The 60948-nt window shown below is 32.1% G+C and overlaps 6 protein-coding genes and 1 non-coding gene across 10 annotated transcripts; all 7 read left to right on the plus strand.

Annotated features, from left to right (window-relative positions):
• The first annotated feature begins 9001 nt into the window (after positions 1-9001).
• Positions 9002-13330, plus strand: LOC118033721 (uncharacterized). The gene is made up of 7 exons (XM_035038819.2): positions 9002-9161; positions 9931-10326; positions 11589-11724; positions 11823-11959; positions 12096-12158; positions 12247-12315; positions 12402-13330. The coding sequence occupies exons 2-7, from the start codon at positions 10135-10137 to the stop codon at positions 12483-12485; spliced, it is 681 nt and encodes a 226-aa protein (XP_034894710.1). The 5' UTR covers positions 9002-9161; positions 9931-10134; the 3' UTR covers positions 12486-13330.
• Positions 13331-20369: 7039 nt separating this feature from the next.
• LOC118033719 (probable E3 ubiquitin-protein ligase RHB1A) lies at positions 20370-22856 on the plus strand. 2 transcript variants are annotated; one of them, XM_035038818.2, is made up of 5 exons: positions 20370-20527; positions 20813-20999; positions 21399-21828; positions 21944-22053; positions 22187-22856. In XM_035038818.2, the coding sequence occupies exons 2-5, from the start codon at positions 20931-20933 to the stop codon at positions 22214-22216; spliced, it is 639 nt and encodes a 212-aa protein (XP_034894709.1). In that variant the 5' UTR covers positions 20370-20527; positions 20813-20930; the 3' UTR covers positions 22217-22856. The 2 variants fall into 2 exon arrangements, with proteins under 2 accessions (XP_034894709.1, XP_034894708.1); XM_035038817.2 differs by lacking the exon at positions 20370-20527 and adding an exon at positions 20534-20691.
• A 5342-nt stretch (positions 22857-28198) lies between these two features.
• Positions 28199-33269, plus strand: LOC118033718 (AT-rich interactive domain-containing protein 2). Of its 2 annotated transcripts, XM_073407190.1 has the most exons (3): positions 28199-29854; positions 31498-31972; positions 32059-32196. In XM_073407190.1, the coding sequence occupies exons 1-3, from the start codon at positions 28826-28828 to the stop codon at positions 32061-32063; spliced, it is 1509 nt and encodes a 502-aa protein (XP_073263291.1). In that variant the 5' UTR covers positions 28199-28825; the 3' UTR covers positions 32064-32196. The 2 variants fall into 2 exon arrangements, with proteins under 2 accessions (XP_073263291.1, XP_034894707.1); XM_035038816.2 differs by having other exon boundaries at positions 28203-29854; positions 31498-33269.
• Positions 33270-40233: 6964 nt separating this feature from the next.
• Positions 40234-43670, plus strand: LOC118033717 (ubiquitin-conjugating enzyme E2 5). Its single transcript, XM_035038815.2, has 6 exons — positions 40234-40426; positions 40539-40618; positions 41146-41260; positions 41378-41430; positions 41580-41708; positions 43334-43670. Exons 1-6 carry the CDS (start codon positions 40383-40385, stop codon positions 43462-43464), a joined length of 552 nt encoding a protein of 183 aa, XP_034894706.1. The 5' UTR covers positions 40234-40382; the 3' UTR covers positions 43465-43670.
• A 415-nt stretch (positions 43671-44085) lies between these two features.
• TRNAT-UGU (transfer RNA threonine (anticodon UGU)) lies at positions 44086-44157 on the plus strand. The gene has a single exon. It is a non-coding gene; the product is annotated as a tRNA-Thr (tRNA).
• A 2328-nt stretch (positions 44158-46485) lies between these two features.
• Positions 46486-54490, plus strand: LOC118033715 (puromycin-sensitive aminopeptidase). Its single transcript, XM_035038806.2, has 33 exons — positions 46486-46834; positions 47247-47327; positions 47453-47497; positions 47704-47844; positions 47946-48021; positions 48148-48224; positions 48588-48701; positions 48790-48864; positions 48947-49054; positions 49153-49365; positions 49472-49533; positions 49672-49699; positions 49812-49898; positions 50003-50028; positions 50248-50311; positions 50404-50484; positions 50666-50713; positions 50825-50843; positions 51008-51012; positions 51132-51143; positions 51235-51291; positions 51390-51499; positions 51577-51657; positions 51748-51931; positions 52294-52442; positions 52539-52677; positions 52805-52951; positions 53046-53127; positions 53238-53413; positions 53601-53711; positions 53813-53929; positions 54039-54110; positions 54205-54490. The coding sequence occupies exons 1-33, from the start codon at positions 46757-46759 to the stop codon at positions 54283-54285; spliced, it is 2946 nt and encodes a 981-aa protein (XP_034894697.1). The 5' UTR covers positions 46486-46756; the 3' UTR covers positions 54286-54490.
• A 1805-nt stretch (positions 54491-56295) lies between these two features.
• LOC118033716 (puromycin-sensitive aminopeptidase-like) lies at positions 56296-59367 on the plus strand. Of its 2 annotated transcripts, XM_035038812.2 has the most exons (8): positions 56296-56536; positions 57748-57818; positions 57913-57994; positions 58105-58280; positions 58469-58579; positions 58681-58797; positions 58907-58978; positions 59073-59367. In XM_035038812.2, exons 3-8 carry the CDS (start codon positions 57961-57963, stop codon positions 59151-59153), a joined length of 591 nt encoding a protein of 196 aa, XP_034894703.1. In that variant the 5' UTR covers positions 56296-56536; positions 57748-57818; positions 57913-57960; the 3' UTR covers positions 59154-59367. The 2 variants fall into 2 exon arrangements, with proteins under 2 accessions (XP_034894703.1, XP_034894705.1); XM_035038814.2 differs by lacking the exons at positions 56296-56536; positions 57748-57818 and having other exon boundaries at positions 57921-57994; positions 58077-58280.
• Positions 59368-60948: the final 1581 nt, after the last annotated feature.

The raw sequence follows: 60948 nt of genomic DNA on the forward strand, positions 1-60948 counted from the left end.
CTATATATTTTCTTATATTTGATCAAAAAAAAAAAAAAGCTCTTAATTTGTCAATTCTTACTATGTCTGGACTTGGAAAGTTTCATCATGTCGAGTCAAATTAAGCCGCGAGCTCCACTCCTAGTGGTGCCTTTCCGTCAATTCCTTTAAGTTTCAGCCTGGGGACCATACTCCCCCAAAACCCAAAAACTTTGATTTCTTATAAGGTGCTGACGGAGTCCTAGAAATAACATCCGCCAATCCCTAGTCGACATTGTTTATAGTTAAGACTAAAAAGGTATTTGATCATCTTCGAGCCCCCAATTTTTGCTCTTAATTAATAAAAAACATTATTAGTAAATACTTTCACAGTTGTTTGTTTTTCATAAATCCAAAAAATTTACCTTAATTATGAAATACGAATGCTATTGTTTCTTCGTAATAGTATCATGCATTAACTATTGGGTTCAAAACATGTAGGTCATGGTCGTGGCCATAGACGGTCCTGTAGCTACTCACCTCGCCGATGGGATGACAGGGACAGAAGAGGAAGGTCACGCTCTCCGTGTAGCTGACGGGGAGATGATTACTGTGATTCATATAAGAGACGCCGGGATCGCTCTCTGTCTGCTGACCGCAGCTACAACAGATAGGACAAGTTATTTGATAGCCAGTATCAACCCCCTCTGCCCATGGTTCTTGAAACTTGATTTGGATTCTCATGGAAGCAAATTGTGATGACAATCACCCATCCCTGCTCTTTCTTTCCTGGTTGCTTGCATCTCCATGTACTCTTACTGTAACTTATTTTTTCGCAATTGATGCATTTACAGCGGGGAACATGCTGAAATATTGTAAAAAAACTGCTATAGGATATGAACCATTTATGTGAAATCTCAATTGAATTCTGATAAAAACTGCTGGACGTGGAGAATACAGATGGCAGGCTCAAACAAATGCCTTTCAAGCTGTATAAACTGGCGGAATTTCGGAGGGGGGGTGAATGACCCATCATGGAAGAAGCATTCATTTATGAAAATGAACCTTGTATCAATCTTGGCTCGTATCCAATTGAATGCAGCCTAGCTGTAAGGAAACTTGCCCATCAATGGAGGAGCCACTGATTGGTACTAAATCAGTAGGGTAGCTGTAGATCCCCAGGGAAGGAAGCAAATGCTTTTTATGCTCTCACGGAATTTCTGCTCTGCTTTACGTGCATATGTTCTTTGGGTTAGGTCTTAGGTGTAGTATGCGCATGCTTTGCTTCGTTAATTCTTCCATGAGTTTTTAGCCCATTTCCTGTACTTTTCTTAATTATTTTATTTTATTTGGAAAAGAAATATCATAGTTTAGAATAAACTATTAATTTCAAAGAACTTTATAATATAATGAGGGAACAAATGAGAGGGGGTTTGGATTTTAGTAGATAAATCCCCCTCCCAACCAACATTCATGTTGTAAAATCAAAAGTCTCGCATGCATCATTTAATAATATAAATTATATTTTAAAATTTTATTTAATAATTTAAATTATTAATAAAAAAAATATTTGGATATAGTATAAAAGTTTAATGAACATGCAATCATAATTTTAAACCATATCATCACTTTTCTTAATTAAAATATAATTAATACCATGACTATATAGTTAGACTTTTAAATAATATCATTATTTTTTTATTAAAATCTAATAATACTATATCATTGTACTAGATAATACAATTAAATTTAATCACGAGAAAAATCATATTTTTTTTATTTTGAAATGAAAGATTATAGAGAGAGAGAGAGAGAGAGAGGAAAAGAAGAAGAAGGAATGGAATGGATGAAAAGTTACATAAATAAATAAAATGAGAGAGAGCATGTGGGAGTTGGGGGCCCGCACTTTGAATCCTAAAATAAGGAAGAAGCGGGATGTAGGAAGGAGAGTGCGCTCCAGCTGCAAGCGCGGACTTCAAATCATATTTCAAATTTCTTTTTTTTTTTCAATTTCTATTAAAAAAACAAACACACAGATTCTGGAGTTATTTATCTTCAAGTACGACTCCAATTTTTACTTGCTTGGATAAGATCCGACAACTCGATCTCTGACACGTGTATGCCTTTTTCCCTCTCTCTACCTCTTCAAGTTACCGGTCACTACCCAGCAGCTTCATTATAAGCCCTTTAAGCTTGGCTTGGCTTGGCTTTCGATTGCATAATATTTGGTTCTGGACAAAATGCCTCTGTGTTCTGATTTTGCTGCAGAAGATATCGTCCATCCTAGCCGTTGAAATATTGCTGTCGGAAATAAGGAATACAGTGGTTGATGTTCAATATCTAAGATACAATGTCTTGTTTTTTATTATATTCTCAGTTAGATTATAGTTAAAAAAAATAAAGAGGGTGTTCTAGTTTAATAATGGGTGGCCAAATTTAAACCTACTAGTTTTCTTTTCTTTTTGTTTTCGATGAGAATACTAGTGTCACTTTTAATTATTACAAGCTATTTTTTAGCAGTGATATCAAACTGGATGTTAATTCTGAAATTTTTTTATTTGGCTTCTTACTAATTTATGTTTTAAATTTAATATGGTAAAAATTATCCTAGAATGACCCAAACCACTTAAAAAATACAAAGGTAGCTTGAAGGATCAATGAAAACGTGACTTGGCCGGAAAAAAAATTTAAGATGTCATCCTTTGAAAAAAAAAAATGACAAAAAAAATAACAATATATTAAATCAAATTAGGTTTCACCACTTTATTCATCAAGCTTGAGATATGGTTCATTAACTCGACAAGATTTAATGATCTTTTTAAATTAATTTTTATTTAATTATACGATAACAAAAATATTCACTTATAAAATCAGCCACCAGCTTGATATTGGGATGTTTGTTTTAAATTACGATAATTCTATAAAAAATAAATCAAAACAAATTAAAAACTCAATTTCAAGTTAACTCGCTAAACTTATAACTCATGTTAAAGACTCGTTTGAATTTAATAATTTTTTAAAAATTATTTGTTATTTAATTGTATGGTAAAAAAATAAGCACTTTTAAAATTAAGTATCAAGCCAAAATTGAAATATTTGTTTGAGATCACAATAATCTCATAGAAAGAAAAACTATTTTGTTTGAAAACCTTGTTTTTTTTTATGAGGATATTTTTATTTAATAACACGACAAAAAAATTAGTTGCTTGTAAAATTGAGCATCGATAAAATGTTATGATATTTATTTGAGAATATAATAAAACTCAAAAAAAAAATTATAGATTTAATCAAAGAATAAAAACATTTAATAGAAATTAAATATTAAAAAATAAAGATTTTTTTAAAAAAAAGTTTGGATTTGCAGCTTGGGTGGCCCCGAAAACCTGGGCCTTTTTTGTTACTGTTTTTGTTTTTTTAAAAATAAAGTTTAGACAATCACCCCATTCTTTTTAAAAAAAAAATAATTGTTCATACATAGCTTGATATTTCAAATTTTGACCACAAGTGGTTGAAAAGCCAAACTACTAATTTTAGGCTAAAACAACTCATTTTCACACATTTCTTATACCAAAATACCCCAATAAATCCATCTTGATCCTAAATGTAGATCCTAAATCAACATTTAATTATGACGGTAGAGATTTGAATTCCAAATGGAATTCAATTTCTAAAAACTATGCAATAAAATCATATGCAACACCCTCTTATTTTCTATAACAATTTTCATTGGAACTGACATTAAAAACAATATTTCTAAGATATCATTAACAACACAAATCCTATTTTTTTATAAAATATCCCACTGTCTTTTTCCTTCTCTTATTCCAGCCCCCGCCATCGCTTTATGTTTATGGAATAACTAAGATTTTGAAAAACTTGATGAGTGATCGTGTTGTAAATAGTACCTCCTAAAAAGCCTTGATAGAGCCAACCAAAGTCCCTGGTACATCAGTTATTTTAAGAAGGCAGCAAATTCTCAATAACCCTTAAGATTTTGTAATCTATAAGAAAAAAAAATACACTTGGGAAGATAATAAAATTCTCTAAGAAAACTATTTATTTTTTGTAAATAATTTTTCTTTGCAAGTGTTTAATTATGATATTTGGGTGATGAAATAATATGTATTTTTCATGATTTCTCACTTACTTAAACGAACATGTAAAATTACAGTATTATAAGGACCTACACGAATATATTTATTGTTTTGTTTTTCGTGATCGGTCAATCCCTCAAAATAATTAGAGGTTAACATTGTTGATCTTTTATAGAAGGACAGTCGAGTTATTACATTGGTTTTTGTCTAAAAGGCAGGACTTAGCAATTAGCATTCATTCATGTTGCTATCCTTCATAGGATGTAAACATAAAATGTTAATTGGATGATAAGTGATTGATTTTTATAATTTAAAGGGATTATTTGTGCAATGAATAGTGTTGCGCAAGGCAAGCTATCATAAACACAAATCATGAAGTTTAGAAGTCGGTTGGGATAATTTAAGCAATGAAAATATTGAGATTGAAGGGATAAAATCTTTTTAAAGTAGTTGAATGGATTATAAATCATTTTAATCTTATTATAATATTTATCGGATACACGAAAGAGCTATGTTGTGAATGATTGGTGAGTTGATAATATATTATCGAGGAGTTTAAAATAAACATAAAAGCTAAAGATAATATCTATAAAATTTCCATAAATTTATTTATGTGATTTTCAAAAACTTATCTTGTATGGTGATATTTTTTGAATTTTTAGAACTAATAATTATGGTGTCTTTGTGATTTGTTAACATTGTCAAAACTATGATAGTTATTGACTTGTTTATAATATGATTTATGTGGTTTGATATTCACTTCATTTTAGTTAGTTTGATATGAGTAAAATGTCAGAGTTTTTATTGGAATGTTTATAGAAATTTTTGTTTCTCAACATTCCAATGAAGAAATTAGTTTGATCCATTATTTTTTTTTTAATAAACATGTGTTTTCTAAAATTTCTCAATAAGGAATTAATGTGAGATGCGTATTTATATATTCTTTAAAATATCTATATCTAGTGTCATTTTAAATAAATATGAAGGTCCTTGTAAAAAAAAAATTTGGTAATAAAAATAAATAATTTATAAATTAAGTGCAAAATAATCATAATTATTAATTCAATCCATATACACAAATATTTCAAATAGTATAATTGAATTCAATTCAATGGTTTAATATTTTATTCAAAGCATGATAATTGTAATAAATTATACTTATAATTTAAATTTATTTATGAACTGAACTCAATTTTTCATATGATTTAATTACAAAACAAGGTGTTATGTTTTTTTTATTCGTCATTGTTATTATTATTCATATTGTTAATGATTAATTAACTAATAATATCACTTTGTTATCCTAATATTACTCAATTTGAGGATAAAAGATCCCTTTTCTTTTTCCCGCGTCATGTCGCAGTTAACGTCCTTTAAGCATGGCAAGGGGAGAGGATCGAGGAGACACACACACGTGACGACATTCTATTGGGGTATAAGTTTTACAGATTTCCCAAACGTCTCAGCAACGCAAAAAATAGCATGGCCCCCACGATATCACGGCGCTACAGAAACCAGATTTTCTCTCGCCATAACGCGACAAAATCAAAATTATGCAAACCCCAAGCCAAGCCAAGCCAAGCCAGATAACGTTACATTTACAAATAAACTTGCTGAGTATATTCTAGTCCCTATAAATTCAGACATAATTCAATTCCAATTATTTAGCTTCCTAAATGTCACTATGAACCCAAATTCTTCTATTTTCCTTTAGGCCTTGTTTGTTTCCCGGAAAGTAGTTTTCGGGAAACCATTTTCCAAACTTTCCCATGTTTGTTTGTCATTAGGAAAGTTGGTCAACGGAAAACAATTTCCGGCCAGTGGAAAACACTTTCTGGTCAACGGAAAACACTTTCCGGTCAACGGAAAACACTTTCCAGTCAATTTTAGTCAAAAAAAAATTAACTTGGTTTTCAGGAAAGTGTTTTCCTTTTAGCTGTGTTTGTTTTCCGGAAAGTGGTTTCCGGGAAAGCACTTTCCAAACTTTCTTGTGTTTGTTTGCCAGTAGGAAAGTTGGTAAATGGAAAACACTTTCCAGTAAAAGGAAAATTTGGCTTGGTTTTCAGGAAAGTGTTTTCCTAAAAAATTTGAGGGGAAAACACTTTCCGGAAGTTGTGAAAAATTTAGAAATGTCATTATTTGCTGATTATATCAAATTTGATCCTCAAACTTTTGATTGCTATATATTTTGTTTTGATATTTATTTTTCAATTTCATCTCTTAAAATTTTATTTTTATATTAACTTTGGTCCTTATTTTTTATAATTGCTATTTGTTTTTTCTTATCATTTTTTTATTGAAATTTTTTTTATTTATCAATTTGATCCTCATTTTTTTTATTGTACTTATTTTATTTGAAATAATTTATGAAATGTTTATTATTATTATTTTAATTTCTTCATTTTTTATTTTTTTTTAATTTTTAGATTTGATCCCTGTTATTTTGATTATTATTTGTTTTATTTAAGATAATTTATGAAATTATATATTTTTTTTTCAATTTCATTCTCATTCAATTTTTTAATTTGTAAGATTTGTTCCTCATTATTTTAATAAACTTGAGAAAAATAAAATATTAATAAGTTATTTTCCAGCTCATTTTCCATGACATAACCAAACACTGGAAAGTGTTTTCCAGTTCATTTTCCATAACACTACCAAACATCGGAAAATACTTTCCTGGAATTCACTTTCCCCGGAATTCACTTTTCAAAAGGAATTCACTTTCCTGCAAACAAACGGAGCCTTAATCTCCTCTAAACTCTCATGGAAGACATTCTTTACTTCTAAATTGAAATAACTCATTGAATGTCCAAACTTCCTCCTCTAGGGTTTTTATACATAAACAAGCTTGATAAATTATTCAAAACCTAATTGATTAAAACATATCTCGGTAGTTATGTGATGATATTATTGTAGACAAACACGTAAAAATTAAATACAATCACCGTAAAAATATAAAAAAAGTGATTTATTATCTAATAAAATGATTATGCTAGACAAAAAAGCTTATATGAGGTAAGATATAAATGTTATTGGAGATTATTTGTCAAATTCTATACGTTTAACAAAAAAAAGCCACCTTTTCTCCAATGCGAGGAAAAACTTGTAACTATAAATAAACTCACCAGGGGGAGGCCTTAATTGAGGGATTTTCATAGGTATCGAGATGTATTTTTTTTAAGCCAGCTTTACTTTTTTCCCTCAAGATTCTTACATGGAACACTAGTCTTTAAGGTCAAGTTCAATTCTAGGCATGTGCTAGACGGGGCCGCGCTACATCAAGGTCATACAATGTTTTCAAAAATAGTATTTAGATACTGTTAACAAGGGTTTTTTTTTTTAAAAAAAATAAAAATTTATGAATTTGAATTATAGTTTGATTAGCTAAATAAACTAGTTTTATTTGAATTAGATAGAAAAAAAAAGATAATGATAGCAAGTAATTTTCTTTTTATAAAAGCAAATACTATAACCCGAGAAATATATTTTTATCCAGGAGTGGAAAACCATGTTGTTCAATTTTCAACTGATAAAATATGAAAAGACAAAATATGATAAAAAATAATTAAAAAAATATTATTCTTCAACATAAGCTAACATGAAAGATGTGTGTTTTGGGAATTAAAAGGCAAGTCAACGTGAATTAACCTATCACACTCACGTCTTAGGTCACGAGGTCAAGATAACACGATGATAAAGAAATTAAAAAAAAACCACGAAGCTAATCTTATCTAAAAAAAATAATATTGAACGATGAAACTATAAAAGAAAATAAGCAAAAAAAAAAAAAAAGATTTCAACCCTGGTTAAATTTCAAAATTATGACCCGGGTCATTATATCAAAAGTAACATGCATGGAAAAACACAACACCCAATCCCTAGGAAATGAAATGTTTAAGATGATATCAAGAAAAAAATAAATCACAAAAAAATAGTAATTAAAAAAATAACAATTAAAATTAAAATAAAAAATAATAATTAAAGGATGATAATTTTTTTTTAATTTGAGGGTTGGATTGAAAAATAATAATAACCCTAACAAAAGGATAAAAAAAAACTAGGACCAGATCATAAAAAATATATATACCATAAATAAGGATTAAATTGAAAATAAATAAAATTTATATAAAAAATCCAATGAAAAAAATATATAAAAAAAAAAAATAAGGACCAAAATAATATATATATATATATATATGATAAAAAAAAAACGAAAGAAAAAAAAAGATGGCGGCTCGCGTTAATATTTCAAACTCATAACCCAAGTCATTAGCCCGAAAACACCACATATAAAAAAATTACAAGCTCAACCCCTAACAATTAAATGCCAAAAAAAAAATAAATAAATAACACAAAAGTGTATAAAATAAAAAATGATAATTAAAAGAATAAGAATGAAAATTAAAATAAAAAATAAATTGGAGGGCAACATAAAATTTTTGATTGGAGGATTAAATAAATAAATAAAATTTAACAAAAAGAAAAAAAAATAAATAAAGAACTATATTTAAAAAAAATACACAATAAACTTTGGTTAAATGATTAAATTGAAAACTGCAATTAAAATTGTAATAATAATTATTTTTTAAAATATTTTTTTTTGGAAATATATTAAAATAATAATTTTTATTTTATTTTTTAAAATCAATACATCAAATAAATAAATAAATAAATTTAAAATAAAAAAATAATAATTTCAAAAGCATGTTTTGACCGCAAATACAAACTCAATCTAAAAAAACAAACGGGTATTAAATTGAAATCTTGAAAAGATTAGGAGATGAATAAAACAAAAGTGACAAGTTATGGGAGCTGAAGTGACACACTAGTCTAAGATTTAAAAAAAATACAGGGTATAGCAGGTCAGAAAATGTAAAGCCGGTGACAAAAGTGTGACCGTACGGCACATGGCAGGTCGTTTCAATGGCAGTTGGTAAGCATTAAGTGTGCCTGCCTCCTTTCTCTTCCTTCCTCCTCCTCCTCCTCTCTCTCTTACTGATCGTCATCTCTCTCTCTGAAAAACCTCTGCATGTTCAAATTCTCTCTCCAAATTCATAAAAAAAACACTGAAAACGCTCTGTTCTGGTCTCATTTTGATTCATTCAGGTAATGAAGTGATTGTTTTCAGGTTTCTAAGCTCAGCCCCATGAAGCTTCTCTCTTCCTTTCTCTAGTGTTCTCTTCCTTTTGCGCTCTCAATTACTTCTATTTAATTTTAGTTATGATTATTTCCCCCCCGTCTTTGATTTTTCTCTTATAATTTTTGTTTGACAAGTTTTCAAGCAATGAGGAGTTGTATGCTTTTCTAGCAAAGCCAGCTGTGTTTTTCTTCTTCGTCTTCTTCTTTTATTGGGGTTTGCCTGTTACAAATGGAGGAAACATAAATATCACACAAAAATAAATATTTTTTATTGATTTGAATGATTTCCAAGCTTGATTTTTTTTCTTTTATTTTCTCAGGAACAAATCAATATCTTTAAACGGCTACTCTGCTTCCATATTAGTATTGGAATTTAATTATAGTGTCTTTCTTTTTTTTGCACTACGCAAAATTTTGTTCAAGTAAAAATTTAGATTGTTTACATTTACATTTAATTTAATTTAGATTCCTCTAAATTAGTTAAATCTTGATTCAAACTGATGTATTAACTTTTAAGTATTTCAATACCTTCATGGTCGACTGTGAATGTGATGTCACCCTGGCTCAAAAGAAGATTTTAATGATGAACATTCTTTTGATCTGAATTCAACAGTGCTTCATTTATTGTATTCAATCTTTGTCCGTGACGCATAAATATTGCACTTACAAATTTTCCTCTCTCTGTCTATATATTAAATTATCTTACTAACATACTTCCATGTTTTTGCTGCTTCAGGGGCTTACAAGATTACAGTTTGAAAGGATGATAAAGACTCTTGCTTTGACCCTTTAATGTGAAGATGATCGCACCTTCTCTTTAAAATTTTGATGGGTTTTTCTTTATCAGTCCAGTTTGTATCTAGTTTATGCAAAATTTAGGTTTTGGGGTACTGGGTTAAAATTCTGGGTTTCGATCAACAATTAATTGCAAGTGAAGAGGATGTTAGAGACTGAGCTGTGTTCTTCTAGGATTCTTTCACCTTTTAGAGAGGAGAGTGGTGATGAAGAGCTATCTGTGCTTCCTAGGCACACTAAAGTCGTTGTCACTGGAAATAATAGAACAAAATCCGTGCTGGTTGGTTTGCAAGGCGTAGTCAAGAAGGCTGTTGGTCTTGGGGGTTGGCATTGGCTGGTATATTTTCTTATTCCTTTTCCTTTTTCACGTTCACCTTTTTATTTGGTAATTAGTCAGTCAATCGATCATTTAAAATTAGTATCCTTTGTCTTGTTTGCTTATTCAATGTTAATTTGATCTGGTTTTTTTTATCCGTATCCGTCTCTTCTTTGTTCAGCATTCATTTGGGTGGAATATTTGAGCTTATTGCTCTCTAGTTCTATTGAAGAATTAAAAAAAAAAAGTTTTGGTTTTGGATTTTATTATGTATGTCCATGTTGTAGAGGACTCTGCAAAATTTCCTGATCCAGAGTTATTAGACTAAGGGTTAAAAGAGGGAAAAAAACAACACTAGATGTTTATTTACACCGTGTTTGGAACCAATCACATGTTAAATTGAATGCAGTTTAGATTTGCATGTAATGGAAAATTAATGTTTTTGTGTAGATCTCATTCGTGTTTGGTTTTATCTTTTCCTTATTCGAGGTAGGGCAAGCAAATCGTATATAAATAGACTGTTTATAGATTTAAATATCAATTCTCCTCCAAGAACCCAAAATAAAGGTCCAGATACTAATTCTTCAGCCGCAAGCACAAAACTTGATCTTCATCCTCCATCTCTTAATAGGTCAAACAACCCATGTCTGATGTAAGCAAGCTCTTGTTAGCAATATTTTATGTGTGTTTGGTAGAGTAGTGCTGGTGCTTTTCAATTGAAAATGCATCAAAATGATGTTTTTTTCAAAAAAAAAAAAAAAAAAATTTCACATGAACACATTAAAACCTTCGAAAAACACATTTGAAAAGCAGTTTTAAAAGCATGGGTAAAAAAGCAAAGGCTAACGCCCCTTCATAACTGCTGAATTTTGATTGGTGGTATTTTGTTTCCACCAAGTAGTTTAACCTCATTAATTTCATGTTTATAAAATTTATTAAAGGGTACTCAAACTTAAAATCGCAGGTTTTGTGTTTGCATATCATGTGTGCTAACACAGGGCTTGTTTAGAGATTTTTCTATTTTTGTTTCTCCTAAAAAATTCTCTCTTGTTTCTCTTATGATGTAGTAAATTTGTATGATTTGGTTTTGTTTCTTTGGAAGACCTGAACTTTAAACATACCTTTTTAACAAGGTACAAAAAAACACGCTTAGATTTATTGTATGATTCTTGGCTATGTTTTCTAAAGCTTTATTGAGCCCTGTCGTTTGTTCTTTATCTGTCACCAATATGGTTCTTGTGAAGTTTACTTGTAAATCTTGAATGCTTGCCTGGATATGCAAGGTTTTGAAAAATGGATCTGAAGTTAAGCTTCAAAGGAATGCATTGAGCGTACTGGAACATCCTACAGGGAATGAAGTGGATGATGATAACGATTTTGATACCAGCAGTGGCTCTGACATTGGTGAACATGATTTCTGTATGCATCTAATAAAAAACCATGTTTAGTTTGATTTCATATTTGTTGATGGTTATTTGAAACTTGTATCTTCTCTGATATTGTTTTCCCTTGGACAGACAGGGGCAGTGAGTTCCATAAAATTAGCAAGCCAAGGGTTCGACCAACCAGGCCATGGGTTCCGTCTGCACCTGTAAAGTCAACAAATCGGAACAGTTACAGAGACGTTCAATCTATTATTCACACACCCCTGCCGGTAAGGGATATCTGAACCACTTTCTTGAATTCCTTGCTATGTTTGATTTGGGGCATTCATTATTCATCAAACATCGTGCATGAAGGTTTATAGTTTTGTGAAGACTGCCTTTAACAAACATATGTTGATGCTTTAGACGGTGAACTTAGCAAGACTAGGAACTGAATCACTGCGGAGATATTGCAAAGAATTCAAACTTGTGAGTCTCATAATCCTACTTGATTCTTTCATTCAGCCACTAGAAGTTATAGACAAATTTTAACTCAGGCTACGCAATTTTAAATTAGCCGGGTGTGAGCTCCGAGTCATCAAGGGAACGGATACTTAATGCGGCCCAAATTCATTTTCCATCACAGGTTTGTCTCTCCGTGCCCCCCTCGTCCCCCCCTGTTTCTCCAACCCCTCTCTTGCACTTTCCCATCTAACATTTGTATTCACGCAGCGACCATTGAACGAGGTGCAAGTGGTAGCGGAATTCACCCGTGTGGCAAAGAGACTGAAAGAGAAGGATGGCCCCTCTGATTGAAAATCCTGAATTCACAAGGCCTTGTATAATAATATATATATTATTAACCCTAACCTTTAGCCCATGTCCTAATTACATACTGATATGTGAGAGTGGTTAATTGGAAGACCTTATTCTTTCTCCCCCGGATTCTAACCATGTAAAATGGCAGACCCCCTAGTTAATTCCGCCAGATGTTTGGAGGTCCATTATTTAGAATTGCTTCCCTTAGTTGATCATAGAGGTGTGGATGATGTGGATCTGCGGAGAGGAGATTCACCGGCTCTTGGGGATAGATCACGTCTCTGATTGTAGAGCTGTTGAAATGTCGGGCCGCAAAGTAATCAAATCAAGAAGGATAAAGTTGCAAGAAATAGTGAATCCAGGGTCTGAAATTAATAAATCAAAGGTTGGAAAAGGGGCAAAGAATAGACATGATCGTTGAGTTTTATTCATTTGGATCATTCCAAAGTTCCAAGAAGAATAGACAGGTTTCCCAGAGGATATTTCTTGGTTCACAGGAAACCAAACAGATCAATGGGAGGGGCAGGAGAAGCAGCTCCTCAATCATGTAAAGGTTTCCCGGAGGATTCCAGGCTGGAAATCGAGTCACGAGATCTTATGCAATGGTAGGGAACATGATGGAGACTTGAAGGTTAATTGGTTATGGATGGATGTCATTGAGAACGATGGGTGTACCAAATACAATACCGCCAATGACTTGCTCCCCTTTTCCTTTTTCTAGGGGGTTTCAGCTTCCTATTTGATGCCGCTGCTCCATTATTATTCTCTCGGCTTTATAAAGTCAACAAACTTGTGACCCCATTTTTACTCGTCATAATACCAGCTGAGTCATTCGCATTTTACTGTTCTTTGTGGATTCACTCAATGATCTTCTTTCTTCGATTAAAGGCAACTTACTTTTAATTTGTTGAGGAAGGGAGAGATTGAAAGTTAGGGACCAACATAAAAGGGACAGAAAAACTAGGTGGTCTTCTCAAAATTTACGTGAAAAGTTAACTTTAATGCTGTTACTTTTCAAATGATAGCATTTCAGTTCCTATTGCTTTTAAAATTTAATTTTGAAAAAAAAATTATTTTATTATATTCAAGTTTCTGGTTTTAGAGTGAGAGAGACTCGTTAAATTTTAATGATAGAGAGAAAATCATGTTTGCCAGAATAGTCAAAATGACCGATCTTAATATTAGTAAATTTTATAGGAGTTTTATTAGGCTGGTTTTTTACTTTCAAATCACGTGAGAAAATAGACCTGACATAGGGGAGTTTATGAGTTTTCAGTTTGTTTATTTATTTATTTGATTGATTTTTAAGTTATTTAAAGGAATAAATAGGTTCACTAAGGCATTTTAGATGTTTTGGGTTAAAACCGGTTGAAAAATAACTTTTTAGATGTAAACCACCCCTGGTTTGATTTTCAGCAACCCCTAGTCAATGGAATCCAGGTTATAAATGATATATTGTTTACTCATTTTAATTTTTTTTTAAAAATAAAGCCGAAGTGTGCCAGGCTAGAAGGCCACACATGTCAACTACTTTTGTTGAGGCTCAAACATGTTGGGCCTTGGTTGATAAGCCTACACGCTGGTCTTTTTGTTTTTGTTATTTAATACATTCTCGATTCTTTTTATCTAAAATATATTTTATTTTTTATTGCTTGAACATCTTTTTTTCTTATTTAACTTTTAAAAACATATCAATCTTTTTACATTATTGAACTTAAAATAATTTCAATCTCCTTTTATTATCTAAGTCTCATATGTCTGACTTGTATATTTTTTTAAAGCACTTTTAGTCTCTCAATTTTTTTTTTAAGAAAAATCATCCTTCATTATTTAAACAACTCTTTTTTCTTATTTAACTTTAAAAAATATGTTTTTGTTATTTAGCATACATATCTTCTTTTTTTTTTACAAAAAAGGTCTCGCGCACATGATTGTCGTATGGTTAAGTGAAAAATAAACTCATTGATAAAACTTTTTAAATTCATCAGGGTGCATTATTCAAATCATTGGTTTCATGTGTTAACCCAAGTTTGCTTGGGTTTTTTTTCTTTCTAATTTTTAATTAATTATATTTTTTACCAATTTGATCATTTAATATTGGTTTTATTAGAAGTTATAATTTTTTTTTCAATTTGTTTTTTTTATAAGTTTATTGTAATCTCATGACCTAAGTTGACTTAAGTCAATTTATTATGTTGTTGTCTTGATATTTTTTTTTTAAATAATCTAATATGTCATTATTTTAATATTTAAAAAAGATATTGCCCGTGAATTTCAAATTCTTAATTATTATTTTTAGAAAACACATTGGCAATGTATATATATTTTTTGTTGAAAAAAATAACTTGACCCGTGACATTACGCATGCCGAGGGTTTAGTGGAACTAATTCAATCCATGCAAGTTCTTTGATGAGTATGTATTGCTTGTTTATAATAGAAACCTTAAACATCTTGTGTTTTCACTTGCAATGTTTTCACCATGCAATCACTATATATTGTATGTGAAAAAATCATGGATTTTAACGGTAACTCCTTTTTTTTATGTTTATTTTTGGCTTTGCAAAACTTTTTTTCAATTTTATTTTTTAAAAATTTATTTGTTAGGGATTAAGCTTGGTGATTAATTTATATTTATTTTTTTTATTTGGTTATCGCTATGTTAAAAAACATTACTAACATTGGTTTACTTCTCGTGATAAAAGCTTTTGATATTATTATATAGAAAAAACTAGAAAAAAAGGGATCATAATTGAAGTGGAGAAAAAATAAAACTTTTTTTTTCAAAGTATTATTCATGGCTCTTTTTTTTTTTTTGCAAAATATGCCTTGATACTTTTCATAAATTTTATTACGGGTTGCCTACTTTTCTTTGAATTGCTTTTTGGTCTTTTTAGTTTTAATTTTTTAGTCCAGAACTTAATTTTATTCATTTTATAGTATTTGAGTTTGAGAGGTGAGAGAAAAAAATATAAATTATGAGTGAAAAGAGAAAAAGTTATTTCGTTGGTTAGATTTTAATGATAAAAAAAATCATTTATGGTGTCAATAATTTTTTTTATAAAGAGTTATATCAAGGTGTTTTATGGCTTTTATTTTGCTAGGAAAAAGTAGACGAGGGACCGGCAAGATTTTTAAATTCGAGCTGATTTTTCAATTTTTAACTGATTTTTAGCTAATTTAAGTCTAAAAATAAGTTTGTTTAGGTTTAGATGGTGTTTTTTTAGATGTTTTCAGCTTAAAATATTATTTCTTTTAATTCTAAAAATTGAAAATTTGATTTTTCACCCAATTGAGGTGGTCAGAATTGAACCAAAGATGATGTGAAGTCAATTATATATATATATATCAAGGATGTCCGCCTCTTTTTGCCAAAAAAAATAAAAATACAAAGTTATTAGCGTAGACATGCCATTGCGAGCCCATGTGCACGATTTTGGGCTAGGTGTCCAGCCTTTGTTTCTCATGGCCATAATGTTTTTTTTCCCCCCTATAAAATTATATTAAAAATGACATTTTATTATGTATTATCCAGTTTATATTTTGTTTATGGATGACATTACAACGCTTTTTTTATATATATAAAATTACCAAACGTTTTTTTTTTCACAACCCTTGGTGATTTATTTTTCTTTTTTTCTTAGATTTTATTTGTGTGCTTTTTTGCATTTTTTTTTTTTTATTATCACAGGATTGCATAAAAAACAAGCTTTAAGAATTTTCAGTGTTTTTTTTTATGTTTTTTTTTTTTAAATATCCACAACATCAAAAATTAATTTTTGATTCAATCCGTTATATAATAGGTCACCCAGGTAAGTTAAGGGTGTGTTTAGAAACGTAATGCAAACCATATTTTTTAAAAAATTAAAAAAAAAATTATATATATTTTTAGATTTTTTTTATGTGTTGATGTCAAAAATAATTTTTAAAAATAAAAAATTTAATTTTAATATATTTTTAAATAAAAAAACCATTTTGAATCGTGACCTCACTTACTGTTACAATCCTTAACATGTCCTGACTAGAATCCAATTGGCCGTTGCTGCGTATGTATTATTATCTGAGACTTGTGATGGAGTGGGCCTTTATAATTCCAATCCAATGGCAAATGGGTATTCTTTAAGCCCAACCAGGGAGAGGCGGTTCAAAACCCAGAAATGACCCACGAAGCAGGTCCCAGGCATAACCTAGAAATTTAATAGAAAAAACAATACTCTAAGCTGTCAAACCTCTGCACAACAACTTAATTGTTAATTCTGAGTGATATAGCTTAATTGGTTAGATTTTATATTTATTTTTTAGAGTTTATTAGTTCGAGTTTCATAAACCTCGAGGTCACTGAAGATTTATATTATATGATCGTTAATTTTAAGACCCGTGAAATTAGTCGAAGTACACGTAAATCAACCCAGACATCACATTAATCTAAAAAAAAATAAGGTAGTAATTAGACCATTTCATATCATCACAAACAAGGAATGCATGTTTTTTTTTATTTAAATAATAATGTTTACCATATCAATTTAGATAAAAAATACGTTTGGAATTTCGATTCTTCAGTGTTTTTGAAAGATTATTTTTTTATTTTAACTGGAAGAAAAATAATAATTTGTGTACCATGTTGATAATATAAAAGAATATTGCAATGGGTGTTGCTGTTTTAAGGATAGTTGAGTAGTTATATTGTGAAAATAAAAGGTCAAAAAACCTCCTTGCTCCTGGTTATTTTTTTATTTATTTCAAAGGTAAATAATTTACTTTGTAATAAAGATATGAAGAGAAAAATTTATCCCATTTAATTTTGTAATGTTAATTGAATTAACCATGTGAAAAAAAACTATTTTGCCTTCTAATTTATGCTTTTTTGGCTTGCAATACGGAGAACAAAAATATCATTACACTCTTTTTATATATATATATATATATATATATATATATATATATATATATATATAATAAACAATCAAAAGGAGGCCACCCTATCCCAAATCACTTCCCCTGCAAGAAATCACACTCGTTCGCATATGGGCGCGCGCATATACAGAGACTTCATATTTTACATAATTAATTATTTCATCTCAGCACTTCCAAATACAATCTCTTAATAATAATACAACAATAACAGCACGCCCAACTATATATATACACTATCTATTTTATATTTTTTCTTAAAAGAAAAACGTGGTTATACATATTATTTCGATATGTTTCTTTATATAAAAAGCTTTCAAGTAAAAATCAAAAGGTTTATTCAGATCTATAATAAAAATAAATTAATAATTATTTATTAAAATAAAATAAAAACTAAAAAATTTAAAAGATAAATGTAGATCAGGATATTTAATTTTGTAAAATAAAAAATTTACCTATTTATATCTACTAAATTTGTTTATTAAAATTAATAAATGATAATAAAAATAAAAACACATATGTAACCAAGTGAAAAAAATATATTATGCAAGGCCAGAAATGTTATTTAAAAATAACTATTTTATTTTTATAAAATAAAGCTTATTTGTATAAAATAGAAAAAAATTAAATTAAATACAAAACAAATTGTTTAAAAAAAGCCTTCAAACCCCATGAAATAGGTCATGAGACCAAAATAAATTGTTAGAAAATAAATTAAAAATAACTACAAAACCAATTTTTTTTAATGTAAAAATAATAATATAGAATGATAAAATCATAAAAGAAAATGAGGGGAAAAAATCATTAATTGTATTAACTCTTAAAACTCGTGACTTGTATCACTAGATCGGAAGCATGATAAATGAAAAAACCCAAAAGCCCAAACCTGAACAAATCAGAGGCCAAATGATGAAACTGTGAAAAAAATCAGTCATGTAAAAAATTATAATTAAAAGATTAAGGGTGAAAATAAAAATAAAAAATAAATTAAAGGGCATCAACAAAATTTAAATTTTAAATTGAAAAGAAAAAAAACTCTAACTAAAGGAAAAGGAAATCAAAAAGAATGATGGCTAAATTGAAAAAAATAAAACTACATAAATCTTGATTGAATGATGAAATTAAAAACCAATAAAATTTTAATAAAAGAGCTAAGAAAAAAAAATTATAAATCAAAAGAATAAGTAGTGAATTGAAAAAAATAATATATGATAAGTTATAATTTTACAACTAAATTAAAAAAATTAAAAAAAGCTTTTCTAAAAGGACAGAAAAAAAAACAATAAAAAACCTAAAGACCGAAATGGAAAAACAAAAAAAGAGAGAACAGGCATGCACTTTCCATGGAATAGAAAGAAAAGAAGAAAGATGAAAAAGATACTAGCATCAATGATAAACCATAGTTTTTAAACCCAACCCGGTGGTTGACCCGGTATAATAGCAGGCGGGTTAATGGGTTGAGGTCAGCCCGGGTCAACCAAAAAAAAAAACTCTATGCTTTTTGAAAGGTTTCTCCCTTTCCATATTTTCCACTCTCTGTTTGCTATGTTTGTGTTGTTCATTGGCGTCAATCTACACATCTGAGCAAAGTAACATAAAAAAAGACTTGTTTTTTCCCCCTTCGATCCCTCTCTTTCTTCTTCAAATTCTCACTTTACTGCTACCCTAATTTGGGACAACAGAATAGAGAGAGAAGAGAGTTGGAGAAAGAAAAGTGTTTTTTTATCTAATCTGAAAAAAGATTTCAACTTGAACGGGTCTAAGAATTCTGCCTCCACTCTGTAAGTTTTTTCTGATCTCTTTCTTTCGTTCTTTCTTTATTAATTTGACTGATTGTTTCCAGTCACTGTCACTTCTTCTTGTTGCTTAATAATGGCTTCACCTAGTAATCCACTTCAACAATAACAAGGAGGTGGGAGAATAATATAAGGAGGAGGAGGTTTAGATATAATAAATTGTTCAAGCTCTTTTCTTCAAATCTTATGAATATGATGTAGCCCCATATCCAACAAAGCAGAAACAAGGTCCTTCTCCATCTCCCAATAGTAACACTACTAGAAGCTACTTTTAATGGTAAAGGGAAAAAACAACGTCGTTTCATGTGTGTGTGTGTGTATAAAAAAACATGTCGGGTCTCAACGGGTTTACCCGGGTCGACCGGGTTCCGGGTCAACTCGCGAGGTCGACCAGGTTTTGCCGAGCCAATTTCTTGACGGGTTTTTACTTAAACGGACCGGTCCCAGCCCGGGTAGGTCCGGTGTTTAAAAACTATGTGATAAACTGTCAATCATTTGTTATCATACACCATACCAAAAGAAAAAAAGACGCAATGACGCTTGCAAGGAGACTATGAAAAGTCAAGTTTGATTATCGGGCAACATTGCACTTACTGATTAAAGAGCATGAATGCCACCCATGCATTGACAGGTAATGAGCACATGCTAATAAATTTTTAGAATTAGAAAGTAAAAAATCAACATAAAAATACATAAGCACATCTCATAACCTTGGAAATTATAAATAAAATCATGTGAAAGGATAGAAACACCCCTGAATGCATATATATATATATATATATATTCTTCTCCAAGTGAAAAGACGTATTTTAACTGTAGTCTAAGAAAGGAAAACTAAGAAAACTCTCCGTAAAAAGCTCTAGGTTTTTTGGTTTTGAGAATAGAAAAGTATTTTTATTGTTATAAAATTTGTGAAAAGATAAATAAACTCATGGTCATTAGTTCTAAAATTTATTGATTTTTGAGAGTAAAATCATAATTTTATTATGCAAAAAATTTGAAAAAATTTCAAATACCTCTAAATAATATTTTAATAACCAATAAACCCATAAAAATAAAAACTAAATTACCTTCCCAACTAAAAGCTACTATTTTTTACACTCAAGAATAAAATAGTTATTTTATTATAACAATACTCAGGAAGACGTGTTCCGCATAGAGTTTCTGTTGATAGTCGAAGTGGGAGGATGGAGCACTTACAAAACTATACATAGAGAGAGCTTCCTTTTCAGTGCAAGTCGTTGTCGCACACGAAAACACACCACCTGTTCCTTTCTTCCAGAAAGAGAAAAGAAGAAGGAGACGAAGAAAAAAAGAGAAACAAAAGAAATTCCGTAAGCCTCTTTTACTTCAACATTCCAACCTCTCTCTCTCCCCCCCTCTCCCGTTCCATTTCCTAAAATCCTCTCTTTCCATCTTCTCTCTCTCTTACAACAAATTCCACTTTCTACTGTTATTTAAGCTCAAATAGCTACCTATTTTGTTGATTTGTTTTCAGGTTTTCTTCAATCATTCAATCAATACTTTCTTATTCGGTGATTTTGTTTTCGTTAGGGTTTTAGAGAACTATTTGCTTGTTTTAATTTTATAATAATTGTGATGTTGATCGTGGAAAGCAGAGTTGATGATCGGAGAATAAAGAGAGAAGAAGCAAATGATGTTGGCGGAGAAGCAGTGGAGGAGATAACTCGTGCTAGTAGCAGCACTAATAGTGGTAGAAGAAGAAAGAAAGATTGAATGGGAGGTTGTTGCTGTTGTTCCTCTAAAGGAGCTGCTCAATCTAATAGCGCACGGCCTTATTATTATGTTAGTTCAATCACTTTCTTGCCCTTTTTTAAAAAAATATTAGAAATTTATATGATAGGATGAATAGTAGAATCAAATGATCGATGAACTTTTTTTTGCTAATGTTCTAGTTTAGGTTATGAGACAAGTCGATTCAGTTAATGAGATGTCTATGGCTTTTAGTCTTCCAGAAAATACGTGATGGATTTATTGGAATGGATGAACTATTCTTGTTATGGTTGTGAGATCATTTAGAGATATTTTATTTGTTAGTATCATTGTGCTCTTCGGCATGTTGCTGATGGTAAGTTGGATAATCTGTTGTTAGCCTAGATATCAAAATAGATTCGGTTACTTAGAGAGACTAGGTTTACTATTTTGTCATGTTCATCGCATCTGGTTTTCTTGTTTGGTGCGCAGTACCCCAGAGCACCAGCAGAGCATGTCCCATTGTCATCTCACCATGCAGCTGGGTCTGCTCTATCCACAGGACTTCTGGTTGATACAAACCTGGACACATCAGTTCCTGATGCTTATAGACCACCTCCTGCACCTATGCCATTTGATGTGGCAGTAGGACATCTTCAAACCCCGCATAGGTCGAGAGAGACTTGTGGTGACAAGAATGATGGAGCTTTGCAAACAACAAATTCTGCTGCTGGACAAGAAATCACTGGCTTGAATACTCGGGAAACTTCAGCTGAGTGTGAAGATGCGAAGGAGTTAGACTGCAAGGCGCAAATCAATTCAGAACTTGATGCGGTGAAGGAGCTAGAAATTGAGCTTTCAAAGTCAGTTGAGCCTCTTGTTTCAGCAACAGAGGAGGAGGATTGTCCTATCTGTCTGGAAGGTATAATGCCCTTGCTAAATCCTTTTCATTAATTGCATGTCTGTGGCTGCTTATGGAAGTGGTTTTGTATCTATGATTTGCCTGTTTTAGCTGCATTTTACTATCTCTTGTGCAGAGTATGATTTAGAGAATCCAAAACTTATCACAAAATGCGAGCATCACTTCCATCTTTCATGCATTCTTGAATGGATGGAAAGAAGCGAGAGTTGTCCTGTTTGTGACAAGGTTTGCCAAACTATATTTTGATTTTATTTTATTTTCTAGTTTAGGGGATTTTCTTAAAATGCTTGATATACACATGGTTCTGTTTCTCTCTCTCTCTCTCTCACACACACACACACGCACACACACATTGCAGGAAGTGATAATCAACCCTCCTATTGATTAGTAGCTGTGCAGAAAACATGTTGAAGATCAACTTCTTAGCTGTTTGAAATCGTGTTTGTGAAGCAAAAGTTACAAATGCATGAGAGTTTGGAGTTCTTTTTCTGTGCCCACAATCTGGTGCTTGCCACAGATTTGGCTGTAGCTATTTTTTTTCCTTCTTCTTTTTAAGAGTCAGTGCCTACTTCAATGCTTCTTGTTCTGTGTCCTCACTTCATCAAAGCTTCAGATTTTTCAAGGAAATGAGAAACAAAAATAAAATAAAACTGGGGTGGTGGGGAAGAAGATGAGAAGAGAGGATAGAGGCTGGTCCTACATCATCATGGATGTCCATTACTTAGTCGTTATAACAGAACAGCAGGTGGGCGTTTTCTTTCCTTCTCTTTGTCCCAGTATAGCTTTACTGCAATTCATACCCTGAAATACTCTTAGCAGTTGCTTTCTTTCTCCTTCAACCTTTTAAATTGTTATGTAAATCTTATATGGTTGTTTTTGTCTAAAATTCATCTGTTTGTGAGTTTGATTGGTAGTGGGGGATTGATTGATGCAAGGAAAGTTTGGGAAGGATCAAAAGAAGGGCTTTTTGTTTAGATAATTCATGTAAATAACACTCTGATTTACACGTCAAGGTTTGATTTTGTCGATATGCTGATCATTCATTTGTTAGTCTTTGGTTTTGTGCTGATTATTACTCTTCTGACTACATCAAAAGGGTGAAATCTATATTTAATTTCCCGTGCATTCATCAGCTGGTTTGAGATTAGCAACTGGATTTGCTAGAGGTAATCGACACCGGAACTTGTGATGATGGTCCAGGTCAATCATGGGTACAGGTAGCATGCCTTCTAATAACCCAAATGTCTTGACTCATTTTACTTTTTTGTTGTGCCCCCTGAAGAAAGATAATACTTACCCTTTAGAAAATTGCAGTTAGGTTACTTCAGCTTAATTTTGTTTACTCATCAAATTTGTTGTGAATGTGACCCTGATTTTAACTTGTTGATAGTATTTACTCTATGCAAGTCCTAAATATTGAATTATCCGTTTATAGAATCACCCAGGCCACCTTTCTGTTGAAACTCATTATGCTTTCTTTTTAATCAAGAAGAAACGGAAAGTTTACATTATCACAATTGTGTAAATATTTCTTTAGATGAGTGATTGTAAAGCAACCTCCATAATATATTTTCGGACGTTTGTTCGTTTTCATGGTTTACTTTCTGACGTCTGACTTCCAATGGTCCAATAATATTTTTACCTTTTTGAATAACCAAAGGAAAATCCATGTACCCAAGTTGCTCTTTTAGTATCGCCCTCAATATTCAACCCGCAAGGCCGAAGCAGGGTGGAGGTGATTTTTGGGAATTCATCTCGGCATTTGAAGTTTGAACTCTCTGATCCTTTGTTAGATATGAGATTTCGTCGGTCGGCGTCATCGGCCAGCCATCTTTAATAGTTCTCTCTTCCACCACCAAGAAGACCCGTTCTAAGAGGCTACCGGAATGCTGTGAAGCAACCTGGAGCAGGCATTTAATCTTCCATCAATCACTAACATTATAAGATGCCGTGAATCTTACGCATGTGAAGCCATTGATACATCTTTCTCTATCTCTCTTCTAGTCTTCTGCAATAATTCAATGACCAGAAGAAAAAAAAACCCCAAACAATCGGTACAAGCCCAGGTAGGAGCATTGAAGCATCTCGTGTTTGTGGATTTTTTTTAATTCGTTTTTGCTGTACTGTTATTGTTTATATTGGCGCCATCATCGTCCAAGTGAGATGCATCCAATTATTTGAGAGTCTGAGACATCTTCGGAAGATCTCGGAGCATGAATAACTGTCCCCCGAAACATTTATAGATATCAAAGCAGAAACCTCATGAGGCTTAAGTTTGAGATGCTTATGCGCTATAGCCACGAAGACACAGATAGAATCTTTCTAGCATGCATGCTAAATGAGATAAAAAAAAAAAAAAAAATAACTCATGCCCTTAGGGCATATGTTAAGTTGCACGTTCATTAAGCTTTATTTATTATTAATTTGTGCTAAAAAAAATGAATAAAAATAAAAAGATTTAAATAAAAATCAATGATATTTATTCAATATATTAAATAAGTGCTATTTTTATGGAAATACTTCTAAGTGTTTATAATAAATTTTAAACAAAAGAGAAAATATTGTGATTTATTATAAACATTACATGACTCTTAACAAGTATATTAAAGGAACCTTTATCTAAAAAAAATTATTTTTAATTGTTGTCATGTCAAGTAGTAGATGCTTGATGAAAGTTCTCAATATGTCATTTATATTCAGATTATTATTGTAACAGCCCGGCCCAACATGCTGAATATTGTCCGCTTTGGGCCTTACCGCCCTCACGGTTTTGTTCCTGGTGACGTGCTCACTTCTGAGCCTGACGCCCCAAAAACGCGTTCAACATGTAGCACCAGCACTACTAATAAGGCCAGCAACACATCTCTCACCCGCCGATGTGAGACCCCCCTTAAAGAGCCCGACGGTCGGCACAACCGGACAGCCAGTGAGGTCGGCTCTGATACCAAATGTAACAGCCCGGCCCAACATGCTGAATATTGTCCGCTTTGGGCCTTACCGCCCTCATAGTGACGCCGAGACCACTTCTGAAGCCTAACGTCCCAAAACGCGTTCAACATGTTAGCACCAGCACTACTAATAAGGCCAGATCCCTCACCCACCGATGTGGGATCTTACAATTATACAGTAAATAAATAAAAATGGGCATTTTGAAAATTGCAGGGCATTATGCAAGTGTGCTATGGACTACATTGTTTATTTTTACATTTTTTTTTCATTCCTATCATCCAACTCAATTTTCTCGCAATTTCATCATCCCAAGTCATATTAATTTGGTTTATACGTTGAGAATTCCTTTGCTTTGCTGGCATTAAATTAAAGATCAATGTGATGAAATGGAATTTTAAGTTGTAGTTAAGAAAAATCAAAAGAGCAAGGACAAGATTTAACATGAAAAAAAACAGAACCCTTTTCATTTTTAGCACATAAAACTTCTGTGTATTTATTCGGTTCCTTTTGTTTTAACTTTTTACATTTAAGCTCCAAACTTTAATTTTTTTATTTTTTATTTTAGTTCTTGGATGTTAAAAGAGGAGAGAGAAAGTGTTTAAAAGATGATATTTCAGTCATAAAAAGATTGAGTTTGGTTTCAATTGATTTATTTTAAAAAAAAAAGGTTTAATAAAGATGATTAAATGCTTTAAAATGTAGATTAGAATCTGCTAATTTTATTTTGATTCAGTTTGTTAAGCAATTTTAAATGGATTAAACGATGTTTTAAGCTTGAAATTGACTTTATATAGATTTCTAGAGTGTGTTTTAGGTTAAAACAAGTTATAATTTAGATTTTTAAGATCTCAAAACTTAGTTATTGATTTTTTACCCATTGAAGATGGCTAAAATTTGCACCATAAGTTGACACGTTATCCATTCAATAAAAAAGATTAGGACAAACAAAACATCATCTGCTCATTCAATAAAAAAAAAACTAGTATCACATGTGTCTAACATCTTTGTCAAATATCTTTAAATAATTATTTTTTATTGAAATAATATAATTTTTCTTTAAGATTTTAATCATTGTTTTTTCTATGAATATATATTTAATTTTTATAATTCTAAATTTATTTTCTCTGTGATAATGTGCAAGAAATGTGTTAGTTTTGTCTAAATATATCCAATGATGAAGCTAGAGGTTTGTTTCTGGAGGCAGGAATGTTTAGCAGTTGAAAAGTATTTTTCAAAAATGATAAAATTTTTTTTTCTTTAAATTAATATGTTTTTAATGTTTTCAAATCATTTTGATGTACTGATCTAAAAAATGATTTTTAAAAAATAAAAAAAATATATTATTGGCATGCTGAGTGAAAAGTATTAAAAAAAAACAAAACCACACACAATCTTTGTCGAATATCGTCTTTAAGATTTTAATCATTTTCATTTAATTTTTATAACTCATTTTCTCAATGTGCGAGAAATGTGCAGGCAATGATGAAAGAGGTTTGTTTCTGGAGGCCAGGAATGTTTGCATTGTGGTTGAAAAGTATTTTTCAAAAAATATAAATTTTTTTTTAAATTAATATGTTTTTAATGTTTTCAAATCATTTTGATGTGCTGATCTCAAAGAATATTATTAGCATGCTTTTCTGAGTGAAAAGTATTTTAAAAAAATATGCTGTCTTCAATTCATACAAGCTCTGCACTAAGCGAGACATCTGATGTTTCCTCCAGCACCTTTTTTTTTTTTTTTGCTTGGTTGATTTTTAATTTTTTCTTTTTTTTAGAAGTTTTTTTCAATACAGAAATAATAAGAGAAATGATCATAAATTTATCAAATCACATTCCTCTCAGACTCTCAGTCAACATTTGACCGTCTAGAAGCGTACTGTCTAGGGCCGGCTAAAGTGCATGGATAACTTGGGTAATAATCCAAGGTTTATATATATATATATATATATATATATATATATATATATAAGTTTTAAATATAAAATAAAAATTGCTCAATTTCTTACTTGTAATATACATAAAAAATAATAATAAATATTTCTCAAATATTTTGTTTATACTTTTATTAAAAGTCATATTCACTTTAAGCCGCTACATGCGTAGGAGAGCTTTTAAATCCTTAGTTTCAGAAAAGGTTACCCCTTTTCTTTTTGAGGAGCTCTTATTAAAGTAAAGCATTTCGTCGAGAGATGGGATTTATACCCAGTCCCAGGCAAGCAGTAGGAGTAGCAGGCACTGGTCTTGACGAATAAGAGGGTGGTTTGTGCCACATATATATTTTCTTTGTGTAAAAAACAATTTCTAGATGCGAGAAGCTTGTTTCAAAAATATAAAATACTTGTGTTATGTCTGCATCAAGTTTAATAAGTTAATTTTATTTTAATAAATGATAAAAAAATTAACAATAATGATAAACAAATAAATTATTAAAAAAAAATGATAACTTAAAAAAAACGTTTAGAAATATGTAATTGGATAAAACAAAAAAAAAATAACTCGAGTCAATTCAAGATAGCATGATAAACATGTAACTTGAATAATAAATGATGAGTCACCCCGTTAAACCTGTAAAACATGCTTAAAAGAATGATTAAATTGGAATTGGAGAAACATTATATATATTACAAATTAGAATAAAATGATTAAATAAAAAATAAATAAAACTTTAACAAATAACCAGTGATAAAAATTAAAACTCAAAAGAATAAGGACTTGAATTTAAATATCAAGAACAAAGAGGATCAACCTATATTTTTCAGGGTAGGAGAGAATAAAAAAGGTTAACTAGTAATAAACTGTTCAAGTTTCAACCTCAGTCTACATGCATTGCATAGGTAGGAAAATAACGCGGTGATGAATCCAATGACATAGCTGAAGTGCAATGTTTTTCACCGGGAGGCGCCAACACGTTGGACAAAGTTCTTAGGCGCCTTCCACGCACGAATAACTTTTTTTAATTAATTAATATTTACTTGATGTTAAAATATAAAATTCTTGATTACTTTTTTAAATTAATTAATATTTACTTGATGTTAAAATATAAAAATTCCCTTGATTACCTTGTAATTACAAAAAAGCTGAAGGAAAAGATCAAAAGACCCCTAAACCTACAATTAAATTTTTTTTCCAAGAGCATACCTATCAATTTACTGTACATAATTAAATGAGAAGACATTTAAACCCTTTTATGCAAGTTTTATATTTTTTATTCTAGTCACAATCAAGTAATTTCACTATGTTTAAAAGATGAAAATATAACTATACCCAAAAAATTTATTTAATAACTAATATACCGTATGAAAATACCAAAACATTCCAATACAAGGGCAATTTTTTTTTTTTTTAATGGTTAAAAAGTATCATATGTGCGTGTGAAAAATACAATGCTTCCTGTTAAACTTATGATATTATATATTCCACAAAGTGGTGGCAGAATAAAGGAATTCTTTTTATTGGATTTTGCTCTTAATTGTTTTTCCAAGTTTGGATTTTTTCGGTTAATTATCATTCCTTTTCTTGATTCTAATCTTAATATTATCATCTACTCCCAAATCCTAGATTCTTCAATTAGATCCCAAAGTCCAAAACTTTTCAATTGTATTAGTGTGTGCTGGCACCCACTATCCTTTTCCTTTTCTTCTATTTTTCAAACTCGCCAAGCCTCGATCTTCCTTTCCCTCATGTCCCCTCTCTTGAACTTTTTTTGGGTTGCACGTATTTGGCTTCGGAAGGGAAAATCAACTCAAAACCAAGAAATGAGGTAATATCTTGAAAAACAAAGTAGAGTTAAGGTTGCCTGACACCTGCTCTTGTGCTGTCATATATTACCATGTTCAAGATTTATGTCTACTTTTAGTTCTCGTATCAGACATGTCTCTTAAATGCTTGATTTGTTGTCTGGACTAACATGGTAAAACGGAGCAAATAAAAAACAGAACTTTGTTGCTGTCTTTTTTTACGGATTTTCTTTATTTTTGTTGATTTGTGATTTACAAGGAGGTTTGGTAGAGAAGGAAGATTTTAAAAAAATATATAGAATTTGAAGCTCATGGCAGGATGGTCAATTTTGACAAATGGTTCTGCTTGTGTTGATGATGTTATTAATATATTCAAAGGTGATGGTGGTTGTTGTCTAGATATTAATCATCATGTGAAGGATGATGAGGCTAAGGATTGTACTGCTATTGATAACTCTGATGAGGATGATTACGAGTGTGAGGATAAAGTAATATGCTTGTTTGATGAACTCGTTTCAAAGTTTTTGAATGAGGCCGCTGAAGCAGGGTGTATTAGGCCTATTCCAGCATTGCTTGGTGATGGGCAATCTTTGGATTTGTTCAAACTCTTTTGGGCTGTGAGAAAGAGAGGTGGCTTTGATATGGTAAACGGTTTCTGGAGCTTTGTGGCTAAAGAGTTAGGGTTAGATCTTCAATTTTCACCTTCGGTTAAGTTGATATATATTAAGTACTTGTATGAGTTGGAAAAATGCATGAGTAGGAGTTGTAAAGAGGAAAAAATAAGAAAGGGGAAGCGTCAGTGTGATGGGAATCTGAGTTGTTCGTCATTGGAGCTGGAGATGCAGCTCAGAAGTTTATTATTGCATAGATGTGATAGAAAGCAAGAGGATTGTAAATTTGCTTCAGAAGTGCATGAGAAAAATGGCAGGGACGTTGAGATGGATACTGGGAAGGGTAAAATAGGTTTGTTAGACACCAAAGCTGCACATCAAGTACACAATGGTGTTGGAAGTAGGAATTGTGATTATGACAAAAAAATTTATGCTGAAAAAAATAATTATTTTAATGATAGTGATGATGATGTTGTGATATTGGATCCGAGCATTGTTAAGAAAGAGTTTAATTCTCGCAAGAGAAAACGAGAATCTCTAACAAGAATGCTAAACTGGGTGATCCAAATTGCAAAATGTCCCGATGATCCTTCCATCGGAGTAAGATCACCACAATTTAAGTGGAAGGGTCATATAGGCAATGAGTTGTGGCTCCAAGCCATAAGGGCTCGGGAGGCTCTCCTACATAGAAGGCATTTTGATCGTAACATTGAACAATCACTCTTGCAGGTACATTCTATACTTTTACCCGTTGTTTTAAATACCAATGCGAGGTTTTTGATTTTTCAATGGATTATTGGCCATTGCTAATTTTAAAATGCACAAGATAGTTATTATGGATCTGTTTAGTTGTTAGAACTAGCATTTTTTCAAAAATAAAATCATGGAGAACAAAGAATAGGAATTCCTATTCAAATGTTATATTTTTCCATATGTCAAATTCACGACGAGACATAATTTTTCATATTTTTCCTATATAAATTATTGACTATTTTATAAATGGAAAACTAGGGTTTTCAAACTAAAATTAAAAACATACAATTTCTTACCCTTATATGCATGCTTTAATTATAATTGAAAATTCCAAGATTATATATATATATATATATAGTTGATATTGTTTTTAAAAATTTTTCCAATAAAAATCTAACAATTTTTTGAAGAGTTATTGGTAGTTTTTTTTTTCCAACAAGTTTTTAGCTGGGTTAAAAAATAATAATAGGCAAAGATGTATATTTAAATTATCATAATTTTTTCTATGAGAAATAATTATAAGGTGGACATTTTAATTTTCTAGATAGAAAATTCTTTATATATATATAAATATATAAATTGGAAGATGGATTCACATGTTAAAAAAAAGATGCATTCATATGTTATAAATATATATATATATATATATATATATATATATATTTTATAACATATGAATGCATCTTCCAATTTTATTTTTTGGGAAAAACTAAAAATGGAAACTGATTTGATTAGTATGGATGATGTTGCCTCAAATTCGATGCATTGTTAGCTTCTTAATATGTCCTGTCCCATCTCAGGCCTTGTGCTTGGCTTGCGGCTTTGGTGACTTTTGTTCATAATATAACACCTCTCAGGGGCAGAGATTGCACCTGATGCTTAAAAGCGACTTATGCCTCTGACTCCTAGCTAACTTGGGATATTGATATCGTCACATATCTAATGTTGTGGATAGGTCACATGACAGCTAGATGGGCCCAAGCATCAGAGAGTCACTCCAAGGAAGGGACCCCTGATCTGCAGGATCCAAAAGCTTAGGCTCATCCTCTAACTACCACATGACCTCTCAACAACGTTAGATGTCATGGTTTAAGTCACCGTCGTGATGACTCTTATCCTAGTTAAATGCTGCGTAAGAGTAAAATCCCCTGTAAGATGTCATTGTTTACAGTAACCTTATCAGTGAATTTAAATCTGAATCCATATCTTCTCTTGGCTGTTGATATCTGGCTAAATCACTTGATCAGCCAATGATAGATCATTATATTTCAATGCATTTAGACTTTTAACAAATAATTATCAACATGACTTGGACAAAGTAAAGATATATGCTTGTAGTGCTAACAAATGACTGCACAAGAAATTCTAAGTGTTGGTCTGGACATGCACATTTTCAGAGACAAACAAAAAGGGCCAACTATTGGTCATGTGAAGTTATTTGAATTTTTGCCATCCTGAATATGATCCAAAATGCAATGCATTTTGTTTTAAACTATCTTGATGATCTGCATCGCCTAGGCAATAATTGTGAAGATATCTGTTATGCTTGTTGTGGTTCTTTGGAAATCCCATTCAGAAGTTTGTATTGTAGTTAAATGAGTTTAATTGTTGTCATATAGGTATACAATATGAACTTCCAGGACAATGGAAAGATGCATCCATCCATGTTTGAGGATGTTAGTGTTCTAAGTGAACACTTTGCAGAGAGGTCAAGATGCAGCAAGCGGCTCCCTGCTCTAGTGAAACCTGACGTATGCTCTTGTTGTAATTCATGTTCTGCACCTCAAAGTAAATCTACAAGTCCTCTTAAGACAGAGTGTGAGAATGGCCTTCAGGAGCAAGAACTTGCTGTTGATTTATCATCCAAAAACGCAACATTTGATGGATCTGGGGATGGGCATGTCCGTAGGCATGTTGCTGTGGGCCCTCTCTTCCAAGCTGAAGTCCCTGAGTGGACTAGCGTGGTTTCCGACAGTGATTCTAAATGGCTGGGCACACGATTATGGCCTTTGGAATGTGAAAATCATAATGCCGTATTTGCCATGGATCCAATTGGAAATGGAAGACCCAGTGCATGTGGCTGTCAGCTTCCAGGTTCGGTTGGATGTGTGAGATTTCATATTGCCGAGAAAAGAATTAAATTGAAGCTTGAACTGGGTCATTTGTTCTATCATTGGCAGTTTGATCGCACGGGTGAGGAAGTTTCACTTAGATGGACTACCGAAGAAGAACAGAGATTCAAGGATACGGTCAAGTTCAACCTTTTATCTGCAGGCAAGTGCTTCTGGGACAACAAACACAAGTATTTTCCTAGAAAGACCAGGGACGAATTGGTAAGCTATTACTTCAATGCATATCTTGTTCGGCGCAGAAGCTATCAGAACCGTGTAACTCCAAAAAATATTGACAGTGACGATGATGAAACAGAGTTTGGATCTCTTAGTGATGGTTATGGTCATGAAGCACTCATGGTTCCAGGTGCCTATATGTTGATATGTTCTGAGAATAAGCAATGCACTGATTTCACATAGACATGAATTTAGGTTCAGAACAGCTTCTCTTATCTGAAAATTGAATCCCTTTTTTGTACCACCAAAGCATTGCTCGATGCTCCCAACGATTTTGATTGGACCAGGAGGTCGCAAGAGAGTAACTCAGTTTTGCGAAGATCTTCTATTGCAGTGGAGTCAGCTGGTGGAGTTTTCTTTATAAACCCGGGGGAAAGAGATTGCATGATGTGCTAAGAGTGCCCTCACGCTGCTTGCCAAGTGTCTCAAGTTATTTACTTGTGCATTAACAATTTTCAGGAGCTGTGTGGCAGCGTTCTCTCCACCATCATCCCATACCAGCTGCTAATCGTGGATGAAGGAAATTTTAGGAGTGGAAGAAAGTTGTGGACAGTGGTGTTTCTTCGGGTTCAACTGGTACTTTATTTTGTGCTCAAAATGTTGTAAATGGCTGCATGCTTGCTATTGTGAATTCTTTAAATCTTCATTGAGGGTTGTGGAGGACCTCGCGGCCATTTTCCTTCTCCTGCCTTGTGTTGCTTTCTGGACCCTTCCTCTTTCTATAATGTTAAATGTTCATGTAAGTACTTGTACTGCTTGCAGTTTGAAGATCGATGCTCAAAGAAAGTTGTACCATCTCAGTTTTTCTCATTCTGATCCCAAGGATGTCTTTTCCCTGTAGTAGAAGGTTGTTTTATTACAGCAAATTCAACTACCACTCTATAAGGATTAAGATAGTGAACTTGTTGTTTGCAATATGTAATAATTATATTAAAACGTATTAGTGTTTTAAATGTATCTTGTAATACTAATATTGTAATAATTACTTGCAAAGTGTAGAAACATTACTTTGAATATATCATAATTTTATTTTTTATTTTGAATTTTTTTATTTGAAACAGCTTGTAACAATAGATTTTTTACCTTTTAATTTAATATTCTATTTTGCTAATAATAAACTTCTTGTTTTCAATATGCAACAGTTATGTTAAAATGTGCTAAGATTAACGCTCTAAACGTATCTTATAATACTAACATTGCATAATCTACTTACAAAGTGCAAAAACACTATTCTTAATATATCATAATTTTAGTTTTTAATTTGAATTTTTTTTTATTTGAAATAGCTTGTAACATTGGACTCTCTATCTTTCAATTTAATATTTTATTTTTCTAATAATGAACTTCTTATTTCCAATATGCAATAGTTATGTTAAAATATGTTAAGATTAGCATTCTAAACGTATCTTGTAATATTAATACTACAATAACTACTTATAAAGTGCAGAAACACTACTCTGAATATATCATAATTTTAGTTTTTATTTTGAATTTTCTTATTTGAAACAACTTGTAACATTGGACTCTCTATCTTTCAATTTAATATTCTATTTTCCTAATAGTGAACTTCTTGTTTCCAATATGCAACAATTATGTTAAAATGTGCTAAGATTAGTGCTCTAAACATATCTTGTAATACTAATATTGCAATAATCACTTGCAAAGTGCAGAAACACTGCTCTGAATATATCATAATTTTAGTTCTTATTTTGAATTTTCTTATTTGAAACAGCTTGTAACATTGAACTCTCTATCTTTCAATTTAATATTCTATTTTCTTAATAGTGAACTTCTTGTTTCCAATATGCAACAGTTATATTAAAATGTGCTAAGATTACCGCTCTAAATGTATCTTGTAATACTAACATTGCATGAACTACTTGCAAAGTGTAGAAACACTACTCTAAATGTATCATAAATTTAATTCTTATTTAGATTTTTTTTATTTGAAACAGCTTGTAACATTAGACTCTTTATCTTTCAATTTAATATTTTATTTTTCTAATAGTAAACTTCTTGTTTTCAATATGCAACAATTATGTTAAAATGTGTTAAGATTAGCGCTTTAAATGTATCTTATAATACTAAAATTGCATGAACTACTTGTAAAGTGCAGAAACACTGCTCTGAATGTATTATAAATTTAATTCTTATTTTACATTTTTTTATTTGAAACAACTTGTAACATTAGATTCTCTATCTTTCAATTTAATATTCCATTTTGCTAATAATGAATTTCTTGTTTCCAATATGCAACAGTTATGTTAAAATGTACTAAGATTAACACTCTAAACATATCTTGTAATACTAACATTACATGAACTACTTGCAAAGTGTAGAAACACTGCTCTGAATATATTGTAATTTTAGTTTTTATTTTGAATTTTTTTATTTGAAACAGTTTATAGATTTTATATGTAAAAGTCTATTTTTATTAAAATCTATATCCTTTTATCTATCTACATTTGTTAAGAGATCATATATCAATCATCTATGTATTTAACCATTAAAAATGGGTTGATAACATGTTTGCCCTTGTATTATTTTTTCCTTTTCTTTTGTGGAATGTTTCCTTGTGAAAAATCTTTTGTGGATTTTATTCAACTAATTCTATTAAATCCCATGACAGTTGTCAAAAAATTATGCATTGACTAATAAGATCATTACTTGAAAAATGAACTACATATATAAAAATAAAACCTGTGAAAAAATTAAATCTAAAAATACAAACAAATAATAATAATAAAGTGAGAATTTAGTTTCAAGTGTTAAAAATATTATATTTAAAAATATGTAAACAATAAATATTGAAGGATATACTGTAATAGAAAAAAGAAGAAGAAGAAAAGTATTAAACTAAAAAATCCATATTATTTATGAAAAAAGTCATGTTTTTTTTTTTTTTGTAAAACTAAATTATCTAAAAAACACAATTAACCAAGAAGAAATTGGTATTTCAAAGGGGAAAAAAATAACCCAAAAAAAAAAAGGCAGCGCCTAAGATATAAGCGTTAGTCTAGTTTGTTCAGTGTGCTTAGGCCTTCGTAAAAGCATGGAACGTGGGTCCAGACCTGTGTGCAATTTATAATTTTGTATCTTGGTGAACAATATAAAACGTTGTGGACATACTCTAAATCCTTTTGTTTTGTTTATAATTTGATTATAATTATAATAATATGAATGCTGTTTTTATATATATATATATATATATATATAAAATGAAGTAAAGCAATCCTTTATATGATAAGGTTTGCTTTTATTTAATGTTATTTTAATTAGTTGACTTGTACTTTATTGTTGGTCGGATATTTTTTGTTTAAAAAAAATATATATAAGAATTGTTAATGTATTTTTTTACATTGAAAAAAAATATAACTATAAATTAAAAGTCAACGCTTATATATAATAAAATATAACAAGAATAATGTGTGTTAGTGAATAAAAAAAATTTATTAATGCAACATCCTTGTAGGATTTGAAGTTAATTTAAAATGTAGTAGAAAAATAAAAAAAATATTGCAAATGTGTTTTACTATATCATGATTTTTTAAATTGAGAAACATAAAGATGCTATTTACGTTAAATGAAATAGTTTATAAAATGTATAAACTGATAAATTAAAAAGGAGCTATCAATGCCAATCAAATACTAAAATAAAAGGATAATTATTCTCATAAAAGTAAAAGATAGATAACTGTAATATTTAATTCCAATTTTTTCCTTTAATGTACACACTTTGCTTTTTTAATCTAGAAAGTCACCTTTTCTTATAAAGAAGGAATAAGTTTTAGTTTAAAGACATATCATGAAAAAGATTTATAGAGAATAATCTCATTGAAAAATTAAATGTATACAAAACAATTAAAAACAATCTTTATTTAAAAAAAAGTGAAATAAATAATCTAAAACAATGAGAGAAATATGGGGTATTAACTTAAATATAAATTTAAAAAATACATATAAAACAAGGGCATCAATTAATTAAAAACATTAAAAAAGGTCAGACACTACTAGACCTAGTCCATTTGAAAAAGAGCTCGCAAGCATGGGATCTTAATTTTTTTTAGCTGAAAATAGAAAAGATAACATGTCATTTGCTCTATTTTATTTTAATAAAGACAGACAACAAGCCATGTGTCTTTCTAAGTTTTCGACTACTGAAGAGATAGCTAGAAAATTAGAAAATGTGTTTTTATCTAAAAATACAATTTGCAAATCAAAAACACCTAAAAAACCTCTATATGATGTAAACAAACCAATAAAACAACCCAAAACCCCTTAAAACTCGCATAAAAGCATAAATCCAAACTAAAAATAAAAATCGCCTCCCATGTTTGATCTTTTTTTTTGGAAATTTCAAGGGAAAAAAACAAATTAATAAAAAGTCCTCACATAAGAAGAAACCCATTAACACCAAAATACACTATTTTTATTGTCAAAATCGGTGTCAATCAAGAATTTTTTTATCTATAATTCGGAATTCAACGACTCTATACTTTCTCAAATCAAAGACCTACAAATAAAAAAAAAAAATTTTAGATCAAAATTAAATTTGTAAAATTTATAGGGACTAAACATTTATAATTTGAAAAGCAGAAACATGAATAGAACTTTTCTAGTCAATTTTAAAGCCACCATTCCGTTTCTTTTATTTTTTTTTTTTTTCCTTACAATCTTTTCCTTGCTCAACAAATTTACTTAAATTGGTCTTCTCGATTTGGTTATATAAGGATGGAAAAAAAAATAGCACCGTTGCATTCCATGGTATCATGTGTTTTAGTTTACAATGCATTTTGCAAAGTGATTTGGCCGCACAACTTAGTATTTTGTATAATAATAATAAAAAAAAAAATTAAAGTCATGAGGTGGTTTCTTTAAAGAGATTAATTAATTTAATCAAAACTTTAAGATATTTTGCCGTCGGATTCCTTGCAGAAAGAACTGCTTAAATAAGGAAGAAAGTTGCCAAGTCAACTCTTGTGCTCCATAAGAACGTAGCGTGCCGAGCAGGATCGGCGATGGATGATGAGTGGTGTTGAATACCCAAAAGCCTTCACGAAGTTCAACTATATAATAATGAAGAATTTTTTTGTATAATAATAATAATTAAAAAAACACTATCAAGGAATCTTAAATTTTGATTAAATTAATAATGACTAATTTTTAAGATTTTTTTTCATGTTTTTGTTGTATAATAATAATAATTAAAAAAACACTAATAAAGAATTTTGGGCACGGCCAAGACGTAGAAAAAAAATGTGATTTCGCTGTAGCTGCACTGTGTTGTTCATCGTATTACATTAACTTGTTCACCTATATTCATGACATATTTTCCTCTACGGGCCTTGAATTTTTTTAATTTGTTTATCAATCTTAATTTATTTTTAATTTCATTGTTACAAGTGCTGGAAAATTTTATTTTTAAGAACATAATTAATGTGTACAGATCAAATAAAAAATAAAATCCACTTATTTTTTAAGTTAAAATCTTGTTTGAATTTAATTTCCAGCATAAGCTTATTAACAGAATTTAAATAAATTGTAAGTGAATAATAGATTAATTTTAAAAAATCTTTGGTTGGTATGCTTTTGTGAAACCAAAAATCTTTTAAAAACACTCAATCTCATATAAAAAAAAAAAAAAACTCTTTTGGTGATTATAAAGTAAAGAATTGAGAAATTAAGATTAAACTCAAACAGCACAAAAGTTTTTGGAGATGAAAGGTTATAAGAAAAATGGTACTTGTGCTCGGGCTTCAAGCCTGAGTGTGGGTTTATTAGGCAACAAAATATTATATTTTGCCAAACCTATTATAATTCGGAGCCTTGGTTTAATTTTATAATTCTTTGGCTCTTAAATAATTATTTTTGCTAGCCCATGATTTATTTAGTATACCATATGAATGTTAAAACCAACCTGAATATATCTTAGTTTGACAATTTCAGAATTAATTTTTTTTTACAATAAATATTATCTCTAAAGACACGTCCTATCTATATCTCTTATTTTTACTAGCCCATGTTTTATTTAGTATAGCATATGAATATTCAAACTTGAACATATCTTAGTTTGATAATTTCGGAATTAAATTTTGTTTACGATAAATATTGTCTTTGAAGACATGTCCTCTCTATACGTTTTATTTTGAAAGTACAAAAATTCACTCTAAAATTATCCTAACAACATATTTAATTTTACATCTCTGTCTTTATCTCTTTAATCAAACGTGTATTATTTTATTATCTTTTTTTTTTAGTCTTATAACAGTAACTAAACACTACTTATACTTAGGATATACTAATTTTAGACAGCAGTGATCATATAATCAAATCTATTTAAAAAAATATTAGTTAACAAGTTTAATAGGAAAGACTTGGATATTACATATATTATATTAAAAATAAAAATTTCTAATACATATGATGTATCTAGATGAAAAATTGGAGGAATCAAAATGTTCACGATAAAAATTCAAATTTTATTCTGGTTCCTTGCTTTGCAGGATAGAGAACATTCGCAAGACTATATATCTCTAAAATTCATTTAATTCTTTTGGTATAATTGTTTTGCATTTTCAAGGAAAAATTTATTTTTCATAAAATATTTTAGAGGTTTGCAACACCTTTATTTTTGTCTCAAGAATTGCTGATTCCCCCCTCGGTAATGACCATCTGTTGCGAGCATTAAAATACCATCGCAACATATTTTTCTTGACAATGCAGCTTTACACACACACACACCATGTGCTTCAATATATCCTCATTCCTAACACCACCACAAGCTATATATATTCACGATCAAGCGTGCCATGGAGTAAATCTAATCCAAATTATACCATAATAAGCACATTAAATCAAAAAAACAAAAGCATGCTTTAACAAATTTTAGTCACTATTAATCTCATTAATATTAATATCTTGTCAATCATTTTTTTTAATGGAAAAATCAAACTATTTTATCTATTACTTATGATTAGAAAAATCACATACATAAGTATATAAAAAGAAAAGCACATGCATAGTTTTGAAATCCGGCTCGGCTTGGCGTGTTGACCTGGTAAGACCCGGTCAAAAATCCGATTGCAACACGTTATTTTTTTTTACTAAAATGATGTCGTTTTGATTTTTTTAAAAAAGAATTAACCGAGGTGACCCGGTCAAAACCCAGAACTTGGAACCTTGAATAAGAGCCGAGTCTGAAAACTATGAGCATATATTTATATTTTCTTTTGTCATCCAGAAATTTAAGCACAACTATAAACGTGTTTAATTTTGTGTTTCAAAATTATTTTTTAAAAATTATAATTTTTTTAATGTTTTCAGATAATTTTGACTTATTAACATTAAAAATAAATTTTTTAAAAATAAAAAAATATTATTAAAATATATTTTTAATTAAAAAACACTTTAAAAATAAAAGATATTTTTAAAGAAAAAACATACTACTATAATAAAACTCTATCTTTTATTTAAAAAACATAGAGATTCAGTCATCTGATCATGTATATGATGACCATGCACATGTTCGGTGTTTTTGCAAGACTACTCATCATATCAATATCCGTACCCATGTTACGCATGTTATGTCTAATACAACAACATTCCATCACTCATATGCCAATCAAAATATGCCACGTTAATATCATTGATTTTGCGGACCAGTAGTCTATTGCCAAATATATGAGCACCCATGTTAATGTCACTTGTTGACATATCATTGTGCTAGCATGACATGGCATTTTAATTGTTGGTGAAAATTGTTATTACTTTGAACCTAATGCGATGGAATATCGAGATAAATAAATTATTTACAAAAAAATCTGGATTATTTTTTAATTATGGTTGATTTTAAAAGAAATGATATCATTTTAAATATTTATTCAAAAAACGTGAACTAAATATCTAAAAGAAAAGTAACCAAAATAAAAAGAAGAAATGGAAATATTGTAATTTTTTTTCATGCATTCTATGTAAAGGAAAATTACAGTGAAATAGGGAGCTGACTCCACATAGCCATGGGAGAGTGTGCACAATAGTATTATAAAATATAATTCCTACTTTTTCCTCATTCATGTCCGAAACCATTTTAGATAAAAAGACCTCTTTTCTAGTCTTTCAACAATCAACAAGAAAAAACAAAAAAAAAAGGAGCAAAAATGTCTTCACCAAGCAAACGCAGGGAGATGGATTTGATGAAACTGTAAAAATCTTGTTGCTTTTTTGACAAGTTTCGTTCTTTATTTAATTCGGTTTGTTCGGTGTTTTTTTTTATCGATTTTCAATTTATTTTTTTCTGGGTTTTGATTGACTAGGATGATGAGTGATTACAAAGTGGAAATGATCAATGATGGCATGCAAGAGTTTTATGTGGAATTCAATGGACCTAAAGAAAGTAAGCAATCAAAATCTTCAGTACCCATTTTTTCTTTTTACTGTTTTCTTTCTTTAATTCAACTTTTTTTTTTAAAAATGTTTTTCTTGGTGGGTTAATATCTGTTTTTTCAGTTGATTTTTTATTTATTCCTGTTGATCCATGTGGATACTTTGGTTTTTGTATTTGTTCTTCAAGATTGCAGTGGATAAGAAGTTATATTTTCTTCTTCTTTTTTCTTTGATGAATTGAGCCCTTTATATTTCTTTTACTGCAGGTTTTTCTTTGTTGAAGTTGAGTTTTAAGCAGATCTTTTTACTATTGATGCATGAGAAGAAGCATGTAGTTTTTCTTTTACTGTAAAGTAGAGTGTGATTTTAATGAATTGCACTGCACTTCTTCTTCTTCTCCTTGTATTGGTTGCAAGTTTTTTGTTTGTTGATTTTCCTCGGCAAAGATAAAGTTTAAGTTTCTTTTGGGGTTTTTAAATTATGGATACAGATATTTTATTATCTCTTCTCTTCTTTTTCTTTGTGGGAACATGGCAGGTCTTTATCAAGGAGGTGTGTGGAAGATAAGAGTCGAATTGCCAGATGCTTATCCTTACAAATCTCCATCAATTGGCTTTGTCAACAAGATCTATCACCCAAACGTTGATGAAATGTGAGTTAGTGGATGCTAAAATTTGACTACTTTAGCTCGTTCAAAGTTGGTGTTTGCTTATATGTATTGTTAGTTTACAACTTTTAACGGAAATGTGGGTTTTTGTTTGAGTTTCAGGTCTGGTTCGGTGTGTTTGGATGTTATCAACCAAACTTGGAGCCCCATGTTTGGTAAACCTTCTGCTTTGTTGTTATTTATCAATGGACACTTTGTATGCTATATGTGGAGCTTCTAAATCTGATTCATCCATTTCTTCAATTTTTGAGTAATGCTGTTATTGTCAGAATTTGACAATTTCCATTTTAATGAAAATCCACAGATCTGGTAAATGTATTTGAAGTATTTCTCCCACAGCTACTTTTGTATCCAAATGCATCAGATCCATTGAATGGAGAAGCTGCTGCTTTGATGATGCGTGATCACACTACTTACGATCAAAGAGTGAAAGGTAGGAACTCTAAACATAGTTTGTGAACTTAAGCATTATTTCCAGCTCTCTTATTTCCATCCTGAAATCTGTAGCTTTTTTCCACTTTAAAATGCATGTAGAAATTCATAAATATAAGACTCCAAGACAGGGAAATTACATTGCATGTCGAGGACAACATTAACCCAGCTCATTTATGCTCATTGGTGATTGAACCACTTTTGTTGAGGTTTGAGTGATATTCTGAAAGAAGCATCATAGTTTTAACCTTGAACTTGATGAGTGATTCCTATTCAGGTTTATTATAGCTTAGTGTTTCAAGTTGGTAGCTACAATTGCTTTATCTAATTCCAGTTAAATTAATTAGTCATTGGATTTTCATTTTGGATCTACATCTTTGAACTTGCACGCTCGTCACATTTTTGTTTCCATTGTATATCTATAATATCTGACCTAATTTTAGTTTGAACTTGGAGCATGATTTGTTTCTGCTGGGTTTTGATTATTAGGAGGATTCACCATTTAGGTAATTCACTGCATCCATTAAAGATCAAATAGGAAGCAGCAAGATCTGAGACATTGAGATGTACCTTTACTTTCCTCTGTTGTCTTTTGGATTGGATGGTTTGATGCATTGAAAGGACTTGGTATCTACATATCCTTAGGAAAGTAATAAGACCTTTAGACCAAAAAGCAAAATGGGTCTGCTGTTGATTTTGAATTGTTAATTCAGAAATTACTATATATTGAATGGAAACATTTCCTGTGAAAAGGCATGTAATTACATCTATTTTGATGCATGAGTGCATGAAGGCAAGGGGACTGCAAACCATTTGTGACATTGTTGGAGGGGATGTTGGCTGTCAGGCAATCGCTGCTGCAAACAGTTTATTTTCTTCCTCTAGAATTTCTTTACAGAAATTTGTGTATTGGGTCTGGGAAGACTATAGTATAGTAAGATTTTCTTTATGAACATGGCTTTGGGAGAGCTGATGTCAGTCAATCATTTATTGTCTCTTAACTAGATCCTGAAACCCAAAATCAAATTTGTCTTTTGTAAATGACTCAGTAACCGTGAAATGATATCAAATATGTGAGGATGGCCTCAATTTCCTACACAGGAATTACAGATTTAAACAATAGGAGCCCCAACAAGAATCCATGGCTGCCCAAAGAGTAAAGATAGTTAATGTTGGTTTGTTCAGTTCTTTGTTTTCAAAATGGCTTCTAATTTGGTTTTGGAATTTGGAGATTATTTGAGAAATTAGAACTTTGTGTGATTGGAAGAAGAAATGAAGAGTAGTTTCTGAATGGGGTTCACAAAAATGGACTTTATGTTGCACGAAATACGGAAGTCTGATATAGGTCTGTGTGTCGTATGATGATGGATCATCAAAAGTTAAACAAAACTAAGCGGGCAATAGATGTATACTGTACCTGTACCTTCTCTGAGTGATGCACGCATACTGGCATCAACCTCATTGTTTCTATGAATTGTATTATGTTACATAAAGATCGACAATCCAATGTTTTATCTACTCTTATCGTCTTGAACTCTAACTACTCGCACCCTTCATCTATTTGTCTTGTTTCTCTTTTATTTCCTCATATTGTGCAACTGTCATTTACGACTGTCTTATTTCCAGAATATTGTGAGAAATATGCGAAGCCAGAGGATATAGGGGCAAAACCAGAAGAAAAATCCAGTGATGAAGAGCTGAGTGAAGATGATTACAACTCCGATGATGACCAAGTTGCTGGCAAAGCCGATCCTTGATTAAATGTATGGATGTCTTCCAATTGTCTCTGCCTGTACATGAAATTCAGCTCTTTTAAAATGAAAAATTAAATCCCTCAGCAAAACTGAAGGCTGATGGAAAAATTCCTTCTCTTCTCTCTTTATTTGCCATAAATGTCCTGTAAATTATTCAACTCTGGATCAGTGTTTCAGATATTCATTACTGTTGGGAGGGAGGGTCTAAATCAGGCAGCTAATCCTTTGCATGTGCATGAACATGTCATATTTTCGTGGGACATGTCTGGTCTCCACTCCACTCATGGATGTCTTTTGGTAGATTACTTAGCTAATGGTGATCGGAGGGCAACTCTCATACTCTTCTGTTAAGCCTGGAGAGTTTACTTCCAAATTTGGAACTATAATTTTTATGAGATTTTTGGAGAGATCCGAGGCGGGCATTGAATAACTTGGTGGAATCAAGCTATAAACTCCACTAGTCTAATGGCTCATGCATTTTCTTTCCTGGTCCATAGCTCTAAAGAGACTACCCGGAAATGTGCGTTCTTTGAATGGGCGAAGAAAGCTCCTCAGAGAAATTGATCACGATATATTGTTTTAGATATATATATATCTATATAAAATGGACCCCTAAGCAACAAGGCCCCTATAGCTCAGTGGTAGAGCGTCAGTCTTGTAAACTGAAGGTCTGTAGTTCGATCCTGCATGGGGGCATTATTTATATTTTTCTTTTTCTTCTTTGTTTGTTTGTTTTTGGTCCTAAAATAAAAACAAAGCGATGAATATTCTCTGCTAGCCCTATCTATACCCCAACTTGAACAGGCTCTGATGATTTCTTCTCGTTCTCCAACTGGAGACAGAAAAAGGAAGATAAAAAGGGCATCTAATATATATAATCCAATTTTGTAAATATAAAAGGCTAAATGGTTAAAAAAAAAAAACCTCGAAAGATTTCCCCATAAACTCCTTCAATTTAAGAATGTAATCATATGGTTAGTTGAAACAGGACAGGATTCTGTTAAAAGCAATTAGCGGGAAACATTTTATTTATTTATAATAAATAGTATATTTACATAAAAGTAAGATTTTAGACTCCAAACTTGTCCCTGTGATCGAATTCAACAGTAGATATCTTCTTCTGCAATAGTAGTTGTACTTGAGTTTGTGCAGTGCCATAATTCATGAATGGATGGATGAAGAAGAGGGGTTTATTTCTTCAAGTAATTCAAAAAATGATTCAAAAATAGAAAATATATCTAAAACCTCAAAATTTCTTGAGATTACATCTATTTTTTAAGGCAATTTAAATACTAAATAACACCTCATTGAAACTTTCATCATCAAATATAATTTATTGACACCAAAAACAATTGTTTTGGTAGTCGAGATTGGTGTTAATTGATAACTCTCTCTCTCTCTACATTGAAACCCAATAACTTTTTCACTTTTCTCTCAAACTAGAGACTGAAAAATAAAGTTTTGTATTGAAATTGAATTTTTTAAAACTAAAAGGATAAAAAGTGAGGACTAATTTAAACTTTTCTTTTCAAATATGAAATTGCCACCTAATTTCTTCGTCTCTTTCACTTTAATCTTTGGTTTTTAATCATGTCTTTTCTTAACAAATTTGAAGCAATTAGCCACTAAATTGGCCTTATAAGGACTCAATTGAGACAAAAAAAGTTTGAGAACTAAAATGAATAAAAAAAATTTAATGCTTCAATCCATAGTAAAATATGAGATAGTAAACAATAAATTTAGTTACAATATTTTACCAACATGTCTTAGTGTTTTGTTTGTAGCATTATTATTTCTATAACTATTTGCTTTAAAAAAGTCATTATTATAAAAAAGTTGATGAGAACATTTTACACGTAAAGAAATAAATAAATTCAAGTTCATAACATATTCTTTATACGATGCTAGCCCTTTTCGTACCTTAACTTCAATAAACTTTAATGAGAGAAAATCACTAGAGTTCGATGTAGAAAGATAAAGTTGTCAGTTGACACTGATTTCTACCACCAAAACACTAGTTTTTTATGTCAACGTGTTCCATTAAACGAGAAAAGTTTCAATAAGGTGTTACTTAGCATTCAAATTGCTTGAGAAAATAGATCTAACTTCAAGAAGTTTTTGGGTTTTAGGTTGTTTTTTTTTTGTTCCCGAACCATTTTTTTGGGTGGTTTGAAGGCATAAAACACATGTAAAGCTCAAAAAAAGGGAAAAAATGAAAAAAAATGGGGGGGAAAAAAAAGTAAAAAAAAAGAATTTATTATTTCAATTTTTGAGTTAGATGGGCTTAAAAAGAATTTACGAGGACCGAAGCATATCCAATCATGGCCTCCGAGCCATGACCGAGTGTGGTTGTTGGTTTTTCAAAAAATTCTTTAAAATCCAAAATTGACGCCATATCCAAGACTTGGAAGTGAATACAACTTAAATGATGCCAGAGCCCAGCAATCACCCAGACCAAGAATTTAAGTATTAACACGGTAGCCCATATCTTGTTTCGGGCCTAGTGTGTGTGTGTACCACTAGATTTTTCATTCAAGAGAACAGGTTTACTGGACCAGATAGAGCCCATGTTTCTAACGATGACAGGCTCTTACAGACTCTCTTAACCAAACTAACTCCATATTGGACAGGACAGAACAAAACAAAAGCATGATTAGATTATTAGACTTTTGAAAGTAATTAAAAATCTTTTACTATTTCCTTACTAATCGGTGGGCTTGGAGGCAGGTTGTGAGTTGTGACACGCAAGGCGTTGAATGATGAATCATGAAGTTGTCTTTTTGAAATGAAGGGTGTGTTACAGTATTAGAAGGATTTATCGTTTACTGAAAAGTCTATAATTTAGAAGAATTTAGATAAAAAAAATTAGCTGTCTTTCCTAGTTCACTCTACTTAAAGCTTAAGCTGTCTGTCATTTCATTTTTGTTCTATTTTTAAACAAATCCTCTGTTTTCTTTTCATCAGATCATCAAAAAAACATCTAGGTAAATCTATCTCCCCGTTTTCTCACATTAGTTTCCATTTTACGTGCTTATTATTATTTATTATATTCACTTTTGAAGTTTTTCTGTCCATATTTTGAAATATCCTTTTATCTATAAGAACCCTGCCAGTGCGTGCGAGCGCTTCTGTTTTTGGGTTAAGGGTTTTAGGTTCCTTTTAGTTGGTTTTGGTCATCTGGGTAGCTATTACTTCGTCAATCTTTGACTCTCTTAATGGGTTTTAATAGATTTGATCATTAACTAATAGATTCATTATAGTAGTTTATATAGGGATTTTTCTTGTCAGTTTTTAAATGGCTAGATTGATTCTTCCATGCAAAAGTTCCTGTCTTGCAAAGACCAGTCTCCTGGGTTTGATCTCCTCTGCTCCTGTGATTACTCTCATCCTATTTTCTCGTTGATTTTTATATGCATAAATGTTTTTTATTTGTTGGTGTTAATTATTTAATGAACGGCTTTGATTGGTTGTTGGGACTCTCTTATGCTGTGTTGCAATGAATTATTAGCACCCAGAAGGAGCATGAAGGCTATTGATTTCAGTTGCTATAATTTGCACTAGGTTTATTAACGGTGCTACATCCTTAAAAGGATTTGTTTCCACCAGTAAAGGTGTTACCTGTGTTGTTTTAAGTTCATTGTTGTATATGATTTTGAGATTTAGCTTCTTGGGTGGTTACTCTCTTTTACTCATTTATACTTGTTTTGAACATTGTTGGTGATCATGTAGTAGATTTTTTGTTGTTTGTTTATGTATCTTTTAATCCATTCATTTATTTCCTGCAGCTTCGAGCTACCGGTAGACCTAGTTGCTTTCAGAGTTCAGTAAGAAATATCTCGAAATACAGAGGATTCCTCAGCTCAGAGGTTTGCATAATTTTTGCACGTGTGACCTTGAAAATCTGAACGCAAGTTTTTCTATGATTATTTTGGCTTCAACTCATCGTTGTATTCCAAGTTCTGCCAATTGTCCTGACAAAATTGTTATCTAGGTTGCCTTTCGAAGGAAGTACCGGTTTTCATACCCAGCATTACATGTAAGTTCCTTGGTTTCATCTTGTCTGTCTAAATACCACTTGCCAGAACATGCACACACCATATCCACACACACTGCACACACATTCACTCATGCACCCGATAAAGTGGCATGGCAAATTGTGTATTTTTTCCTTGATTGATTTGTTTTGCTTGGTGTTTCATGCATGTGTATGACCTTATTGTGCATTCCTTGACATATTTTCAGAGAGATAAGCAAGACAGAAGGAGGCTAATTTGTGCAGTCGCCACAGAACCATTACCCAAGCAAGTTGAAGAATCCAAAATGGACGCACCAAAAGAAATCTTTCTCAAGGATCACAAGTTGCCTGACTACTACTTTGATTCGGTATGCAAAAACTTAGTTGAGTTTGGAATATAGACATCTAGGACTCTGAATTTCTTTCTTTGGCTTTCACTTATCCTCATGTGCTTATATCCTTATCTTAGGTGGATTTGACATTTTTGCTGGGTGATGAGAAAACAATTGTTAGTTCAAAAATAACTGTTTTACCCAGAGTTGAAGGTAACTATTAAGGCCATTCTTTGCTCATAGAATTTGATCAGACATCTGTAGGAAATTTGCAAATGTTGTTCTTACAATGGCAGTTCATACCATAGCACTGGCTAATCAAAAACTATTGTTGTATAGGATCTTCTTCTTCGCTAGTTTTGGATGGAGCAGACCTGAAGCTGCTTTCAGTTAAAGTCAATGGTGAGGAACTGAAGGTATGTACATTTCACTCTTCCGGATGTTGGCGTAGCTTGTGGATTTTTCCACTTAACTATATTGGAAAGCTTTTTTGCTTTTTTGATCCTGATATTTGTGCACACTCTTTCCTATAGGAGGTTTTGATAATGTTATACCTTTTCCTTTTTTTGCATTTTATTAGTCCAAGGATGCTCACACCCAATTAGAACTTTTGCCATTTTGTGATGTTTGGCACTTTATTCCTTTTCTTTCCTCATCTCTCTCTGTTTTTTTTTCCTCTTCTTTCTCTCTTCTTTCTTTTTTTGGGACAGGGAGGGTTTAAGATAATTTGGTGATGATTTAACACAACTTTTTTTTTTTGCACATTTCTTTTTTACCAGAATGGAGATTATCATTTGGAATCACGCCATTTAACAATCCTATCACCACCTTCTGGTAAATTTAAGTTGGAAATTGTTACTGAGATATATCCCCAGAAGAACACATCATTGGAGGTACACCATATTTTCTCTCGTCCTTTTCACAGATGCTTCATGTGACTGTTTGCTAGATTTGAAGTTGCACTATCCTTTTTCTCTTTAGGGACTTTACAAGTCATCTGGGAATTTCTGCACTCAATGTGAAGCAGAGGGTTTCCGCAAAATTACATATTATCAGGTTGATTCATAGAACCATTTAATTCTATTGATTCATACTGCTAAATACAACTTTAAATTATTTTATTTTAATATGGTAACAGGATCGCCCTGATATAATGGCAAAATACACTGTCCGGATTGAAGCTGATAAATCTTTGTACCCAGTATTGCTATCTAATGGAAATCTCTTGGAACAAGGAGACCTTGAGGTGAATTTACCTGTTATGTAGAATAGCCTCCCCCATCCACGAAAAAAAAAAAAAAAAAAAATCACCATCGAATGTCTGCTTCTCTGGTTCTGATGCAGGGTGGTAAGCATTATGTTCTCTGGGAGGATCCCTTCAAGAAACCTTGCTATTTGTTTGCATTGGTTGCTGGACAGCTGGAGAGCAGAGATGACACGTTTGTTACCCGTTCTGGTCGAAAAGTGTCACTAAGAATTTGGACCCCTGCACAAGATGTACCCAAGACAGCACATGCCATGTATTCACTTAAAGCAGCAATGAAATGGGATGAGGATGTTCGTATCTTCCTATCTAACCCATTATTTAAAAATAATATCAAACCTAACTTTTGGGTTTTAGTGTTAAAAGTCTTACCATTTTATCATGTAACTCTGCAAACAGGTTTTTGGTCTTGAATATGACCTAGATCTCTTTAACATTGTTGCTGTCCCTGATTTTAACATGTAAGTTACATTCTTTGTTTAGTAAAACGTGCTCATATAATAGCCCTTTATCTTGTTTGATCTGTATAATGTTGACAAATACTGTTAGTTTCATGCACTTAAGACACTCACACTACCTTGTTTCTGATTGATTGTCAGGGGAGCCATGGAGAACAAAAGTTTGAATGTATGTCATCTAACTTTTCTCGAGTTCATCCTCAATTATATTTTGTTTATTTTATCTTCTTATTAACACCAAAAACAAATTGATCTTATCTATATGGATTTCCTTTTGGCAGATTTTCAATTCCAAGCTTGTTTTGGCATCCCCAGAAACTGCTTCAGATGCAGATTATGCTGCTATTCTTGGGGTTATTGGCCATGAGGTTTGTTATGATATAACAGAAGGAGCATGTTTTTTCAATACCTTTTGTATGATTCCAAGGAATGTATTGTTTTGACTTGAAATTTGTCTTGTTTCTATCTGCAGTATTTCCACAACTGGACAGGCAACAGGTTGGCATAAAGTCCCATTTTTTATCCTGTCTTTATGCCTGTGTTATTGCATTCTATTTTTATAAGCAGAGAAATAAGATCTGGGTTGTTGCAGTATGTTTGTAGTGGATTTGTTGTTCTAGTGGTCATGGAGATGAATGTATTTTTTATTGCTTTTGTATTATTGTGAATTACAGTATGTATTGAAACTTTAATTAAGTGATATCTGAATAAATGCAGGGTGACTTGTCGTGACTGGTTCCAGCTCAGTTTAAAGGAAGGTCTAACTGTATTTCGTGATCAGGTAGAACTCTTTTCTTTCCTATATAACGAGTGGCAATTTCATAGTCGCATTAGTTCCTTTATTTATTCTTGAAAATCTTTTGACATTGCTAGGAGTTTTCATCTGATATGGGAAGCCGCACTGTGAAGAGGATCTCTGATGTTTCAAAGCTTCGAATTTCTCAGTTCCCACAGGTTCTTTCTTGTCCCTTTTCACAATTTTTGAAGTGATGTCTTAAGTATTAATCTTCAGGTGTTTAAATTACTTTCACAATGATAAGTTGATACATGAGTATGCTTTCTCTATAATTTCACACGGATTCTGATACAACATACTATATGCAAGCACTAACAAAGCTATTTTGTAATCATTCAGGATGCCAGTCCTATGGCTCATCCAGTGCGACCACATTCATATATCAAGGTATGAAATCTACTTATTTATCAAAGACCTTTTCTGTTAAACTATCTGCTTGCTTTAAACTTATTTTTTAGTTGAGGACTGCATTGAATGTCACTGCTTTTTTATCCACAGATGGACAACTTCTACACTGGTTAGTTTCTGTTCTGTATGACTTATTCAGTCAAAGCTTCATGAAACACTTTGCTTTCAAGTGGTTTGGAATTTGGTCTTTTAACTTTTTTGATATTTGGCTGTCTTTTGCAATGATGTTGGGTTCATTCTGATATGGGACTTTTCACCGCCAAAAATTTGCAGTGACGGTATGGTTTGGAAATTTGTGGATGCATCTTTTAATTTTGTTCAGTTTTCCTCCTTTCACGAGGCCAGTTACCTAATTTTTCATCTTTTGGGTTTTCTTTCTTGTTTTTCTTCATTGCAGGTGTATGAAAAGGTATGAAAGCGTTCTCATCTTTTGTATGTGTGTGCATGTGTGTGGATAAGGAGCACTGTTGATGCATCAAATTCTTATTTTTGTGTATCAGGGAGCGGAAGTTGTCAGGATGTACAAAACCTTATTAGGGAGTCAAGGTTTCAGAAAGGTAGAAAATGATCCAAACTGATTCTTGTGTGATAATCAGCTATACCATAAAACTGTGCATCCTGGAAAATTTAACCACAATTGTTTTTTGTATTTCAGGGCATGGATCTTTATTTTAAAAGACATGATGGTCAAGCTGTGACATGTGAAGATTTTTTTGCTGCCATGCGAGATGCAAATGATGCAGATTTTGCTAATTTCTTACAATGGTATGGACCTGTCTTTTATTTTATTTGAATTACCCTCTGCTTTTTTATGCTTACCTTGGAATGTAATAAAATTACAGGTACTCACAAGCTGGTACACCTCTGGTGAAAGTTACTTCAACTTATGATGCTGAAGCTCATACTTTCACCTTAAAGTTCAGGTATGCATGCTACCTTCCTTGCGAGAGGCATAATATTCCTTTATTAGTCTTGTGGTATGACTGACAACTCGGAATCTGGATATTGCACAGTCAAGAAGTACCACCAACGCCAGGGCAACCAGTTAAAGAACCCATGTTCATTCCTGTGGTGTTAGGGCTGCTGGACACAAGTGGCAAGGACATGCCGCTCTCTTGTGTGTATCATGATGGAGCATTGAAGTCTATTGCAAGTGACAGTCAACCAGCCTATAGTACAATTCTTAGAGTAACGAAGGTGAGAGCACACTGGTGAACCCATGCTTGCTTTATCTTTGCATGTTTTAGTTTCTCCTTGGATATCTTATTAACTGCGGTTGCTTTCCAATGTCCTGTTTTTAATTGTTTTGCCAGATTTTTGGTTAAGCATCAAAATGGTATTTTCAGATTTTTCTTGGTTGGATATGTGTTACTAGTTATTCATATGAATTAGTGGTGTTCCTGGATCTACTATAAAGATGTTAGTAGTTGTGGTTGATGTTAGTTAGTAGTTATATGATGCTTTTATTGTGATATTTATTTATTGAGATTAAAAGGAAAGGAATTTATATCATGCATCACTTTTATTAATAAGAAGTGAATTTACTGCTGATGCTGCAGAAAGAGGAGGAATTTGTTTTCTCTGATATACTTGAGCGGCCAGTACCTTCTCTATTGCGGGGTTTCAGCGCTCCAATCCGTCTTGAATCTGATCTCTCTGACAGTGATCTGTTTTTCCTCCTTGCTCATGATTCAGACGAATTCAACCGGTTTGTCTATCTCTAAGCACTTGTGCCATTTTTCTTACTTTAAAGAGACTGATGGAAAGGTATTTTATACTTTTTTTTTTTTTTTTTTTGTTTCAGATGGGAGGCTGGACAAGTCTTGGCTAGAAAACTGATGCTCAGCTTAGTCGCTGATTGCCAACAAGGGAAACCATTGGTTCTGAACCCGAAGTTTGTGCAAGGGCTAAGAAGCATACTTAGTGACTCGAACTTGGATAAGGTATGGCCAGTGTTTTTACCTCATCTTCCTCCTCTTGTTTGTGGGGAGGGAGGAGTTCGAAGATTCATGCACCAGAGTAGATAGAAGATGTAATGCACTAATGAGGCTTAATCTTTTTGTTATCCAGGAATTTATTGCAAAGGCAATAACACTACCAGGTGAAGGAGAAATAATGGACATGATGGAAGTTGCAGATCCTGATGCTGTTCATGCTGTTCGATCTTTCATCAGGAAGCAGCTTGCATCTGAACTGAAAGCAGAGTTCTTACGCACAGTATGGCCAGTCACCCTGGGTTACTCTATTTGTACTGAATGCCTCTACTTCTTGATTAATCACTTTGGGTGAATGAATTTGTCATACTTCACAGGTCGAAAACAATAGGAGCTCAGAAGAGTATGTGTTTAACCATCCTGACATGGCTAGGCGTGCTCTAAAGAATATTGCCCTTGGTCTGTGTTTCTTGTCTTGGTCTTGTGTTTCTTGGCATCATGGTATTTGAAGTTTCTAGATTATAGTAACTAATTTAAGTAGTTACACCTGTCTTTTCCACCATCTGCAGCATATCTTGCATCACTTGAAGACCAGGAGTTAACTGAGCTTGCATTGCATGAGTACAAAGCTGCCACAAATATGACCGATCAATTTGCAGCTTTGGCAGCCATAGCCCAAAATCCTGGGAAAACTTGTGATGAAGTACTTGCTGACTTCTACACCAAGTGGCAGGATGAATTTTTGGTGAGTCTTTTGCTGAGAGCAATTCATTTTACTTGTTTTGTCGTGCCCTGTTACACCGAGGACAAGTATATTTGGAAAACAATGACTTCCATGAGGCTATTATATAATTGGAAGCCATTTCAAGGAACAGAGCATTGAAGTAATTTTGTCATCTCTTGTTGGATAATATGTTCTCTCTTTCTGTTAGGTTGTGAATAAATGGTTTGCCCTTCAAGCCATGTCTGATGTTCCTGGTAATGTTGAGAATGTTCGGAACCTCCTGAATCATCCAGCATTTGATCTGCGCAATCCAAACAAGGTATGCAATCATCAATAACTGTTTATGTTTGTTTGTGTGCGCACATTCATGTGTCAATTTCAAAGTTTTGATTGAGATTGAACCCTTGGTGTGATATGCAGGTATACTCACTCATCGGAGGATTCTGCAGCTCTCCCGTGAATTTCCATGCAAAGGACGGGTCAGGCTACAAGTTCTTGGGGGAGATTGTGGTGCAACTGGACAAAATTAATCCTCAGGTTTGTTTCTATATTACATTCATGGAGTAGGAAGTAAGGTGTCGTTATCACTATGCACATGGGATTGATCATCTGTAGTTGCTTGTTCAATAACCTCCTTTGATTTCAGGTGGCATCCCGCATGGTATCAGCCTTCTCAAGATGGAAACGCTATGATGAAACCCGGCAAAACCTTGCCAAGGTAAGTAGCTGGTGCCATTTTTTCTGTGGATGGAATAACCATCCAAAAGCAGTGATGTTAATTTGTATCCAAATTGGCACGGTTTTTAATGCAGGCACAGCTGGAGATGATCGTGTCTGCCAATGGACTGTCAGAGAACGTATTTGAGATCGCCTCAAAAAGTTTAGCTGCTTAAATGCCTAAAATTTGCAGGTTGCGGTTGTTTGTCATCAGTGCTTGCGACCGTGATGCTGGAATAAGTGTGTTTGGCACATTTGCAAGATCACCATAAAGAAATAAATAAATTTAAGGCCACAACATATTCTTTATTCGAAGCTAGCCCTATTTGTACCTTAACTTGAATAAACTTTAATGAGAGAAAATCACTAAATTTTGATTTTGATGTAGAAAGATAAAGTTGTCAGTCAATACTAATTTCTACCACCAAAACATTAGTTTTTTATATCAATGTTTTTCATTAGATGAGAAAAGTTTCAATAGGGTGTTAGTTAGCATTTAAATTGCCTGAGAAAATAAATCTAACTTTAGAAATTTTTGGGTTTTAGGTTGTTTTTTTTTTTTTTTGTTTATGAACATTTTTTTTGGGTTGTTTGAAGGCATAAATGTGTTTTAGGTCTATACTAGATGCTATACCCGCGTGATGCCGCGGGCTTGTGGCATGCTTGTGCTTTGTTGTAGATTTGTGGAAAAAAGATATAGAGAAAAGTTGTTGTAATTCACACTGTTTTCAAGAAAAAAACTACAAAGTTAAATTCTTAACCAGATAATATTTAAAAATTAAAATGAATAAAGAAAATTTTTAAAAAAAATCATAACAAAAAAAAAAAGAAAGGAAAAAAAATCATTGGGAAACACTGTAGTAATTTATAGTGTTTCATAAAAAAAATTTACAGTTGTAATTTTTAATCAGTTTAATATTACAAATAATGAAATCGATAAAGATAATTTTGAAAAAAATCATATGGGAAAACACTATAGTAATCCACAATGTTTTAAAGGAAAAAACTATGAACCTAAATTATTTAATATAAAAAAAATAAAATCAACAAAGATAATTTTGAAAAAAAATCGTAAAAAAATAATAAAAAAAACCATGTGGAAAAATATTGTAGCAATCCATGGTGTTTTAAAGAAAAAACTATAAAGCTAAAATTTCAACCAGCTCCATATAAAAAAAAATTCGACAAAAAAAATTTTGAAAAAAAAAATACAAAAAATTGGAAAGAAAAGGAAGACAATTTTGGAAAAAAAAGCAAAAAAAAAAAAAAACATGTGAGGAAAGTTAAAATTGAATTCTCAACTAGTTCAATATTAAAAAAAAAATTTGACAAAATTTTTTTTAAAAAAAAAAACATGTGGGGAAATATTATAGCAATCAACATTGTTTTAAAGAAAAGAATTACAAAAAAAAAACAACGAAGACTATTTTTATTTTTAAAAAAGGAAAAAATCCATAAAAAAAAAAAAAAAAATTCATGTAGGGAAACATTGTAGTAATTCATAATATTTTAAAGAAAAAAATATAATTAAATTTTTAACTAATTCAATACTAAAAAAACGAAAAAGATAATTTAAAAAAAAAAATAATAAAAAAACAAAAAAAAAAAGAAGACAATCTCAGGAAAAAACTCATGTAAAGCTCAAAAAAGGGGAAAAATGAAAAAAAATGCGGGGAAAAAAAAGGAAAAAAAAGAGAATTTATTATTTCAATTTTTGAGTTAGATTAGCTTAAAAAGAATTTACGAGGACCGAAGCATATCCAATCATGGCCTCCTAGCCATGACCGAGTGTGGTTGTTGGTTTTTCAAAAAATTCTTTAAAATCCAAAATTGACGCCATATCCAAGACTTGGAAGTGAATACAACTTAAATGATGCCAGAGCCCAGCAATCACCCAGACCAAGAATTTAAGTATTAACACGGTAGCCCATATCTTGTTTCGGGCCTAGTGTGTGTGTGTACCACTAGATTTTTCATTCAAGAGAACAGGTTTACTGGACCAGATAGAGCCCATGTTTCTAACGATGACAGGCTCTTACAGACTTACTCTCTTAACCAAACTAACTCCATATTGGACAGGACAGAACAAAACAAAAGCATGATTAGATTATTAGACTTTTGAATGTAATTAAAAATCTTTTACTATTTCCTTACTAATCTGTGGGCTTGGAGGCAGGTTGTGAGGTGTGACACGCAAGGCGTTGAATGATGAAGTTGTCCTTTTGAAATGAAGGGTGTGTTACAGTATTAGAAGGATTTATCGTTTACTGAAAAGTCTATAATTTAGAAGAATCTAGATAAAAAAAATTAGCTGTCTTTCCTAGTTCACTCTACTTAAAAGCTTAAGCTGTCTGCCATTTCATTTTTGTTCTATTTTTAAACAAATCCTCTGTTTTCTTTTCATCAGATCATCAAAAAAACATCTAGGTAAATCTATCTCCCCCTTTTCTCACATTAGTTTCCATTTTACATGCTTATTATTATTTTTAGTTATTATATTCACTTTTGCGAGCGCTTCTGTTTTTGGGTTAAGGGTTTTAGGTTCCTTTTAGTGGGTTTTGGCCATCTGGGTAGCTATTACTTCGTCAATCTTTGACTCTCTTAATGGGTTTTAATAGATTTGATCATTAACTAATAGATTCATTATAGTAGTTTATATAGGGATTTTTCTTGTCAGTTTTTAAATGGCTAGATTGATTCTTCCATGCAAAAGTTCCTGTCTTGCAAAGACCAGTCTCCTGGGTTTGATCTCCTCTGCTCCTGTGATCACTCTCATCCTATTTTCTCGTTGATTTTTATATGCATAAATGTTTTTTATTTGTTGGTGTTAATTATTTCATGAACGGCTTTGATTGGTTGTTGGGACTCTCTTATGCTGTGTTGCAATGAATTATTAGCACCCAGAAGGAGCATGAAGGCTATTGATTTCAGTTGCTATAATTTGCACTAGGTTTATTAACGGTGCTACATCCTTAAAAGGATTTGTTTCCACCAGTAAAGGTGTTACCTGCAGGGGCGGAACTAGAATTATTTGTTAGAGGGGGCCAAAATTAATATAATAAGATATAATATTTGTTTTTCTGAATATTTAGACATTAAATGTTGATATGGCTCTAGATTAATGTATGCCCTTAGAATTTCATCTTGTTGATTAACCGGGTATTCTCAAATTTGAGGATGATTATTTAGATATTTAATTAAATGAACAATATCGATTCTAATAAGAGGTTGCTCACTAATCAACGCAGGTTCTTCGTAAATTGAAGCATACTAGGACTACTTAACCATAACTTCAACATTACACATTAGAATTGGTTTACCAGGGAAGTAGGGAAGAGTGAATTGAAAATTAAAAATAAAGTCACTGTAATAAAGCCTACCTTGACCTGTGGGTAATGAAGAAAAATTAAAATGTCTTGGGGGGGCCAGGGCCCCTGCTTGCCCCCACTTACTTCCGCCCCTAGTTACCTGTGTTGTTTTTAAGTTTCATTGTTGTATATTGATTTTGAGATTTAGCTTCTTGGGTGGTTACTCTCTTTTACTCATTTATACTTGTTTTGAACATTGTTGGTGATCATGTAGTAGATTTTTTGTTGTTTGTTTATGTATCTTTTAATCCATTCATTTATTTCCTGCAGCTTCGAGCTACCGGTAGACCTAGTTGCTTTCAGAGTTCAGTAAGAAATATCTCGAGCTACCGGTAGACCTAGTATGGCCAGTCACCCTGGGTTACTCTATTTGTACTGAATGCCTCTACTTCTTGATTAATCACTTTGGGTGAATGAATTTGTCATACTTCACAGGTCGAAAACAATAGGAGCTCAGAAGAGTATGTGTTTAACCATCCTGACATGGCTAGGCGTGCTCTAAAGAATATTGCCCTTGGTCTGTGTTTCTTGTCTTGGTCTTGTGTTTCTTGGCATCATGGTATTTGAAGTTTCTAGATTATAGTAACTAATTTAAGTAGTTACACCTGTCTTTTCCACCATCTGCAGCATATCTTGCATCACTTGAAGACCAGGAGTTAACTGAGCTTGCATTGCATGAGTACAAAGCTGCCACAAATATGACCGATCAATTTGCAGCTTTGGCAGCCATAGCCCAAAATCCTGGGAAAACTTGTGATGAAGTACTTGCTGACTTCTACACCAAGTGGCAGGATGAATTTTTGGTGAGTCTTTTGCTGAGAGCAATTCATTTTACTTGTTTTGTCGTGCCCTGTTACACGAGGACAAGTATATTTGGAAAAACAAATGACTTCCATGAGGCTATTATATAATTGGAAGCCATTTCAAGGAACAGAGCATTGAAGTAATTTTGTCATCTCTTGTTGGATAATATGTTCTCTCTTTCTGTTAGGTTGTGAATAAATGGTTTGCCCTTCAAGCCATGTCTGATGTTCCTGGTAATGTTGAGAATGTTCGGAACCTCCTGAATCATCCAGCATTTGATCTGCGCAATCCAAACAAGGTATGCAATCATCAATAACTGTTTATGTTTGTTTGTGTGCGCACATTCATGTGTCAATTTCAAAGTTTTGATTGAGATTGAACCCTTCGTGTGATATGCAGGTCCGCTCACTCATCGGAGGATTCTGCAGCTCTCCCGTGAATTTCCATGCAAAGGACGGTTCAGGCTACAAGTTCTTGGGGGAGATTGTGGTGCAACTGGACAAAATTAATCCTCAGGTTTGTTTCTATATTACATTCATGGAGTAGGAAGTAAGTTGTCGTTATCACTATGCACATGTGATTGATCATATGTAGTTGCTTGTTCAATAACCTCCTTGGATTTCAGGTGGCATCCCACAGGGTATCAGCCTTCTCAAGATGGAAACGCTATGATGAAACCCGGCAAAACCTTGCCAAGGTAAGTAGCTGGTGCCATTTTTTCTGTGGATGGAATAACCATCCAAAAGCATTGATGTTAATTTGTATCCAAATGGGCACGGTTTTTAATGCAGGCACAGCTGGAGATGATCGTGTCTGCCAATGGACTGTCAGAGAACGTATTTGAGATCGCCTCAAAAAGTTTAGCTGCTTGAATGCCTAAAATTTGCAGGTAGCAGTAGTTTGTCATCTGTGCTTGCGACTATGATGTAGGAATAAGTGTGTTTGGTACATTCGCAAGATCACCATGATAAGCATGCTCTCCTCATTATGATGTCCCATCTATGGAAGAGACAGGATTCTGTAACTTCAATACATCTTTACATGGAATATTTCGCAAAATAATACCCTGATGATGCTTTTTTCTTCTTGGTTGGTCTACTCTACTGTCTGTAGCACTAGCATATATCTAGCTATGGATTAGTCGAGATATTAGCATGGAATATTTCAAGTACCAACCTCCGAGACACTCGCTTCATCTACCAGGTGTCCAATAACAGCGAATCTAAACCTGGACCTTATCCCCTTGCCTGATCAAATTTACTAGCATCTTCATTCATCAACACGTATCTAATCCTAGGAGGAAGACTTGTGAAAGGAAAAGGCATCACTTGGCCAAGCGCATCGGCCAATACATGCGTAAACCTTTTACTCGTCTTCTATTTGCAAACAATAGTAAGCATGCATAAATGAACCGCTCAAGTGGCAAGAGGGATTTGCTCAAGGATATGCGGTCCTAGGGTTCAACTCTCAACCTTGTTTTATATCACTTCTATCCCTGTTCGAATACTAGAAAACTTACTTTCATGTGAAAGCATTAATGTTCTCGTTAAAATTCTATCTAAGGAGGATTTAGTCTTGACGTGTAAGAAATTATTTTAGAATAACTTAATAGATATTCCTCGAGAGGTCTCATTTCTCATATAATTTATTGGATAAGTGGAATCCATGATTTGATGATTTTTTTTCTTATGGTGAAATGGGAAAATCTTTTTGGTCAAAATAAGGCTACTAGATCTTCTTGTCATATTCATATGCCATGACGTTCCACCGCGCCATTCTTGACCGTTGTTGAAGATGAGCTACAGATTATATGTCAAAGCACTTCATCACTATGGTTAAGATTTACACAATTTAATTTACCATGGATCTTATTGGGAGCCCTGCTTTATTCCTTAGGCACATGCAAGATGTGGCCCCTTTGACATGTATCAACTGTTTAACCCGCCACGTAAGGGCCGAAAACCTAACAAGTTTCCAGGCAAAATTGATAGCGTCTTTAGCCTGAATTAGGTCTCGCTGTTTTCTCCACCTATAATAGGAAAATGGTTCATAGACCTCTCTTTGGTGAGTTGTGACCACTTCAGAAATTCTTCGAAGGCCACAGGGTTTGTAGTTATCCCTTCTGTAACAGTGCTGGTTGTTGGAAAGTAGATGGGCAAGACGAGGAAATTTTTGATAACCTTAGTCCCCTATTCTAACTCTGTTGAATCACTACTGGAAACCATAGAGGAAAATATTTTTATTTTATTTCTATGGCTAAATGATATCTTCTCACGTCATGATTAAGGAATTATGATAATCTAATAATTGGAACCTTAAACCCCTTAATTAATCATCTTCTGTATCCACGTAGACATGCAAGTATATTTCTCGAAATTAGATGAGTTTTGGGGGGGCAAGTAGGGTAAAAGTAAACGACTGATCCCTTTTCTCTTTGTTCAAACAGTTTCAATATATGAAGCCCGTTTTACCCAGAATCTGGAGGGGAAGAACACGGCGTAATTCTCAACGTCCATACATGCATGAACATAAAAAAAAACTAAGCTCTTTAAGCCACCCCCTTTTCTTTTTGCATCATCTAAGGAAACAGAGAAGGAAAGGAGCAAAAAGGTTGAAAAGAGAGGGTGGGACACTACAAGAACAAGTGATGATTTTACCTTGTCTTGA

Source organism: Populus alba, chromosome 1, assembly GCF_005239225.2.
Source record: "Populus alba chromosome 1, ASM523922v2, whole genome shotgun sequence".
NCBI classification, from domain to species: Eukaryota; Viridiplantae; Streptophyta; class Magnoliopsida; order Malpighiales; family Salicaceae; genus Populus; species Populus alba.

Bases quoted from the DNA above. Each gene is read 5' to 3' on its own strand.
- LOC118033721 (XM_035038819.2), top strand. From the start codon at position 10,135: ATGTTAGAGACTGAGCTGTGTTCTTCTAGGATTCTTTCACCTTTTAGA. The intron at 11,960-12,095 runs GTAAGGGATATC...TTGATGCTTTAG, and splicing joins TTATTCACACACCCCTGCCG to ACGGTGAACTTAGCAAGACT. The intron at 12,316-12,401 runs GTTTGTCTCTCC...GTATTCACGCAG, and splicing joins AAATTCATTTTCCATCACAG to CGACCATTGAACGAGGTGCA.
- LOC118033717 (XM_035038815.2), top strand. From the start codon at position 40,383: ATGTCTTCACCAAGCAAACGCAGGGAGATGGATTTGATGAAACT. The intron at 40,619-41,145 runs GTAAGCAATCAA...GGAACATGGCAG, and splicing joins ATTCAATGGACCTAAAGAAA to GTCTTTATCAAGGAGGTGTG. The intron at 41,261-41,377 runs GTGAGTTAGTGG...TTTGAGTTTCAG, and splicing joins CACCCAAACGTTGATGAAAT to GTCTGGTTCGGTGTGTTTGG.
- LOC118033716 (XM_035038812.2), top strand. From the start codon at position 57,961: ATGGCTAGGCGTGCTCTAAAGAATATTGCCCTTG. The intron at 58,798-58,906 runs GTTTGTTTCTAT...CTTGGATTTCAG, and splicing joins TGGACAAAATTAATCCTCAG to GTGGCATCCCACAGGGTATC. The intron at 58,979-59,072 runs GTAAGTAGCTGG...TTTTTAATGCAG, and splicing joins CCCGGCAAAACCTTGCCAAG to GCACAGCTGGAGATGATCGT.
- LOC118033718 (XM_035038816.2), top strand. From the start codon at position 28,826: ATGGCAGGATGGTCAATTTTGACAAATGGTTCTGCTTGTGTTGATGAT. The intron at 29,855-31,497 runs GTACATTCTATA...GTTGTCATATAG, and splicing joins TTGAACAATCACTCTTGCAG to GTATACAATATGAACTTCCA.
- LOC118033715 (XM_035038806.2), top strand. From the start codon at position 46,757: ATGGCTAGATTGATTCTTCCATGCAAAAGTTCCTGTCTTGCAAAGACC. The intron at 49,899-50,002 runs GTTTGTTATGAT...TTCTATCTGCAG, and splicing joins TTGGGGTTATTGGCCATGAG to TATTTCCACAACTGGACAGG. The intron at 53,414-53,600 runs GTGAGTCTTTTG...TCTTTCTGTTAG, and splicing joins AGTGGCAGGATGAATTTTTG to GTTGTGAATAAATGGTTTGC.
- LOC118033719 (XM_035038818.2), top strand. From the start codon at position 20,931: ATGGGAGGTTGTTGCTGTTGTTCCTCTAAAGGAGCTGCTCAATCTAAT. The intron at 21,829-21,943 runs GTATAATGCCCT...TCTCTTGTGCAG, and splicing joins TTGTCCTATCTGTCTGGAAG to AGTATGATTTAGAGAATCCA. The intron at 22,054-22,186 runs GTTTGCCAAACT...CACACATTGCAG, and splicing joins GTTGTCCTGTTTGTGACAAG to GAAGTGATAATCAACCCTCC.